The 71537-nt window shown below is 48.4% G+C and overlaps 2 protein-coding genes across 2 annotated transcripts; one reads left to right on the forward strand and one right to left on the reverse strand.

Moving 5' to 3' along the window:
• Positions 1 to 29226: 29226 nt before the first annotated feature.
• On the forward strand, positions 29227 to 53422 carry smox (spermine oxidase; the record flags this gene model as incomplete). The annotated part of the gene is made up of 6 exons (XM_084454610.1): positions 29227 to 29434; positions 34864 to 35090; positions 39855 to 40028; positions 42448 to 43177; positions 48003 to 48163; positions 53276 to 53422. The coding sequence occupies 6 exons, from the start codon at positions 29227 to 29229 to the stop codon at positions 53420 to 53422; spliced, it is 1647 nt and encodes a 548-aa protein (XP_084310736.1).
• An 8756-nt stretch (positions 53423 to 62178) lies between these two features.
• Positions 62179 to 68472, reverse strand: LOC311322277 (ribonuclease H2 subunit A-like). Its single transcript, XM_084454345.1, has 7 exons — positions 67922 to 68472; positions 67754 to 67825; positions 67162 to 67288; positions 66897 to 66984; positions 66181 to 66318; positions 65632 to 65719; positions 62179 to 62481 (listed from the first exon to the last, which is right to left on the reverse strand). Exons 1-6 carry the CDS (start codon positions 68046 to 68048, stop codon positions 65645 to 65647), a joined length of 627 nt encoding a protein of 208 aa, XP_084310471.1. The 5' UTR covers positions 68049 to 68472; the 3' UTR covers positions 62179 to 62481; positions 65632 to 65644.
• Between the last annotated feature and the right edge of the window lie 3065 nt (positions 68473 to 71537).

Raw genomic sequence — 71537 nt, forward strand, 5'->3', positions numbered from 1 at the left:
CAGTGTTATTAGAACCAGAGACACACTCAGCCCGGTTGCAGGCCATTTTGTTGAAGCAGGATGTAGCTTCTCTACGATACGTTGGGATAGAGCATGTGGAGCAGCCGTGTAGGGGAGGAGACCGGGAGGCTCTCCTACGCAAGAGGGAGACCTTCTGGATCCATGAACTAAACACTCTCCAACCTTATGGCATGAATCTGGACTTTGATATTAGACCTTTCCTATGAGATGGCTTATGTCTTCTAGAGATGATTTAAAAAAAAAAAAATTGTTCCATGTTGTATATGGTGTAGATCACACATTTCTTATGATCCACATGTTTTATATACTGTATTGGATGTTATGTCAGCTATGGTGTATGTTTGTTTGATGTAGACACACATGATTCAGGATCCCGACCTTACATCAGGGCACCTGGAATGAAGATCCTGTTATCTGAAGAAGCCCTTGTGGGCGAAACGTTACTTGTGTGCATTAGTTGGGGGTGAATAAAGCAGGGACAGAGACCTTATACTGTGTGCGGACATCATCTTCTTTTACTAGGACCCAGAATGCAGACAGCTGGATCAAAAACAGGGTTTATTCTCAAAAAGGCTACAGGAACAAGGGGGCAACACACACTAACATTACCAATGAACCAACAGAGAACAAAGGAAACAGGAGGGCATATATACTCTGGGGGAACAATCAAGGAACAACGTACAGGTGTGCAACAAGACCTGACGAGACACAGGTGCAGACAATCACCCAGACAAGGACATGGAGGGATTCCAACAAGACACCAACACAAGGACAGAGGAACAAGGACACAAGGGAAGGGAACAGGGAACGAGGCTGCGACAGGGAATGGGACTGGGCAGAAAACTAGAGGGGGGAACTAGAGGGCCAGGAGAGGAGTGACGTGAGACTAGTGAGGGACAGGTGTCTAGAGCTGGGGCTGGGAGGAGACAAACCAACATAGAAGACAAGACAACGAACACAAGACCAAACACACAAGGAGGCCGAACAAAACCAAGTGACAATGTGACCAATGTGTACAAGAGTCTCTGGGGGAAATGCAGGGGCAGTCACTGGGAGGGGAGGTGCTCAGGGTCCAGGAGGGTTAAGGGGGCACAGGAGCTCAGGGTGAGGAATCCAGGCCGGGAACAGGGGGTGAGCAGGGCGAACCAGGGGTCCGGGTGTAGCTCAGTTGGTAGAGCGGGTCGTTCAATGATCCAATGGTCAGTGGTTCGAATCCCAGCTCCAACTGTCCACATGTCGAAGTGTCCTTGAGCAAGACACCTAACCCCAAATTGCTCCCAATGAGCAGGTTAGCACCTTGCATGGCAGCTACCGCCATTGGTTTGTGAGTGTGTGTGTGAATGGGTGAATGAGAGGCCATTGTAAAGCGCTTTGAGTGCTGCTAAGGTGGAAAAGCGCTATATAAGTGCAGTCCATTTACCATAACCTGCTATCCAGTTAACAATATACCTGCGATGGGCACAGTGCAGATGTGCTCTGCCTCATCTGAGTGTGTAGCATGTGAGTGTGTCTCATCTGAGTGTGTAGCGTGTGAGTGTGTAGTGTGTGAGTGTGTCTCATCCGAGTGTGTAGCACGTGAGTGTGTAGCGTGTGAGTGTGTAGCAAGTGAGTGTGTTTCATCTGAGTGTGTAGCGTGTGAGTGTGTAGCATTTAGCGTTTGAGTGTGTAGCATGTGAGTGTGTAGCATGTGAGTGTGTCTCATCCGAGTGTGTAGTGTGTGAGTGTCTCTGAGTGTGTACTGTGTGTGTAGCGTGTGAGTGTGTAGCGTGTAGCGTGTGTAGCGTATAGTGTAAGTGTAAGTGTGTAGCTTCACTCAGTTACACTCAGTTACATATCCACAGGGTATCAGAGTCGGCATGCCCAGGGTAGGATTCGAACCCAGGTCTCCAGTGGGACAAACACCATTTTAAAGGGGTGGTGTGCTTTTTATTTACATTTAGCCCTTTATGTGGTCTGTCTACCATGAACCTGAAACATAGAGACCATCATTTCACTGATCGTTCCAGTATTGAGCTAGCTGTAGTTTTTCTGCAGGCTCTCACTGGGCTACAATGGAAGTCAATGGAGAATATATAAAAACTTTGATAAATGTGCTTCTCCGAGATGGTAAGCACAGGGTGTAATCTTACTTGTCTCAATATGCTCTCCTATGAAATGTATCTTAATCTGAATATTTTTACATGTTTGGCATGGCTTGGACATAAGCATTCCCCTGGCACGTATTTTCACTGCTCCCATGGAGGACTATGTGCAAGTCATGAAAAACACATAACAATATTTGGATTGTGATACGTTTCACAGGAGAGCATACTGAGACTGGTAAGATTACATCTTGTGCTTCCTGTCTCAGAAAAGCACATTTTTATTAAAGTATTTCAATGCATTTACAGAACATATGCCCATTTGACTTCCATTGTAGCCCAGTCGCCATCTTAAGACTGGGGGAGACTGACCAGACAGACTGATCAGAATAACCCTCTCTCTCTCTCCCTCTCTCCTTCTCTCTCCCTCTCTCTCTCCGTCTCTTTCTCCCTCTCTCCTTCTCTCTCTCTCTCCCTCTCTTTCTCCCTCTCTCCTTCTCTCTTTCCTCTCTCTCTCTTTCTCCCTCTCTCCTTCTCTCTCCTCTCTCTCCCTCTCTCTCCTTTCTCTTCCCCTCTTTCTCCCTCTCTCCTCTCTCTCCCCCTCTCTCTCTCTCCTTCTCTCTCTCCTCTCTCTCTCCCTCTCTCCTTCTCTCTGTCCTCTGTCTCTCCCTCTCTCTCCTCTCTCTCTGTCTCTCACTCTATCTCCCTCTCTTACTCCCCCCCCCCCCTCTCTCTCTCTCTCTCTCTCTGTCTCTCTCCAGAGGGTGCTGTGTGCATGTTTTGAATGGGCACTGCAGTAGTCACACTACGAGTTGTACAATTTTGAACAAAACAGCTTGTTTATCAGACTTGATGGAGACCACGCCCCAGAGTAGTGTGTGATGCCGGCTGAATCGGGTAAAGCTGTTACGGCTCGGGGTCCCGCGCCTCCACCCTCACCATCCGTGCGTCGTAACCCTCTCACAATGGTCAGCAGTGGACCAGAAGCTCCATCCCTGCGCTTTCTTCTCCCGCCGGTTCAATCCGGCAGAGGAGAACTACGACATCGGCAACAGGGAGCTGCTGGTCGTTGTGGAGGCGGTCGAGGAGTGGCGGCAATGGCTGGAGGACGCAGAGCACCCTGTGGTGGTGTGGTCGGACCACCGCAACCTCACCTACATCCGGGCGGCGAAGAGGCTGAACTCCCGTCAGGCACGCTGGGCTCTATACCTCGGTCGGTTCAACTTCACCATCACATACCGGCCAGGGTCCAAGAACACCAAGGCTGACGCACTGTCTAGGCTTTACTTGGCTGAGGAGAGGGATCCCGTTGCCCCAGAGACCATCCTCCCTGCCTCTCAGGTGATAGGGGTCGTCACCATGAATGTCGAGGCAGTGGTCAGGAGAGCCCAGCGCAGCCATCCAGACCCGGGAACAGGCCCACGGAACCGCCTCTTCGTCCCGGACTCGGTCCGGTCCCAGGTTCTGCAGTGGGGTCATGCCAGCCAGTTCGCCTGCCACCCAGGGGTCCACCGTACATTGTCCTTCACCCGGCGGTGGTTCTGGTGGCCCGTAATGGCTGCTGACGTATGGGAGTTCGTCGCCGCCTGCCCAGTGTGTGCCCATGGAAAGGCATCCCATCAGCCGCCTGCTGGTCTCCTGCGTCCCCTTCCTGTCCCAAGTCGCCCTTGGTCACACATAGCCTTGGACTTCGTCACCGGTCTGCCTCCCTCCCAGGGCAACAGCATCATCCTCACCATGGTGGACCAGTTCTCTAAGGCTGTGCACCTCGTGGCGCTCCCCAAGCTCCCTACATCCTCTGAGATGGCAGAGCTGTTGATGCAGCACGTTTACCGGCTCCACGGGTTGCCGAAGGACATCGTGAGTGACCGGGGTCCTCAGTTCATCTCCCAGGTCTGGAGGGCCCTCTGCAAGGAGCTCGGATGGGGACAGAATAGTAAAAAACCAACCACTCAGCGGGCAGATCAACACAAGAAGATCTTCAGCGCCTCACCATCATTGTTGCTCACGCAGGGAAAAGGCAGTAAACATACACGATGGACCCAGAACAGCTGGTAAGAGACAAACAACAAGAGGAAGAAAACCTTTTGGAGACAAGGTCAGTAGCCTCTTTCAAATCTAAGAACTCTGATGGCACAGCCGCAAGTAGAGCATCCACACGTGCGCGTATCAAACTAGAAACAGCACATGCACACGTCAACTATGCAAAGAAGGAATCTGAGATTATGATTGCGAAAGCCCGGATAGAGGCCAGATTAAAGACCTTGCTACTTGAAAAAGAGGTAGCAGAGGCTGAAGCAGAAGCAAATGTCCTTGAGGCAGCTGAGGAGAGTGAAATTAGACGTTCTAACGCTGTCACTGGAATCCTGACAATCATGGACCGCACACGCCAGTATGTAGAACAGCTACCACTACCTGGAGACAATAAGCAATCTGTACACATAGCCAATCCAGAGCCAACAGTACACATACTGAGACCTCCCTCACCAATCAGACACCACCTCATTGGTGCATATGAAAGATGTCGTTCCTCCAGCTTGAAACACGAGGACAGTTCTCCACCACCACAATCTAGAAGGCCAGAGATAATGACACCTAACCAACATTTACCAGCGCAGCCCACATGAGGCAGACCTCAGAGCTCAGCATACAAACCTACAGTCACCGGTGACACTGCCAACGTCAGTGATGTAGCCAGATACCTTGCACGTAGAGATCTGATAGCCTCTGGTCTCAACAAGTTCGACGACTTGCCTGAAAATTATTGGGCTTGGAAGTCATCCTTTAGGAACGCCATAGGCGGACTGCTGCTCGGTGCTGATGAGGAGATGGATCTCCTGATTAAGTGGTTAGGGAGCGAATCTGCAAAGCAAGTAAAAAGAATAAGAGCAGTGCACGTAGGCCATCCAGTGCTCAGCATACAAAAAGCGTGGGAACGTATAGAAGAATGCTTCGGGTCTCCTTAGGTCATTGAAATGTCTCTCTTTGACAGACTGGAGAACTTCCCAAAGATCAGTAACAAAGATCCTGCGAAGCTAAGAGAGCTCAGGGATCTTCTCCAGGAAGTGGAATCGGCCAAGTTTGAGGGTTATCTGTCTGGTCTGAACTATCTCGATACAGCACGCGGTATATTACCCATTGTAGAGAAGTTACCTTACAATCTCCAGGAGAAGTGGATCTCGCAGGGTTCCAGGTTCAAAGCAGAGAAGCAAGTATCCTTTCCCCCCTTCACTTTCTTCTGTGATTTCATCTCCAGAGAGGCACACGCTTGCGACGACCCAAGCTTCAGACTATCAACAAGCAACAAAGGTCTGCTGAAATCAGAGCTACCACACACGAAACAAGGCAAGAGCATGGTCTCTGCACATAAGACTGATGTCTCTCAAGAGAAGAGGGTTCAGGCACAACAGCAGGTGATGTCAAAAAGCTGTGCCCTCTACATAAAAAGCCACACCCCTTAACACGCTGCAGAGGATTCAGAAACAAGACCATGGAAGAGCGCACGGCCTTCCTCAGGGAAAATGGTATCTGCTTCAGATGTTGTTCCACAACCCCTCACCTAGCCAAGAACTGCACTGTAGATGTTAAGTGCAAAGAGTGTGAGAGTACCATACACAGCTCAGCTCTTCATCCACATCCTTCGCCATAAAGTCTATCTGAGCATGGCGGGGAGAGAGAAGCAGGGGAAGAGAGCGAATCAGAACAACCTGCAGTCATCTCCAAATGTACTGATGTATGTGGCGGAGGTCAAAGCGGCAGATCCTGCTCGAAGATTTGCCTGGTGAAAATATTCCTGGAAGCACACCCAGAGAGAGCCACAAAGGCTTATGTTGTGCTTGATGACCAAAGCAATCGGTCACTGGCACGCTTTGAGTTCTTTGATATGTTCCACATCAAAGGGCCAGGTACATCATTCCCACTTCGTACGTGTGCAAGTACGCTCAGATGGCGGGAAGAAGAGCCACAGGCTTCAAGGTGCAATCTGTGGATGGAGCTACAACAGTGACACTGACAACACTGATAGAGTGTAACAACATTCCATCCGACAGAGCTGAGATACCGACACAAGAATCAGCGCTACATCACTCCCACCTTAAGCCAATAGCTCACAACATACCACCATTGGATCCTGAAGCACAAATCCTTCCCTTGTTGGGCCGTGACATCCTTAGAGTTCACAAGGTGCGGGAGCAACGGAATGGTCCAAACGACGCCCCCTACGCTCAGCGACTTGACCTGGGGTGGGTCCTGATAGGAGAAGTGTGCTAAGATGCAGCCCACAAGCCTTCAGTCATTCGAACCTACCACACCAATGTGCTCGAGAACCATCGCCCCTCATTTTTCAGGCCATGTCCGAACAAGATTCATGTGAAGGAGCAATACGTTCATGAGCCATCTCATCAAGCAGCCCCAGTGCCGGGCCTCTGCGATATCCGAGAATGCAACCTAGGGAACACCATCTTTGACACGTCTGGGGATGACAATAAGATTGGGCTCTCTATTGAAGACAGACTGTTCTTGGAGCTCATGGACAAGGAAATGTTTATGGATGACTGCAACAGCTGGGTGGCACCGCTGCCATTTAGAACACCACGTCAGCAGCTCCCACACAACCGTGACCAGGCCATGACGCGACTTACCTCTCTTCAACGCACTCTGGAGAAGAGGCCTGATGTGAAGAGTCACTTTGTCGTGTTCATGAAGAAATGTTCCACAGCTTCATAGTGAGAGACAACCATAGGGACTTCCTCCGGTTCCTTTGGTACACGGACAACGACCTCAACAAAGACATACGTGAGTACCGCATGAAGGTTCATGTATTTGGGAACAGTCCCTCTCCTGCGGTGGCAATATATGGGCTTCGACGTGCGTCAGTCCACATCCGGCTTAGGCCTGGACCTGATGCTCTTAGCCTTTCTTGCTCTGAAAATGTAATTTAATGTAATTTATTGTTCTTTAAATGTTATTAGCCATTAGACAAATATATTCCAGGAGCTTGCCCCGGGTTGCCTGTTTCAATATCTGTGTGGTCTGTATGGCTCTATGTGCTACTAACCCTGTTCTGCCTTTCCTCTCCCTAGTGCCTCTCTCTCTCCCTCCTATCTTCTAACCAGGTTCAGTGGATGCCCCACTGTCACCAGCAGACCTCCCGGAGTCCGATAGATACCCCCGTGTCTGCTGTGGATGTCGTAGCATGTCCGTAGAATGTCCTCTCTCCTATGATGCTTTTTTAACCTCTCTTACTCTGAAATATAATTTAATGTAATGTATTGCTTTATAAATGTTCTTAGCCGGTAGACAAACATACTCCTGGAGCTTGCTCGATCGCCTTGTTGAGAGTGGTCAGGGAAGAATTTTTACAGCTCACTTATCTGGCCCCCGGGTGATTACTGTTTTTTTTGCTTCCCTCTGGAATATGTAGAGAGTGGGTCGTATGCCCACCTCCCTTGTTCTCTGTAAAGCGCATTGTGTTGCCTCTGGGTATGAAATGCGCTATACAAATAAAGCTTTGATTGATTGATTGATTGCTGCAGCTCATGGCGAAGATGACTATGGATCTGACGCAAAGCAGTTCATCGAGAGAGAGTTTTATGTGGATGATGGACTTCTGTCAAGACCTACCGCACATGAAGCCATCGATCTCCTGAAGAGGACACAGGAGGTGCTCGCTGTGTCAAACCTGCGACTTCACAAAGTTGCTTCCAACAGCCAGGAAGTCATGAAGGCATTCCCTCCAGAAGACTGAGCAAAGGGACTCAAGGACCTAAACATGGATGTCGATCCCACTCCCATTCAAAGGAGCCTCGGGTTGAGTTGGGATCTTAAGGAAGATGTCTTCACGTTTCAAGTAGCAGAATCCACAAAGCCCTTCACCCGGAGAGGCGTTCTAACTACCATCAACGGCCTCTTCGATCCACTTGGGTTTGTTGCGCCTGTAACCATACAGGGAAAGATCCTGCTATGCGAGCTCACAAATGAAGCCTCAGATTGGGACACTCCTCTTCCTCCAGAAAGGGAAGATGAGTGGGATGCTTGGAGAAGCTCTCTTCAAGACTTCAGACACGTGGAGATCCCAAGACCCTACTCTGCTGCTACGCTCTCAACAGCCATCAGAAAGGAGCTGCATGTGTTTTCAGATGCCTCTGAGAAGGCTATCGCAGCAGTCGCCTATCTCCAAGTCATTGATGCCTACCAAAAATGTCATGTAGGATTCGTGCTTGGGAAAGCAAAGCTAGCTCCCCAGTCAGCTCACACCATCCCACGGTTAGAACTAGGAGCTGCTGTGTTGGCTGTGGAAGTCGCCGAGCTAGTCACAAGCGAGCTAGACGTAGCATTGGATGCTATTGAGCTCTACTCAGATAGCCGAGTGGTACTAGGATACATAAGCAATCAGACAAGAAGGTTCTATGTATATGTGAGCAACAGAGTACAACGGATACGGAGGTCTTCCAATCCAAATCAGTGGCACTACCAGCAGACCTTAGCACACGGTCTGTTCCAGCAGCCTGTTTGAATGAGTCAGTCTGGCTTAAAGGCCCAGTGTTTCTGGTTCAAGCAGAGGAACCACGTGCATCTGAAGCCTTCGACCTCATCAAATCTGACTCGGACAAAGAAGTACGGACACACATCACCAACCTGTCCAGCGATGGAACCCAGCTTGGATCTCACAGATTCGAGCGCTTCTCCTCATGGAAGAGACTATTGAGTGCCACAAGCTCACTCATTCACGTCGTTGAATCTTGTAAGACTACAAGCAAGCACCAGGATCAAACTTGCAGTTCATGGCACCACTGCAAGCAGCCTTGCACAGCTGAAGAGTTGTCAAAAGCTGAACTTGTCATCATCAAATGTGTGTAAGGAGAGGTTTACAAGGATGAACTTGTTTGTATAAAAAGTGGAAGGGACATTCCAAGGAGTAGTCCTCTGAACAAACTCAATCCCTACTGTGACGACGGAGGTCTCTTGAGAATAGGAGGACGGCTCAGGCAGTCACATCTCCCGTACAATGAAAAACACCCTCTTGTCATACCAGGACGGAGCCACATTGCAAGGCTGCTTGTGGAACACCATCACCAGTGGGTGATGCATCAAGGCCGGATCTTTACCGAAGGCGCTGTCCGCACAGCGGGGTCTTGGATCACAGGAGCAAGACGACTCATCAAAGGCATTCTTCACAGCTGCGTCACATGCAACAAGCTCAGAGGCAGAGTGACTGAACAGAGAATGGCCGACCTGCCCCTTGATCGACTGAGTGCTGAGCCCCCATTCACTTATGTGGGCCTAGATGTCTTCGGCCCCTGGAAAGTGGTCGCAAGACGCACAAGAGGAGGACAGGCAAACAGCAAAAGATGGGCTGTTCTCTTCACGTGCTTAAGCACACGAGCTGTCCATATTGAATTGGTTGAGTCAATGGACACATCAAGCTTTATTAATATACTCCGCAGGTTCTTTAGTCTGCGAGGACCTGCAAAGCAGATTCGATCGGATTGTGGCACAAACTTCGTGGGTACATGCGGAGAGCTGGGCATACTGCAGACTGACTCGAACATGCCGAGCATCAGGAAATACCTCGGAGAAGAAGGCTGCACATGGGTCTTCAACGCGCCTCATTCATCCCACATGGGAGGTTCCTGGGAAAGAATGATAGGGATATCAAGACGCATACTCGACATACTCATATGCTGCTCCAGAACTGCCCTTCTCGCCTGACTCACGAAGTGCTGTCAACCCTTATGGCAGAAGTCACAGCCATAATCAATGCAAGACCTCTCACCTCTATCTCTATGGATCCAAATGCTCCTTTTCTTCTGACACCTGCTGCACTTCTTACTCAGGATGTGTGCACTCCATTTCCTTCTCCAGGGAATTTCAGTGATGCGGACCTTCACAGACAGCAGTGGAAGCAGGTCCAGCACCTTGCCAATACCTTTTGGTGTCGATGGAGATGGGAATATCTCGCAACACTATAGAGTCGTAGCAAATGGCAAAAGGAACGTCCAAACCTCAAAGTAGGGGACTTGGTCCTACTCAAGGATGCTTGAGTGTAATTGTGTAAAAGTGTAAAAGTGTAATGACTGGCCCATGGGACTCATCAGCAAGACATTCCCGGATATGGATGGGAAGGTCAGAAGAGTCAAAGTTAAAGTTACCAGACATGGGAAAAACCCTAACCCTATGCCAAAACCTTCTTGAGACCAATATCTGAGACAGTGCTTGTCTCCAAGGGACTGATTATTCTTAGTTTATTAGCATAGTCATAGTGGCATGTTCCCACATACCAGACGGGAAATGTCATGGCATATTTTTTAGTTGTATAGTATTCCTGTGTTTTATATATAAATAAATATATAGAATCCCTGTATTTATTTGCTGTTAATTTTCCTATTGGTGGAGCTTGGTCACATGACACCTGTAACTAAGGAAGTGTTAGGCAGAAGGCACTAGCAACATGTGCCAGCAGCAGCTTTTCTCACACTGAAAATATTATTTCCTGTTCTAGCCCTGGAAAAGGCTTTGGTTGTAAGTTTACATTTCTTTCTTTCATAACAGAAGTGTATAAAGCTATTTTGACATGCTTAGTTTGAATTTAACTTCATAAATATTTCGAACTTGTATCTAGTTATTTCTCTGTCAGGCTAGCAAATAAGCTGTTAGCTATATATGCCGATGTAAACAGCTGATTGTACACACATTACACGTTGTAATTGTGTCTATTTCAGGCAGACTCGTTGCCCTTGGAGATTAATCTGATGAGGGTGGTGTCGTCCGCAAACTTCAGCGGAGCTTGACAGACTGGTGGCTGGAGGTGTAGCTGTTTGTGTACAGGGAGAAGAGTAGAGGGGAAAGAACACAGCCTTGGAGGGAGCCTGTGCTGATGGTCCTGGAGTCAGAGACATGCTTGCCCAGTTTCACAGCTGCTTCCTGTCAGACAGGAGATACGTGTTCCACCTGCAGATGGGGTTGGGCACGCGCAGTTGGGAGAGCAAGCCCTCCTGAGTGAGTGGGATGATGGTGTTGAAATCCTGATGTAGGTGCCTGTGGACTCCAGGTGCTGGAGAATGAAGTGGAGGACCATGTTAACTGCGTCGTCCACTGACCTGCTGGCTCTGTAGGCAAACTGCAGGAGGTCCAGGAGAGGGTCTGTGATGGATTTGAGATACCGCACAAAAAGGCGTTTAAAACCTTTACCTTTGCCGTTGCTACAGGGTCTGTAGTCGTTGAGGCCAGTGGTCCTTGCTTTCTTGGGGACGGGGATGATGGTGGAGGTCTTGAAGCAGGCTGGAACAGGGCACTAGTGAGGTGTTGAAGATGTCAGTGAACACCAGGGACAGCTGATCAGCACAGTACTTCAGCATGGAGGGGGAGACAGAGTCTGGTCTGGACGCTTTCCGGGTGTTCTGTCTCCTGAACAGGTGGTTCATATCCTTCTCTAGAATGGTGAGAGGCTGTGTTAGAGGCAGTGGGGGGAGGGGGGTGGGGGTAGGGGCAGCTGTGGGGAGGTCCGGACCCCTGCTGGGGGAGGGGCTGAGTTGTTGCAGCTGTTGGGGTTGGAGGTGGTTGGGACCCATTGTTTTTTCAAACCTGCAGTCACACTCGTCCAGGTCATTGGCTAGGCATGAGTCGTCAGTGGCTTGGGGGGATCTCAGTTTGTAGTTTGTAATCTGTCTGAGGCCTTTCCAGACAGAGGATGCATTTCCATCTGAGAATTGGTACAGTACAGTATAGTACAGTTGGTACAGCAGTGTGCTGCAGTGATTGTGTGCTTTGTAGGTGAATCTTCCCCCGGGGTTTTTAATGCACTCTCCATGACGACCCTGACCCCGGACTTTATGAGGCTTGCTACTCGCGTCAATCAATCAGTCAATCAAAGCTTTATTTGTATAGCGCATTTCATACCCAGAGGCAACACAATGCGCTTTACAGAGAACAAGGGAGGTGGGCATACGACCCACCTCTACATATTCCAGAGGGAAGCAAAAAAACAGTAATCACTCGGGGGCCAGATAAGTGAGCTGTAAAAATTCTTCCCTGACCCCTCTCAACAAGGCGATCGAGCAAGCTCCAGGAGTATGTTTGTCTACCGGCAGCGTCCTCTGCTGCTAACGGTAGCTGCACTGCTAATGGTAGCTGAACTGCTAACAGTAGCTGAACTGCTAACGGTAGCTGCACTGCTAATGGTAGCTGCACTGCTAATGGTAGCTGAACTGCTAACAGTAGCTGAACTGCTAACAGTAGCTGAACTGCTAACGGTAGCTGCACTTACAAGCTGGATGTGAACTCCGTCAGCACTTGATATTTTGTCAGACGAGGTGCAGGTTCATGCTGTCACCATTTTTGTCTCAGTAAGTGTTCTGGTATTCATGACAAACGATGCCTTCATAATAACTAAGTCTTACTAAATTACTAAGCCTTAGTTATACAATAGCATCCTTCCCATGAGCACAGACAACTGCTTCTGCTGCGTAAGACACTACAGTCTGACTGTGCAACATATACTGCTAGAAGGACAGCAGAGTCTCTACCATGTGATTCAGGAGACTCTACTAGGACAGCAGCGTCTCTACCATGTGATTCAGGAGACTCTCTACTAGGACAGAGTCTCTACCATGTGATTCAGGAGACTCTACTAGGACAGCAGCGTCTCTACCATGTGATTCAGGAGACTCTACTAGGACAGAGTCTCTACCATGTGATTCAGGAGACTCTCTACTAGGACAGCAGCGTCTCTACCATGTGATTCAGGAGACTCTACTAGGACAGCAGCGTCTCTACCATGTGATTAAGGAGACTCTCTACTAGGACAGAGTCTCTACCATGTGATTCAGGAGACTCTACTAGGACAGAGTCTCTACCATGTGATTCAGGAGACTCTCTACTAGGACAGCAGCGTCTCTACCATGTGATTCAGGAGACTCTCTACTAGGACAGCAGCGTCTCTACCATGTGATTCAGGAGACTCTCTACTAGGACAGAGTCTCTACCATGTGATTCAGGAGACTCTACTAGGACAGAGTCTCTACCATGTGATTCAGGAGACTCTCTACTAGGACAGAGTCTCTACCATGTGATTCAGGAGACTCTACTAGGACAGAGTCTCTACCATGTGATTCAGGAGACTCTCTACTAGGACAGCAGAGTCTCTACCATGTGATTCAGGAGACTCTCTACTAGGACAGAGTCTCTACCATGTGATTCAGGAGACTCTCTACTAGGACAGAGTCTCTACCATGTGATTCAGGAGACTCTACTAGGACAGAGTCTCTACCATGTGATTCAGGAGACTCTACTAGGACAGAGTCTCTACCATGTGATTCAGGAGACTCTCTACTAGGACAGCAGAGTCTCTACCATGTGATTCAGGAGACTCTCTACTAGGACAGCAGAGTCTCTACCATGTGATTCAGGAGACTCTCTACTAGGACAGAGTCTCTACCATGTGATTCAGGAGACTCTACTAGGACAGCAGAGTCTCTACCATGTGATTCAGGAGACTCCTCCACTGACCTCGCCACTGGAACTCCTCAGTGGTTTCTTACTATTAACCCAGTCGTACTTCAACATTTGGCACGTGTCTGAGAAAAAATTACATAAAAAGCCCAGTCTAACCCGGGTTTGTATCCATGACCCCCCAGATCCCTTATATTACCCTCACATCTCGTGTGTGTGATCGAGCCCTGTGACTGAATGATGACACTTGTTATAGACAGCTTTACTGACGATCACTGGGATGAACACAGCTGGTTCATGTAGTCAAATGCAGTAATTGTAAGTCGATTTGGATAAGCGTGTCTGCTAAATGACTAAAACGTAGTGTACATGAATAGAACAATGCCATCGTCTGTTGATTCCAATATGAAATATTTAGATTTGAAATAGTGAACTTAAAAAAAAAAAAAAAAATAGAGATGTGTGGTATAGTAGACCTAGCCTATATCTGACGAGCACAGTCCGAGATTGTTCTGAGGTGAAACCTCCAGCTCCCCATGATGGCAGCAGACTGAAGCTCCCGTCAGAGCAGCAGGCACAGCTCCAGGGCAGGAAGGGAGGCACCTGTAAAATGAACCCTAATGATGATTGGCTGATTCTAGGACAAACGCTGATGACAAGTCAGAGGGTGTTGACCCTAGATTGAATCGTCCGCATGACGTCCTGTTCATCTATGCGCTCGGACCCGCAGACCAAACAGGCTCAACCCGCCTCTCTCTCTCTCAGGGACTTCCTCCGAGCTCAATGAGTCTTTAATGCACATGTGGGAGTTTTTATAATGAGGAAAGGCATGGTGATTTTATACAGTATTATAAGTCAGTGGCTTTCTAGTAGGAGGGGTGGAAGTAACAAAAATGTATAATTAAATATGTTGTCGATTAAAATGCAATTGAATTAAATGTGTGATCGATTAAAATGCGATTAATCAAATTAATTAACGATTAATTTAATGAATAATTTAATTATTAATTTAATTAATAATTTAATTTGATTGCATTTTAATCATTCACACATTTAATTCGATTGCATTTTAATCGACCACATATTTATTTTTAATTTTTTGTTACTTCCACCCCTCATATTTCTAGGAGATGGCCACGTCTTTATATGTATCCACGGGCTATGTACTGTGAAAATGAAGGCAGGTAGGCCTACAGTATTGTTCCTGGCTTGGCGGGGAACACCCATAGGTGTTCTGAAAAGTAGGCACTCACCTCAAACACACCCAAAAGTTATTTTGAAAGGACGGTAGGCTATTGGTGCGATGATGCCTGCTGAAACAGAATAGCTATTTCAAATAAGACATTAAATAATTAATATCCCGTATACTCCTATAGACCTACGTCTGCGTACCAGGACCGGAAGCGAGATTACTTTTCGCAACCCAGTTTAGCAAGAACACCATAGAGTTTAGGGTTAAGGTTGGGGTGAGGGTCAGGAGTAGGGTTAGGGTTAAGGTTAAGGTTAGGTTTAGGGTTAAGGTTAAGGTTAGGGTTAAGGTTAGGGGTTAGGGGTTAGGGTCTTCTTTAACCATAAACTCAATGGTGTTATCGCTAAAGTTGCGAAATGCGTAGACGCGGACCTGAATTGAGGAACTGATTAGTGCTGATAAGATATTGTAAGAACAAGCGATTACAAGAATTCTAATGTAGACCTGTTCTGATAGCGAGATCACGTTCTGTTCTATTCTATTGTACACCAGGAAAAGCAGAAGCCTAACCTGTGCTTAACGAACGTGGCACACAAGTGCAGTGATTAAACAAATACTATAAAGGTGCAACAACCCCCTTAAACTATGTCCTTCATGACGCTTGAGTAGTTTTTCTCGGGCATGTTCTCCAGCAGACGGGACCTCTGTTCCTCAGAGCTGACTGAGGGCTGGTATTCACGGACACGTCACGGATCCTCATTACTATTAAATGAGAGGCAGGCGACGGCAGAACTGGCTGCTTCTGGTTTCAAGGCACACAAATACAAAGCGAAGCCGGGTAGAGGGAAAGGCAAGAAAAAAGGATCCTTCTCACGTTCAAAACTGAAGACTAACGGAGTCAGGTAACGATCGCCTGGAATAAAGCTCGATTCGTGTGTTAGGCTATAAAGAAGAGACGTTTGTAATGTAGGCTATCTATTTTATGGGATTCTTTGTATCAACAATGTAAATAAGTGAACAGCTGACTTACAGCTGTCAGCACTGTGGATGTAGGCTAGAACATGTGAGCAGGCTAGAAAACAGTACACAAAAGCCAGGAATAATACAGTGGACGGGTGATATCTAAATAAACAAAGTATTCCATCGCTCTGTGATAATAATTCTCCGGTAACTTGATTTCACATACATTTCAACAAAATCGGTGTGTTATAAATCACTCTCGGTTTTAATTAGATGTTTTCTCTGTAGCGAGACCGTGAATGAGTGTAGACCCACAGTGTCTCTTTGTTTGAAAGTGTTACCACTTTGGCAGTAGGTCTCTATTACGTGGCAGATATCAGCTCGTGCCTGTCTTCTGCGACGCACCATCAACAGATTAACTTGAGTCAGCAATCATTTCCGCGCCATATATCATCTAATATCTTGTGTTTTTAGTGAAGTTTACATGAACATTCTAAAGATGTTAGCCAGATATTTTACTTCTGTGTTTTTCTGCATTCATTTGATCCTGTTTTATTGCTGAGGCAGAATAAAGCTTTGAAAAAAGGAACAGTTTAAACAAAGCTATAGTGTGGACAATATGTGGCATGTGTACAGTGCCCCAAGGGCCATCTTCTGATAATGGAAAGTTCTGCCACATCATCGCCTAAAGTGTATGAAATTGCATCTATCTGTCCTAAATCTGTGTGGGAGATATCCACACACCGCACCATTCATGTTGATTGTCCATTGTTCAAATCTATTCAAGAGGCTCTTGACTGTGATAATATGTCCTTCCTGTCATTTCTCCTGGGAGCCTGTTCTCCTTAAACTGTTGTTTATCTTTGGCATTACCTCTGCACTCTGGGGCCCCACGCTCCTGAAATATGGCCCCAGAGCCTAGGAGAAAGGGGGGGGGCCCCAGAGCTGGGGCTATAGTGTGGACTGTGTGGTGCTTGGCTCAACGCCACACCTCTACAGCTGGGAAGCCTTTTTGATGTCTCAGCAAGTGTTGAGGAGGAGTCTGGGGACCCATCATGGTGGTTTTGAAAGCAGCAGGGAGTGTGGACAGCGTACCAGACGAGGGAGAGAGGGAGGCGGTACAGGGATGAGGGGGCAGAACGGACAGAGGGAGAGAGGGAGGCGGTACAGGGATGAGGGGGCAGAACGGACAGAGGGAGAGAGGGAGGCGGTACAGGGATGAGGGGTACAGGGATGAGGGGCTCTTAGAAGGGAGAGAGGGAGGCGGTACAGGGATGAGGGGCTGCTTAGAACGGACAGAGGGAGAGAGGGAGGCGGTACAGGGATGAGGGGCTCTTAGAACGGACAGAGGGAGAGAGAGGCGGTACAGGGATGAGGGGCTCTTAGAACGGACAGAGGGAGAGAGAGAGGCGGTACAGGGATGAGGGGCTGCTTAGAACGGACAGAGGGAGAGAGGGAGGCGGTACAGGGATGAGGGGTACAGGGATGAGGGGCTCTTTGAACGGACAGAGGCTCTTCAAGTCCCCCCATTGGTCAGACTCACAACGTGAACTAGCACTCGTCTATTTACTCAAATATTACTAAAGTCGCAAAGGGAAACAGTCAATTATTTTCACAGTGTTGTAGCCAAGACCCTTGTGAAGATCTGGATATAACGTTTACGCTGTGGTAGTTTAGTTTTGGTTAGGGGCAAATGGCATGAAGGAAACTCAGCCACTTGACATGGGAACTCAAAATTCCACATACGGAATTAAATTCACATGGGGGTTAGGGCTGAATGCCTGCAAGGATGGGAAGGTTGTCCACAGGAGTGGGACGCAGGCATCCCGTCACGATGCGCAAGGCTTTGTTGATAGGCGGGTGGATGAGGCGGGTGTGAGCGCTGCGACACCAGACCGGTTCACTGGTCGAGTGCTGTGCTGGGTGTCTCAGTAAAAGTCTAGTCTGTTCTACTCAGGATCCTGTCTCCTTTCTAAACCCACAGAGTTCAGAGCCTGAGGTATCTAGTAGGTCTTCTGGTGCTTGTTTTTACAACCTGTAGTACGGTGGCCGACGCGTGCAAATCACAACGGCAAATCCGCACAACGTCAAGTTCAAAAAACACAACCGCAAAGTCAAACACAACAGCAAAGTTAAAAAACACAACAGCAAGTCAGAAAACACAACTGCAAGTTGGAAACACAAATGCAAGACAGAATACACAACAGCAAGAGAGAAAACTTTAACGTTAACAGCCAAGCCACGGGTCGAGTGCGCACGCAGGTTCAGGGCCCAGGATGCAGCCAAGCCACGGGTCGAGTGCGCACGCAGGTTCAGGGCCCAGGATGCAGCCAAGCCACGGGTCGAGTGCGCACGCAGGTTCAGGGCCCAGGATGCAGCCAAGCCACGGGTCGAGTGCGCACGCAGGCCCGAAGGCGGCAGCAGACCTTGGCCCAGTCCCAATGTCCCCCCTAAACCCTCAAGCCCTGAGCCCTCACAGACTTATTGACGTCACCTGGTAAAGTGGTTGAGTGCGAGAGGCTGCAAGGGCTCGAATTGGTATAAAAAGGAATGGGACAGCACTTGCGACATCACATTACGTTGACGTGAAAACATATTTCTTACTATTTTGGGTGTGGGGCTTTTTATCAAATTTTCAATTTTACATGTTTTTCTTGTAGGCCTTCATGTAAATTAATTTTGGGCTGAGTCAAATCCCCTTTACATTATCCGAACTCTGTGTTACCCTCAAAACATGTCTGTTCAACTTGTTGAAATCATTTCATTTTGTGGTGATATGCGAACTACATTACTGCCTGTGATTCTTGTTTGTGATGAATCCAAAAGTATTCATTCTGTTGTCCTAGTGATTTTGACGCTAGCTGGCTGGCTGGAGTAAGATAGCTACGTTAGCTAGCATACTTTATAACCGATCATCACCCACTAAACCAATTATACAATATACAGCAAAACAACTACTCGTCCTCTCTCTGTATATGAATGTTATCCTATCACCACCACAGATATACTCAAAACATATCTTCATTATTTTCGCTATTATTGCCATCTAGGTGTCACAGACTAGCCAAGAGCCTGGCTATGCATCGTACCGTCTGATCAGCTGTTTTGTGCAAACTACTTAGTGGCCACTAGCCTACTAAAGTAGGTCACTAGCTATAGATAAAAATGTCCAATGTTTGATATGACATCAATGACAATTGGCTAGCTAGCTAGCTCATCAGCAATCAATCAACCTTTATTTATCCAGGCAAGTAGTTAAGAAGAACTTCTTATTTATAACAACAGCCTGGCAGGAGGCAAGATAACAGACTGGCAGGAGGCAAGATAGGATCCTGCATGTGGGAGAAAAATAGTTCCATTCTTAAACCCAGTCATAAACGTATCATTTCAAATTAATTTGAGTATTCGCTTCCCGCACGTCCCACTGTTATTGACACTATAGCTGCCCAATCAGATTCAACAAGTAGTAAATCCCTTTCCGGTTGACACATTTCTAATGTGATTTCTGGTTATTGTCGTTGTGTTTTCGGGAGTTGCAATCGTGGTTTCTTATTTGCGATTGTGTTTTCTCTCTTGCTGTTGTGTATTCTGTATTGCATTTGTGTTTCCGACTTGCAGTTGTGTTTTCTAACTTGCTGTTGTGTTTTTTAACATTGTTGTTGTGTTTGAACTTTGCGGTTGTGTTTTTGGAACTTGACGTTGTGCTCCGGATTTGCCGTTGTGATTTGCACGCGTCGGCCACCATACTGTAGAATGCAGAACCAAGCTGCATGCGTATCACTATGGCAGCAGTAGGCTAACACTATGCAGACAGCAGAGGGGGGCAGAGACCAGCTCAAACTAACTGTGTTGTGGACACATTTGAAATGACCAGTGGATTATCATGCCATCTTATTGCGTAGACTTTTTTTTCACATTTTCTTTAACTGCTGTTTTCATTACGTATTTTTTGTCCTACAGAAAGTTAATATTGCTTGAGCTTCTTTTTACATTAAGGACAATGCTCGTTTTTGACAACTTATTTACGACATATTATAAGACGTTTGACTCACCGAGATCACTTTGGTGTAGTTCGGAGGCCTGTAGAAGAAATTTAAAATCCAGCGCAAGCCAGTATATCCATGTAATGGCGGTGGTCGGGGCGCTTAGAATGCAGTTTCTAAAAATCTATTTTCTGCCGCGAAACGGTTGTTTTCATCAATCTGTCTTGATGAATCGCTAGTTGTGCTTACATAGAGAGCATAGACCTGCTCCTCTCCCCTGCTGGCCTGGAGAGACTGGTCTGGTGTAGGCTGGTCTCTAGAGAGACTGGTCTGGTGTAGGCTGGTCTCTAGAGAGACTGGTGGATGTAGGCTGGTCTCTAGAGCGACTGGTCTGATGCAGGCTGGTCTCTAGAGAGACTGGTGGATGTAGGCTGGTCTCTAGAGAGACTGGTGGATGTAGGCTGGTCTCTAGAGAGACTGGTGGATGTAGGCTGGTCTCTAGAGAGACTGGTCTGGTGTAGGCTGGTCTCTAGAGAGACTGGTCTGGTGTAGGCTGGTCTCTAGAGAGACTGGTGGATGTAGGCTGGTCTGTAGAGAGACTGGTGGATGCAGGCTGGTCTCTAGAGAGACTGGTGGATGTAGGCTGGTCTCTAGAGAGACTGGTGGATGTAGGCTGGTCTCTAGAGAGACTGGTCTGGTGAAGGCTGGTCTCTAGAGAGACTGGTGGATGTAGGCTGGTCTCTAGAGAGACTGGTGGATGTAGGCTGGTCTCTAGAGAGACTGGTGGATGTAGGCTGGTCTCTAGAGAGACTGGTGGATGTAGGCTGGTCTCTAGAGAGACCGGTGGATGTAGGCTGGTCTCTAGAGAGACTGGTCTGGTGTAGGCTGGTCTCTAGAGAGACTGGTGGATGTAGGCTGGTCTGTAGAGAGACTGGTGGATGTAGGCTGGTCTCTAGAGAGACTGGTGGATGTAGGCTGGTCTCTAGAGAGACTGGTGGATGTAGGCTGGTCTCTAGAGAGACTGGTGTGGTGTAGGCTGGTCTCTAGAGAGACTGGTGGATGCAGGCTGGTCTCTAGAGAGACTGGTGGATGTAGGCTGGTCTCTAGAGAGACTGGTGGATGTAGGCTGGTCTCTAGAGAGACTGGTGGATGTAGGCTGGTCTCTAGAGAGACCGGTGGATGCAGGCTGGTCTCTAGAGAGACCGGTGGATGTAGGCTGGTCTCTAGAGAGACTGGTCTGGTGTAGGCTGGTCTCTAGAGAGACTGGTGGATGTAGGCTGGTCTCTAGAGAGACTGGTGGATGCAGGCTGGTCTCTAGAGAGACTGGTGGATGTAGGCTGGTCTCTAGAGAGACTGGTGGATGTAGGCTGGTCTCTAGAGAGACTGGTCTGGTGTAGGCTGGTCTCTAGAGAGACTGGTGGATGTAGGCTGGTCTCTAGAGAGACTGGTGGATGTAGGCTGGTCTCTAGGGAGACTGGTGGATGTAGGCTGGTCTCTAGAGAGACTGGTGGATGTAGGCTGGTCTCTAGAGAGACTGGTGGATGTAGGCTGGTCTCTAGAGAGACTGGTGGATGTAGGCTGGTCTCTAGAGAGACTGGTCTGGTGTAGGCTGGTCTCTAGAGAGACTGGTGGATGTAGGCTGGTCTGTAGAGAGACTGGTGGATGTAGGCTGGTCTCTAGAGAGACTGGTGGATGTAGGCTGGTCTCTAGAGAGACTGGTGGATGTAGGCTGGTCTCTAGAGAGACTGGTGTGGTGTAGGCTGGTCTCTAGAGAGACTGGTGGATGCAGGCTGGTCTCTAGAGAGACTGGTGGATGTAGGCTGGTCTCTAGAGAGACCGGTGGACGTAGGCTGGTCTCTAGAGAGACCGGTGGACGTAGGCTGGTCTCTAGAGAGACTGGTGGATGTAGGCTGGTCTCTAGAGAGACTGGTGGATGTAGGCTGGTCTCTAGAGAGACTGGTGGATGTAGGCTGGTCTCTAGAGAGACTGGTGTGGTGTAGGCTGGTCTCTAGAGAGACTGGTGGATGCAGGCTGGTCTCTAGAGAGACTGGTGGATGTAGGCTGGTCTCTAGAGAGACCGGTGGACGTAGGCTGGTCTCTAGAGAGACCGGTGGACGTAGGCTGGTCTCTAGAGAGACTGGTGGATGTAGGCTGGTCTCTAGAGAGACTGGTGGATGTAGGCTGGTCTCTAGAGAGACCGGTGGATGCAGGCTGGTCTCTAGAGAGACTGGTGGATGTAGGCTGGTCTCTAGAGAGACTGGTCTGGTGTAGGCTGGTCTCTAGAGAGACTGGTGGATGTAGACTGGTCTCTAGAGAGACTGGTGGATGTAGGCTGGTCTCTAGAGAGACTGGTGGATGTAGGCTGGTCTCTAGAGAGACTGGTGGATGTAGGCTGGTCTCTAGAGAGACTGGTGGATGTAGGCTGGTCTCTAGAGAGACTGGTCTGGTGTAGGCTGGTCTCTAGAGAGACTGGTGGATGTAGGCTGGTCTCTAGGGAGACTGGTGGATGTAGGCTGGTCTCTAGAGAGACTGGTGGATGTAGGCTGGTCTCTAGAGAGACTGGTGGATGCAGGCTGGTCTCTAGAGAGACTGGTGGATGTAGGCTGGTCTCTAGAGAGACTGGTGGATGTAGGCTGGTCTCTAGAGAGACTGGTCTGGTGTAGGCTGGTCTCTAGAGAGACTGGTGGATGTAGGCTGGTCTCTAGAGAGACTGGTGGATGTAGGCTGGTCTCTAGAGAGACTGGTGGATGTAGGCTGGTCTCTAGAGAGACTGGTGGATGTAGGCAGGCTGTAATCCAGTCGGGTGAGTGAGGAGAGGGGACATGTGGCGGGTGCATTAACCAGGCACGAATAATAGAACCACCCAGAGAGGGACCCACGGGGGTGTGTGTGTGTGTGTGTGTGTGTGTGTGTGTGTGTGTGTGTGTGTGTGTGTGTGTGTGTGTGTGTGTGTGTGTGTGTGAGGGAGAGAAAGAGTACACACTTGCAAGTCAGCTGCTCTTCTTCAATCTTTATACTGTAGTAATACTATAGTATTATCATTCAATTATTCTACTGTAGTAATAATGTAGTATTAACACAATCCTTCTACTGTAGTAATGCTTGAGTAGTATCATTCCATCCTTCTACTGTAGTAATTATAGTATCATGCCATCCTTCTACTGTAGTAATACTATAGTATTATCATCCAATCCTACTGTAGTAATACTATAGTGTTATCACTATAGTGATACAGGGGCGGCTGTAGCTCAGTTGGTAGAGCGGGTCGTTCAATGATCAAAGGGTCAGTGGTTCGAATCCCAGCTCCGACTGTCCACATGTAGAAGTGTCCTTGAGCAAGACACCTAACCCCAAATTGCTCCCAATGAGCAGGTTAGCACCTTGCATGCCAGCTACCGCCATTGGTGTTTGAATGTGTGTGTGAATGGGTGAATGAGAGGCCATTGTAAAGCGCTTTGAGTGCCGCTAAGGTGGAAAAGCGCTATATAAGTGCAGTCCATTTACCATTTATCATTAAGCCCTTCTTCTGTAGTAATACTATAGTATTATCATTCATACTGTAGTAATACTATAGTATTAACATTCATACTGTAGTAATACTATAGTGTTATTGCAGTTGAGTTGTAATGATTGTGGCGGGCCGTGATGTGATTGACAGAGGAAGGTTAGGGGTGAATGGGGAGGGTCTTTGTCGGCTTAGACTATTTTTAGGTGAGTGTCCTTGCCCTGATGAGATGTTGCAGAATGAAGGGAAACGTGTTATTGTGGTTGATATTTCCTCTTCCGTCCTGACAAGGGGCCCAGGGTGGAGCTGCCCACTGGGTGGAGCAGACTGGAATCTCCTTCATGCACCTCAATATGCATGCAAGTGTCTTCCTCCACGTTTCGACTGAGTGAGAGTCTCTGTAGCACAGCTCCACCCTGGGCCCCATCGGCCCTGGCTGCTCCACCCTGGGCCTCATCGGCCCTGGCAGCTCCACCCTGGGCCCCATCGGCCCTGGCAGCTCCACCCTGGGCTCCATCGGCCCTGGCAGCTCCACCCTGGGCCCCATCGGCCCTGGCAGCTCCACCCTGGGCCCCATCGGCCCTGGCAGCTCCACCCTGGGCCCCATCAGCTCCATGCTGGGCCCCATCGGCCCTGGCAGCTCCATGCTGGGCCCCTGGCAGCTCCATGCTCTCCTCCTAGGTCAGCAGTATGTCTCAGTGACCTACCAAAGACACATTGACATCCCCCCCTGCTGCTCCTCTGGAGGGGTCTTCTGTGTGCTCCGTCTGTCACGGGGCTGAACACCTGCACGGCGAGGCCACTCAGCCTTCAGCTCAGCCTCACTAAGACCTTCATATGTGTATATCACTATTCACTAGGATTAAGGTTAAGACAATTCAGCATTTAAATAATTAGTGTTTTCTGAGCCTAACATGCCCAACAAACCAGTCTCCTGTCTGATACACAGGTCTTAGGCAACCCAAGAAAACGATGTTTAAAGGTCTTTATCTGGGCAGCAAATGTTTATTGCACTAGATAACATTAGAGTAAACGCCTAATGAACATGAATACAATAAAAAGTAATTATTTTTTATTTTGTGAGGCATAGACTGAAGCAGTTAGCTTTGGTACACTGCTGCTGTGTGATTTCAGGCAGTCCTCTGGTAAACTCTTCCAAGCTTCCTGCAGGATTTGCTGTAAATCTTCTTTTGACCGGGGCTGCTTCTTGTTCTGTTCCCTGTCCCAGAGATCCCACTCAGGTCGGTAAGTGTTCCATCTACACACTTCCACTCAGAGGGTCGTAACTGTGCTTTCAGGCACTGTGTTTGGGCTAGTTTGCCAATCTGTAGTTTTCCCGAAAGTATAGCTTGATGAATCAAAATATGAAAATACAGCATGATGAATAAAATATGTTTGTATTTCTTAGCATTCATCATTCCTTCGGTCCCAGAGAGAATACCGTTAGGTACTGTTCATCAGATGTATACAGCTTTTTGGGTCTTGCGTTTTTTGTCTTCAACTTGCCCAGTTTCAATAAAATAAAATAAATTCTTGTTACTGTTCGTTTATTTGTATTAAAATGTTGTGTTTGTATGCGCAAATAAACACTTACTGCCCAGATAGATATTCAGTAGTTTGGATTAATATATTTATTTTTTACATTTGACATTTTAGTAATTTAGCATTTAGTGAACCGACTGTAGAGTAATTTGTGGTTGAGCTATTAAGGGCGTTTTCTTGTATCCTCAGGGTTCATTGCTGTATCCTCAGGGTTCATTGCTCTTTCCTCAGGGTTCATTCCTGTACCCTCAGGGTTCATTGCTGTACCTACGGGGTTCATTGCTGTACCCTCGGGGTTCATTCCTGTACCCACGGGGTTCATTGCGGCGAGGTTCTCAGTTCCTCTCAAGCCTCATGTGGCTGTTCTCCTTGTGTTCTCCTTCCCTTTGTCAGGACTAGAAACACTCGGGTTGTTTGAGAATGTGAGTTCAGATCAGAATAGAGCTCCCGACTGGTCTGGGATCCCTTAGACTAGAGAGGCTAGTCTCCAGAGACGGACTGGTCTGGGAACCCTTAGACTAGAGAGGCTAGTCTCCAGAGACGGACTGGTCTGGGATACCTTAGACTAGAGAGGCTAGTCTCCAGAGACGGACTGCTCTGGGAACCCTTAGACTAGAGAGGCTAGTCTCCAGAGACGGACTGGTCTGGGAACCCTTAGACTAGAGAGGCTAGTCTCCAGAGATGGACTGGTCTGGGAACCCTTAGACTAGAGAGGCTAGTCTCCAGAGATGGACTGGTCTGGGAACCCTTAGACTAGAGAGGCTAGTCTCCAGAGACGGACTGGTCTGGGAACCCTTAGACTAGAGAGGCTAGTCTCCAGAGACGGACTGGTCTGGGAACCCTTAGACTAGAGAGGCTAGTCTCCAGAGACGGACTGCTCTGCTGGTCAGATAGAACAGGGGGTCTACTGCTCTGCTGGTCAGATAGAACAGGGGGTCTACTGCTCTGCTGGTCAGATAGAACAGGGGGTCTACTGCTCTGCTGGTCAGATAGAACAGGGGGTCTACTGCTCTGCTGGTCAGATAGGACAGGGGGTCTACTGCTCTGCTGGTCAGATAGAACAGGGGGTCTACTGCTCTGCTGGTCAGATAGAACAGGGGGTCTACTGCTCTGCTGGTCAGATAGAACAGGGGGTCTACTGCTCTGCTGGTCAGATAGAACAGGGGGTCTACTGCTCTGCTGGTCAGATAGAACGGGCTCTTCCAGAAAACCATTCCTTACGTCAGCGCACTGAAAAGCAGATGTGAAAGAACAGTGCTTTCTCAGATCTCATGACTTCTGTGCTGGTATGAAACACCACTGCTACAATTGATTTGGATACGAGGAGCTCTTTAAATTTTCAGACGGGTCATATAGAGGAGTAGGTGATCTGGGTTTCTCCAGGCAAGTCAAGACCTGTCCCTTCCCAGGCCCCCTCTCAGCACACTCCAGTCATGGGTTTAACACAGCTGTTTGAGAGCAAGGGGAAGGACAGCTGTTGCTATTGATGCAGCTTGCATAACATTAGAGAAATCTACTCCAGAGAAGCACATACCAAACTTCAGAGGCGAGGATGACAACTATACCGGTTTGACTTGTTAAATACGAATACAGCTCTGCGTGTTCACTCTGCTGGCGTTATCTGGAACAACCGCTCTCATGACCTTTGGAGGCTGAGGCGAGCAGCGCGCAGACACAGCTGTGGGTCAGATGGATAGATGGACGCACTGAAGCGCACCCCCCCATCCCCTCCCGATTGAGAAGAAAACCGCCCTTTCAACATGTTGTAGTTCGCTGCTCAGCACAGCGTCATGTGTGCAGCCATGTGTCCTACATTGTCATGGTAACGAAGTGGGGAGGTGTTGTGTGTGTGCGTGTGTGTGCGTGTGTGTGTGTGTGTGTGTGTGTGCGTGCGTGCGTGCGTGTGTGTGTTTGAGATGGGGGTGGCTGGGAGAAGGTGGGAGCAGTCTCCAGCCTCAGTGGGCTGACCCCGTTTATGGATGGACAGACCAAGAGAACTGCTCTGATTGGCCGGTTTCCTGACCTCTTTCACACTTGCCCTCTATTACTCGCACTTCTCTCACTCTCTCTCTCTCTCTCTCTCTCTCTCTCTCTCACACACACACACCACAGAAACACACAACACTCAATCTGTCCATTTCCATCGTTCTTGTGTGATTTCTCTCTCTAATCCTCCTCTCTCTCTCTCTCTACTCCCCCTTTCCCTCTCTCCCTCTCCTCCTCCTCTCTCTACTCCTCTCTCTCTACTCCCCTCTCTCTCTCTCTCTCTCTCCTCCTCCTCCTCTCTCTCTCTCCTCCTCTCACTCTCTACTCCCCCTCTCTCTACTCCCCCTCTCTCTACTCCCTCTCTCCCTCTACTCCTCCTCTCTCTACTCCTCTCTCTACTCCCCCCCTCTCTCTCTCTCTACTCCCCCTCTCTCTACTCCCCTACTCTCTCTCTCTCTCTCTACTCCCCCTCTCTCTCTACTCCCCCCCTCTCTCTCTCTACTCCCCTACTCTCTCTCTCTCTCCTCCTCTCTCTCTCTACTCCCCCCCTCTCTCTACTCCCCCTCTCTCTCTCTCTCTGATCTTCCTCTCTCTCCTCCTCCTCTCTCTCTACTCCTCCTCTCTCTCTCTCTCTCTACTCCCCCCCTCTCTCTACTCCCCCCCTCTCTCTCTCCTCCTCCTCTCTCTCTACTCTTCCTCTCTCTCTACTCTTCCTCTCTCTCTGCTCTTCCTCTCTCTCCTCCTCCTCTCTCTCTCTGCTCTTCCTCTCTCTCTCTCCTCCTCCTCTCTCTCTCTGCCCCGCCCCTCTCCCTGTATGTCCTCTCTGTGTTCTATCAGACCGTTGGCTCTCCTCCACTTCATCTTTCTCATCCACTAGAGATGAGTGTGACAGCAAGCCTCTGAGCCCGACCTTTCATTTCACCATGCCTCCATGTGTCAGAGTCCCCCAGGAGGCCGTGTCAGAGTCCCCCAGGGTGTGTGTGAGTCCCCCAGGGTGTGTGTGAGGCCCCCAGGGTGTGTGTGAGTCCCCCAGGGTGTGTGTGAGTCCCCCAGGGTGTGTGTGAGGCCCCCAGGGTGTGTGTGTGAGCCCCCCAGGGTGTGTGTGTGAGCCCCCCAGGGTGTGTGTGTGTGAGGCCCCCAGGGTGTGTGTGTGTGAGACCCCCAGGGTGTGTGTGTGTGAGACCCCCAGGGTGTGTGTGTGTGTGAGGCCCCCAGGGTGCGTGTGAGTCCCCCAGGGTGCGTGTGAGTCCCCCAGGGTGCGTGTGAGTCCCCCAGGGTGCGTGTGAGTCCCCCAGGGTGTGTGTGTGAGGCCCCCAGGGTGTGTGTGAGTCCCCCAGGGTGTGTGTGAGGCCCCCAGGGTGTGTGTGAGGCCCCCAGGGTGTGTGTGTGAGACCTCCAGTGTGTGTGAGGCCCCCAGGGTGTGTGTGGGTTCCCCAGGGTGTGTGAGAGGCCCCCAGGGTGTGTGTGGGTTCCCCAGGGTGTGTGTGAGGCCCCCAGGGTGTGTGTGGGTTCCCCAGGGTGTGTGTGAGGCCCCCAGGGTGTGTGTGAGACCCCATGGCCGAGTGTGAGACCCTCAGGCTGAGTGCGGAGTGGACTGAAGAGCCTCTAGAATAGTGTATAAGGGGATGTGTGTGAAGTGGAGTGGACTGGAGGCCCCCCCCCCGACGGCCTTTCTCTCGGACAGCTGTCTGCATTACCCTATTAAGCCCCCGTCAGGCTAAAGTAGCAGCCTAGAAGCTCTAGTGGTGCTCCCAGTGGTGCTCCCAGTGGTGCTCCCAGGGCCACATCCTGGGTGAAAATGCAGTGTGAGAATGTCCTTGTGAGATGACAACATGCTTTGAATTATGTGCTATAAGTGGCAGGTTTCTAGAATTGGGCATATATGCGCATGAAGTATACACATGAAATAAAATTCCACCATATTTGCTGTTTACACGCGAGTCCCAGGTTTACCACACTAAGTGCAGAACTACTAGAAATGCACAGCAGTGGGTTTGCCTTGTATGCACCCCTGTGCTGCCTTATATGTATAAAGACCTACATGATTGATGTATCGTATCATTTCTAGTTTGGGTGTCTATGAAATATTGTTTTCAGAATGGACTGATGTCATAGAGCGTGATGAAGGGTTTTTGTGTTGCGTTGTGGCTGAGAACTGACCTCGCACTGAAATCATTTTGAGTTAATCAAATCCAATCAAACTTTATTTGTATAGCGCATTTCATACACAGAGGCAACACAATGCGCTTTACAGAGAGCAATGGGAGGGTGGGCATAGGTCCCACCCCTACATATTCCAGAGGGAAGCAAAAGCCCAGTTTAACCCGGGGGTTATTTACTCTACTGACGTCGTGTCTTCTGTGAAAACCGTTTCCTGCTGGCCTGCAGAATCCTTCTGTATCAACTATCAGCTCTCTCCTCTCGCTCTCTCCTCTCTCCTCTCCTCTCTCATCTCCTCTCTCTCTCTCCTCTCCCTCTCTCCAGACCCCCTAGGAGAGGAGTTTGGACGGCATGCAAAGTTGTGAAGTTTCGTCAGAGAGCACTGATGATCCTCTTAGTAGCGGCCTCCACACCCATCGGCAGCCTCGAATAGTGGTGATCGGTGCGGGCTTGTCCGGGCTCGCCGCCACCAAGATCCTCCTGGAGCACGGCTTCACTGATGTCACAGTCCTAGAGGCGTCGGAGCGCATCGGGGGGAGAGTGCAAAGCGTTCAGCACGGTGAGGGGATTTACCCAACCTGCTCTCAGACTTAACACACAGTGAGGACAGGCAGTACCATGCGGAGGGGTACGCTCAAACCAAATGACTGATACCCCCAGGAGACTCACACACACACACACACACACACACACACACACACACACACACACAGCGGAGTGTTGGGGGAGCCTAGTCCGGCCCCCCAGATACTCCCCCTCTAGGAGCATGGGGGCCCGTACGGTCAGACTCCCCCTCTAGGGCCCCGTATGGTCAGACTCCCCCTCTAGGGCCCCGTATGGTCAGACTCCCCCTCTAGGGCCCCGTATGGTCAGACTCCCCCTCTAGGAGCATGGGGGCCCTTATGGTCAGACTCCCCCTCTAGGGCCCCGTATGGTCAGACTCCCCCTCTAGGGCCCCGTATGGTCAGACTCCCCCTCTAGGGCCCCGTACGGTCAGACTCCCCCTCTAGGAGCATGGGGGCCCTTATGGTCAGACTCCCCCTCTAGGAGCATGGGGGCCCTTATGGTCAGACTCCCCCTCTAGGGCCCCGTATGGTCAGACTCCCCCTCTAGGGCCCCGTACGGCCAGACTCCCCCTTTAGGAGCATGGGGGGCCACAGTCAGGCTGCCGCTCCCTCCGCATGCAACGCCATGTATGAATGGATGCTTCCCATTCTTTTATTTAAGTTCTAGACTGATCCTCTACCTTCTTCTGCTTTTCTCTAATGCTGAGACTAAGGTTGTTAATTGTTGTCCTTGTCACGTGTTGTTTCTGTTTTGTCTGTGTTGTACATTGTATTGTCCTATTTGTGTTGTATTGTGTATTTGTGTGTGACCCCCTTGTAAACGAGATGTTACATCTCAAGGGGATTATCCCACATTGAGTTTCATATATATATATATATATATATATATGCTTCTAGCCCTTGGACGACCTCCTGGTGAATATGTTCATGAGTGGTTGGCTGGCTGTGAAGCTGCGCTGTGTCTGCCTGGTGCTGGCGTCTTCCTGGACTGTCTCTGCCTGGTGCTGGCGTCTTCCTGGACTGTCTCTGCCTGGTGCTGGCGTCTTCCTGGACTGTCTCTGCCTGGTGCTGGCGTCTTCCTGGACTGTGTCTGCCTGGTGCTGGCGTCTTCCTGGACTGTCTCTGCCTGGTGCTGGCGTCTTCCTGGACTGTCTCTGCCTGGTGCTGGCGTCTTCCTGGACTGTCTCTGCCTGGTGCTGGCGTCTTCCTGGACTGTCTCTGCCTGGTGCTGGCGTCTTCCTGGACTGTCTCTGCCTGGTGCTGGCGTCTTCCTGGACTGTGTCTGCCTGGTGCTGGCGTCTTCCTGGACTGTCTCTGCCTGGTGCTGGCGTCTTCCTGGACTGTGTCTGCCTGGTGCTGGCGTCTTCCTGGACTGTCTCTGCCTGGTGCTGGCGTCTTCCTGGACTGTGTCTGCCTGGTGCTGGCGTCTTCCTGGACTGTCTCTGCCTGGTGCTGGCGTCTTCCTGGACTGTCTCTGCCTGGTGCTGGCGTCTTCCTGGACTGTAGTTGATGGTCGTCACATTAGGTGGAAGATAATGCCTTTGTCCTTTGTGTGTTAGTTATCTCCCAATGACTGATCAAGATCATATACTTGAATGCTATTTAAATGCACTATATTAAGGACAGTCACTCGTGATTGGATGGGATATGTAGATGAGGATCAAACTGATAGAATTGACAGACCGCTAGACTATGGATAGTAACTTGCCAGTTTGGGAACCTCTATAATGTCTAGCTACAGTGCAGACCTGGGACTGGAATGAGGAAGTGATTTGTGCTGATAAGATTCTGTCAGGACAGGCGATGATGAGAATTCCAATGTACCTTTCACCGCAAGTAGCAAGGAATTATTCGTACACATTTTTCAAACTCTGTGCTGCTAACAATCTGAAGATCGCTCTCTTTTGATTGGAGTACTCACCCAACTCTTAGCTGCCAGGTCAGCTGTAGCTCTGCTGCTCGCTTGCTTGCTAGCAAGTTAACCACCCGGCGCTATCGGTCTTACTGTGGATATCCAAAGTTTTTCAACTCGCCTGATCGGATGCCACGCCATCGGGTCTATCCACAACCCCTCTCCTGGGGTTGCCTTTCACTCCTGGTTATACTGCTAGCTGCAACTGCGATCCGTGGATGGATGCCATTTCCCCGGCTTGTGGCCCCGGTAGCTAGCCGGCACTCCTCTGCTATTGTCATGGTATTTTTGGAATATTCCATACCGCAACTTCGGAACCTCTTCTGTCATTTCACACCAAACTGCATCGATGTCATCAAATCTCTGGGGCTCCTTCATCGCCCTTGCTACGTGCACAGAGCCTCCCGATGCAAGTTTGTCTACAACTCAAACCGTCCAGTTCCCTCCGTGCTGTCTGACAGGCGCTCCAACAATGCGCAGCTGCGACGTCATCACAACAAACCACACGTGCGCACCCTGTCCCATCTGCAGCCTCTGGTTTGTGTTCACATTCCTCCTTCACTGTCTGCTCCAGCACCCATCAACAATGCAAGATTCATGCTCCAGAATGTTCGCTCTCTCAACAACAAATCTCTTCTTATCCATGACATAATAACCAACAGGAAAATGTATTTTTTATGTCTTACTGAGACATGGCAAAATCAACAGGACTTCATCCCACTCAACCAAGCCACACCCCCAGGCTATGTTTATATTCAGAAGCCATAATAGACTAGACTAGTGTATACATCGGGCTGACTTCCTTGTCAAAGAGCTCCCAGTACCCAGTGTCACCTCTTTTGAGTGTGTGGCTCTCTCACTGCCTGGGCCTTCACCACTCCAGGTAGTCCTCATCTACCGCCCCCCTAAAGCCTCCACCACCTTCATGTCCGACCTGTCGGAACTCCTCCCTACTGTCTGCACTACTGTCTGCACTATGTGCTCATCCACCCTCCTGCTTGGGGACTTCAATATCCATGTGGACAATACCAGCTGCTCCACAGCCATTGATTTCCTGTCATTATTGGACTGCTTCAACATCTCACAGCACATCAAATGTCCCACCCACACCAAAGGCCACACACTAGATCTTGTGTGCTCCACTGGTACAACTCCATCCGATCTACAGTATCTCGACCTAGCTGTGTCTGACCACCATGCTGTCCTTTTCACAATCCCTGCTTCCCTGCCCAAGCTGCGAAACGCACGCACCATCACCTACAGGAACATTAAAACAGCAAGTGCACCAGCCCTGACCAACCTGCTAACCACCCACCTGGCTTCAGCTCCCCCCAGCACCCTGGTGGATGGTCTGGCTGCCCACTACAACTCCACCTTATCCCACAGCCTGGACTCTCTTGCCCCCGTCAAAACCCGGACTGTCACTTACAACAGTCCTGCCCCCTGGTTCACCACTGAACTTTGCACCTTGAAGGCTGTTGGCCGCCAACTGGAGAGGCTCCATAAAAGATCTGGCCTCATTGTCCACCTTGAGGTCTACAAGGACCACGTGCAGTCCTACCAGGTAGCTCTCTCCAAGGCCAAAACAAAGTACTATTCCACCCTCATCGGTAACCAGGCCTCGACCCCAACGAGCTCAACAACTACCGCCCGATCTCCAACCTTCCTTTCCTTACTAAAATCTTGGAAAGAGCAGTGGCCGCCCAACTCCATCAACATATGTCCAATCATGAGCTCTATGAGCCTCTTCAATCTGGCTTCAGAACTCACCACAGCACAGAGACCGCCCTCATCAAAATCACCAACGACCTCCTCCTTGCAGCTGACTCCGGCCACATCAGCATCCTCATCCTCCTGGACCTTTCTGCAGCCTTTGACATGGTTTCCCATACTATCCTCCTCAACTGCCTATCCGACCACCTTGGCATCACTGGCTCTGCACTCTCCTGGTTTCAGTCCTACCTCACCAATCTGAAACAGTTCATCACCATTGGTGATTCCAGTTCCACCCCGGCCCCAGTCAACCAAGGTGTTCCCCAAGGTTCTATACTTGGCCCAATCCTATTCACCATTTACATGCTCCCCCTCGGTCAGATCATCCGCCGCCACGGCCTCAGTTTCCACTCCTACGCCGACGACACACAACTTTACCTCTCCACCAAACCATCCACCCAGCTCCCCCCACGGTCCCTTGTCAACTGCCTCTGCGACATAAAAACCTGGATGTCATCTAACCTCCTCAAACTAAACAGCAATAAAACTGAGCTCATGGTTGTGGCACCCAAGGCCCTGCTCCAGAAGGTTGGAGATCTCACTCTGGACATTGACGGCTGCTCCATCTGCCCTTCCCCAAAGGTCCGCAACCTGGGCGTCATCCTGGACTCCACCCTTTCCTACGAAGCCCACGTCAGTTCCGTCACGAAATCCGCCTTCTATCACCTCAGAAATATCTCCAGACTCCGACCATCACTCTCCGACTCCACAGCAGAGACCCTCCTCCATTCGTCACCTCCCGTCTGGATAGGGTCCTGTCCGGGGTTCCAAGCAAAACCCTGGACAGGCTCCAGTACGTGCAAAACTCAGCTGCCAGGGTTCTCACCCGCACCAAACGCTGGCAGCACATCACCCCCACCCTCATCCACCTTCACTGGCTCCCCATCAAATCCCGCATCACCTACAAAACCCTCCTCATCACTTACAAGTCCCTTCATGCTCTCGCACCTCAGTACCTCACCGACCTCCTCCACCCCTACACTCAGTCACGGTCCCTGCGGACCTTTGGGGACAGAGCTTTCAGCGTGGCAGCTCCCACCCTCTGGAACTGTAGAACTCCGCAATGTCCCAACTCTGGACTGCTTCAAGAAACTTCCTAAAACTCACCTCTTTAACATGGCCTTTGACCTCTAGCTTCCGTTTCTTAATGTTGTGTGTCTCTGTCTACCATGTTTGTCTCTTGTCTGTTCTGCCCCTATGTAAAGCAACCTTGGGTTTTATGAAAGGCGCTATATAAATGAGTTATTATTATTATTATTATCTGTACCTGTACTGCCATATATAAGGCGATTAAACGCTCTGTTCTATTCAAGATGAGTTGAAATATGTGCCCAGTCATTGTTCGATGAAATGAATGAAGATGAATCATTGTTAGGTGGAAGTGACCCAACCATGCTGACCGAGGATATGGTATAAAGTCTACCCTGCCTGCTGTGTCACAGTCGGGGGCAGATTAGGGCCTGTTATGTAAACATCTAATAGTTGATTGTCTTCACACTGTAATGATGTCATCACGAGGTAATCTGCCTCTCTGGCGCGAGCCAGGCTTGATGACATCAGCAGGCCCGCTCCAGACCGGAGCACCAGCAGCGAACAGCGCCTGATTCCAACACCCTCCAGACGTTGAGCTGGCTTCAGTCACACGCTCAGCACTTCCCCCGCTACTGAACCCACCCCTGCGCCAACCACAGCGCTGCGCCGGTTACCTCAGCCCCGCCTCTCCCCGTCCTCCTCCAGGTGAAGCCACTTTGGAACTGGGAGCGACGTGGATCCATGGCGCCAGCGGGAACCCGGTGTACCACCTGGCCGAGGCCAGTGGGCTGCTGGAGCACGCCACGGATGGAGAGCGCTCCGAGGGACGCATCAGCCTGTACACCAAGACGGGCCTGGCGCACTACCAGACCTGCAGCGGCCGCCGCATCCCCAAGCACCTGGTGGAGGAGTTCAGCGACCTGTACAATGAGGTGAGAGAGGGAGCGCACGCACACACACACACGCATCAAGGTTATTATAGTTAACGAAAACTAACTAAAAAACGAAAACTAGGTGTGAAAAAACATTTTAGTTAACTGAAATAAATATAAAAACTAGGCTTTACAAAAAAACGATAACTAACTAAAACTGCATTGTGTGTTTACAAAACTAACTAAAATAAACAAAAATTGTAGAGAAAATGTCCTTAGTTTTAGTCTTTTTCATTTCATACATAAGCCTAGTATTTTGGGTGGATATTAAATCTATCCTCCATTATTTCTTTAGCTGTGCCCCTGCGCAGAGGTAATCTGACATTCGCCAGATGGTTTGTTTTGCACAGAGTGAAACAACATGAGCTCACGAGATCAGGATGGTCTCAAGAGGCTAGCGCAGAAAAAAACAAACTAAAACTAATACTGAAAGTAATAAAAAATAAACTAAAACTAAGCATTATCAAAAAATAAAAAATAAACTAAACTAGCAAACCTGCTTAAAACTAATGAGAACTAAACTGAAATTGAACACAAAGTCAAAACGATATACAAATAAAAACTAATGAAAAAAGCAAAACTATTATAACCTTGACACGCATACACACACACGCACACATACACACGCCACACACACCACATGAACGCACACACGCACACACGAGCACACACACACACACACACACACACAGACGTAAATAGGCCTATTAAGATGCACAAGCTGTATACCCTCTGCAAACACACACACACACACACACACACAAATATACTGTATGTTTACCTTGTAACCTTTATCTGCTGAAGCGTGCCCCGTCCTGTCCAACTCCCTCAGAAGGCCCCATTGGCTGCCCAGCTACTAATGCTATTGGCTGTAATCAGACATGGGAAAGCTTTCTCCCTAACACCCCTGCTCATCATCATCCACCCAATCACCGCTCTCCACAGAACACAGACAGGCTCTGCCTATCAGAGAGCTGCACACTGGAATGCTTTCATGATAATTCCATGTGTGTTACGGGATCTGAGAAGCACACGCTGTATCTACTGATGACAGCACTCCGAGGGCTCTACTGCCACAACAAACTCACCCAACTCTCCGATGATGAGCTACTATCGTATTTCGATAGGGATATCATCTCACATGTCCAGTTTGCTCAAATGCATGCCTGTTGTTTTGACAGTGGGATTATATACCCTTGTCCTCCGCTGTCTCTCTTCCATGTGTGACCCAGTTAAAAGATGCCAACGGCTCAGTAGGGCTACGTAGCATTAGCGCTCGCTGCTAGTCCCCCACTGTGCGTCCGCCTGCGAACCAACCTCATTAGCTAGCGCCATTAGCAGAGTCACTAACAATGGGCCCGATTCACCAACTGTTCTTAAGAAGAATTTTCTTCTTTAAAACCCACTTATGCAGTTTTCACAAATATTCTGACAATCAATGTTTTTTCTTATTTGGAAGTTGTTCTTAGGTAAGAGCAGAATCTATGCACACTCAAGAGCAGTAAAGCACACACATTTAAGTGCTGAGACATTTCTGCAAAATTATTGGTTGTTGCGTTTTCTTCAATTCTACAGTTGTATAATTAATATTATATGATTTCAATCACAATAATCTATTTTTTTTGCCTCAGATTTGACATCAAAGGTTTTTTTTTTATTTTTTTTATTTTTTAAACTTCATCAGTTGTGCACCCTTCTCCAGATACAGCGCTCACTGAATGAGCGCTAGCACCCCCACGCCTCGGAACCACTGCTGATGCTACTAAACATGGCCGCTCGTTGGCTGTTCTCTTCCTGCAGCAGCGCCTCCACCTCGGCGCTAGTAGGGACTTTAAGCAGCGACGGTTTTCAGGACTGCTACGGTGGCCGGAAATAGATCTGCTATGACGCTATCGCCGTAGCGGTCAAAATTGTTAAGCACACAGCCGACCGGTCCCTACGGCGAAGCGTCTCCGCGACGTGTCGGACATAAACAGACATAAACAAAGAGAGGTTCAGGTAACTAGGCGACCGGTGCTTCTTACATGCGCTGGACATGTTCAGCAGTGGAAAGAGGAAGGTAGTGGAGCAATCGTGTCATTTTAAGTCAGTGTATTTAATAAAAATCTTACCATTGGACAGTGTCTGTGAACTGTTAATTGGATTTGTTTAGCCTACAGTGTAAGTATCAATTATATAAGCAAGGTTCATGCAAACAACACGTTAAAAATACTAAAATCTCTCACCTAAATGAGACGTTGTAGCCACTATGCGAAACGGGGTTTTGCCGTCGTAGAATCAGCTGCTACGGCAGCAGGTTTATCTATCGAGCACTGATCCATTTCCGGTCACCGTAGCGGCCCGTTGTAGTGGTCGTTGCTTAAAGTCCCTAGTTTCTCTTGCGTTGGGAGTCCAGGACCCCGCCGTGTTTAGAGGAGTGTGTCTGTGTGTGACCACGGCCCCTGCAAGCTCACGCCTTTATGGGGATTGGGGGCGTTTAGCTGTGCTAATTAGGAACAACTGTCTCCCCAGGTCAACGGGGCTCTTCAGAACACGGAACAATTCTGTGGTTTAAGAACACGTCACGAATCTGACATGGAATCTTCTGATCTTTCTCAAGAACTCATTTAAGAACCAACTTGGTGAATGAAAGAGGCCCATTGTGCTGTTTTGTCTGGTGCCAGGGCCTCCATAGCTACAGTATATAGTTACTTCAGACAACATTCTTTCTTTCCTCATCTTCAGACTGACGATGAGTAAACAAAGCAACTCTTGTTAATGCCAGGTGAGGAATTTATTTTGTCAGAATATTATTACAGAAATTCAGTGGGCATTAGAACATGGACAAGACAGTGTAGCTACAGTTGAACACTGTTGTATCTTAAAACATTAGGCCCACACCAACAGTGGGAGTGGAAATCAACTCAAATTCCATTTGAACTTTAGACACCATGTAACTCAATACAATTCAAATGGCTACACTGCATGGGAAAAGAATGTTGGTCTCATACAAAGACGGGACACGCACCTTGAGGCTGGGGTTGTGTCAACGTACATGGACAGGCCCACGTAGTCGCCCACACACATACCTGTACTGAATGGATGGATATCTGAAAAGTTAATAAAAGTTAATCTAATTTTCAGTTAAGTCCGTCATTGTGACCCGGCTGAACAGGGACTCGGATGCAGAGAAAGTAGACCCAAAAAAACATGTTCAAGTCAAGATTTTACTGTGCAAAAAGCAAACAATAATCCAGGCCAGAGACAGGCAAACACACAGAAGATATAAAAAGGTCCAAACTAAGGCGAGGCAAAGGAAAAACGTCCAAACTGAATACAAAAGGCAGACGTACACAAAGAGGGTCACAAAGAGGGAACACGCATCCTAAATAAGCACCACACAATAGGGAACAGGTGAAGCCAATCAGGGCGGGGCAGACAATCACTCAGGCAGGGGAACACAGGGTAAGTAAGTAAGTAAGTTTTATTTATATAGCGCCTTTCACAGCATGAATGCACAAAGCGCTTTACAATACAAATAACACATAAAAAAGGAAGAAAGAGCGACATACAAAATGCAATACATACACAGGGGGCGGAGTCTGAAACGAGGGGGAAGGTGAGAACCACGCATGACCTGAACACATGACCTATGGGGCAGGGCGGGGCATGACAGGCACTCCTTTGTGCACCACACACACACACATGCACACACACACACACACACACACACACACACACATTCTATTTTCCGTCATTCATTTATTACTATTGTATTATGACTGTGATGAACTGTTAACCCACACACATAACACACGTAGAAGCATCCTGTATCAGTGATCCACACGTCTCAAGGTGGGCAAGCTCACACCGGCTCTCTGGGCCCAGCTACCTTGGTAGTGACTTGTTTCCTTTAGAGTTGATGAGTTTGCTTTGCTCCTGTCCAGGAACCCAGGGTAAGAGGTGGCAGATTGTGTCTATATCATTGCTACATTGTTACCTTGGATGGCCGGAGTGTAAACAAACGACTGTGATAAATGTCACTCCATGATAATAGAGAAGGCCAGCCCACACAAAGGCCTGTGTGGAAACCATCCATCTAGCCTTTAGTACCCCCCTCCCCACACTTGTCCTTTCTCTCTCCTCTTCTCTCTCCTCTCCTCTCTCCTCTCCTCTCTTCTCTCTCCTATTCTCTCTCCTCTCCTCTTCTCTCTTCTCTTCTCTTCTCTCTCCTCTTCTCTCTCCTCTTCTCTCCTCTTCTCTCTCCTCTTCTCTCCTCTTCTCTCTCCTCTTCTTTCTCCTCTCCTCTTCTCTCTCCTCTTCTCTCCTCTTCTCTCTCCTCTTCTCTCTCCTCTTCTCTTCTCTCCTCTTCTCTCTCCTCACCTCTTCTCTCTTCTTTCATCCTCTCTTCTCTCACCTCTTCTCTCTTCTTTCATCCTCTCTTCTCTCTTTTCTCTCTTCTTTCATCCTCTTCTCTTCTCCCTCCTCTTCTCTCATTCTCTCTTCTCTTCCCTCTCCTCACACCATCTCCTCTCTCTTTATTCTCCTCTAATCCACCATCAACCCATTGTGCTCGTCCTGCTGCAGGTGTACGAGCTGACTCGGGAGTTCTTCCAGAGCAGGAACTAACCCACTGTGCTCGTCCTGCTGCAGGTGTACGAGCTGACTCGGGAGTTCTTCCAGAGCAGGAACTAACCCACTGTGTTCGTCCTGCTGCAGGTGTACGAGCTGACTCGGGAGTTCTTCCAGAGCAGGAACTAACCCACTGTGCTCGTCCTGCTGCAGGTGTACGAGCTGACTCAGGAGTTCTTCCAGAGCGGGAAGCCTGTGTGTGCGGAGAGCCAGAACAGCGTGGGGGTGTTCACACGTGACGTCGTCCGCAAGAAGATCATGCTGGATCCTGACGACTCGGAGAGCACCAAGAGGCTCAAGCTGTCCATGCTGCAGCAGTACCTCAAGGTGTGTGTGTGTGAGTGTGTGTGTGTGTCTGTGTGCTGGGTGAGGGAGTAGATATTACATTAGCCACATTAGCCATATTAGCCCCATTAGCCATATTAGCCACATTAGCCATATTAACCACATTAGCCACATTAGCCATATCAGCCACATTAGCCCCATCAGCCACATTAGCCATATTAGCGCATGTTGAAGTGTCCTTGGGCAAGACACTGAACCCCAAATTGCTCCCAATGAACAGGTTAGCGCCTTGCATGGCAGCTGCCACCATTGGTGTTGGTGTGTGAATGGGTGAATGAGAGGCTTTCATTGTAAAGCGCTTTGGATAAAATCACTATATAAGTGCAGCACCTTCACTGCCCTGTTGTCACTTTTTAAGTATCTGTTAAATATAATTGCACAATTGCCTCAGTCAGAAAGCCATTTTCACATCTGAATGTCTCCAGTAGCATATTATTATCCCATTTCTTCAAAATATGAGTTCTTATTCAAGTGCTGAGGAAAACATGCTCTGGTTCAAAGCAGTTTGCATGGGGCTGAATGCAACGTTGCAGCTATGTTTAGACGTGAGTCTCACACAGAGACGTGACCTTACTCTATCTTGGCACATGGAAGAGCAGGTAAAACTCACTTTCCAATCCTAACATTTTTGCTCTTCTGTCAAATCAAGGCATCGGCCACATTAGCTATATTAGCCCCATTAGCCACATCAGCCACATTAGCTATATTAGCCCCATTAGCCACATCAGCCACATTAGCTATATTAGCCCCATTAGCCACATCAGCCCCATTAGCCACATCAGCCACATTAGCTATATTAGCCCCATTAGCCACATCAGCCACATTAGCTATATTAGCCCCATTAGCCACATCAGCCACATTAGCTATATTAGCCCCATTAGCCACATCAGCCACATTAGCTACATTAGCCCCATTAGCCACATCAGCCACATCAGCCACATCAGCCACATTAGCTATATTAGCCCCATTAGCCACATCAGCCACATTAGCTATATTAGCCCCATTAGCCACATCAGCCACATTAGCTATATTAGCCCCATTAGCCACATCAGCCACATTAGCTATATTAGCCCCATTAGCCACATCAGCCACATTAGCTATATTAGCCCCATTAGCCACATCAGCCACATTAGCCATATTAGCCACATTAGCCATATTAATGTGGCTAATGGGGCTAATATGGCTAATGGGGCTAATGTGGCTGATGTGGCTAATGGGGCTAATATGGCTAATGTGGCTGATGTGGCTAATGGCGCTAATGTGGCTGATGTGGCTAATGTTGGTAATGTGGCTGATGTGGCTAATGGGGCTGAGGTGGCTAATATGGCTAATGTGCCTAATGTGGCTGATGTGACTAATGTGGCTAATGGCGCTAATATGGCTAATGTGGCTGATGGGGCTAATGTGGCTGATGTGGCTAATGGGGCTAATGTGGCTGATGTGGTTAAAACCACATAAGCCACATTAACCACATAAGCCACATCAGCCACATTAACCAAATAAGCCACATTAGCCACATTAGCAAGCTGAACTGTAAACAACCTCCTGACCAGGTGGAGGGTACTTTGGTCGATCTGGGCACTTGATGATTATATCCAGTGAGTCATTGATTTCCATTAGTGTTGATTATGAAAGGTCAGTTTGCAAATAAGACAGGCCACTGATTCCATGTGAAGGAAGACATCCACCAGTACATATTCACCTCAGGAAGTGTGGCTGTTAATATCAGGCACTCCTCTGTTCATGTGTTCATTCCTGTCCTACCTACCCCTGTTCATGTGTTTATTCCTGTCCTACCTACCTCTGTTCATGTGTTCATTCCTGTCCTACCTACCCCTGTTCATGTGTTTATTCCTGTCCTACCTACCTCTGTTCATGTGTTCATTCCTGTCCTACCTACCTCTGTTCATGTGTTCATTCCTCATTCCTGTCCTACCTACCTCTGTTCATGTGTTCATTCCTGTCCTACCTACCCCTGTTCATGTGTTTATTCCTGTCCTACCTACCTCTGTTCATGTGTTCATTCCTCATTCCTGTCCTACCTACCTCTGTTCATGTGTTCATTCCTGTCCTACCTACCTCTGTTCATGTGTTCATTCCTCATTCCTGTCCTACCTACCTGTGTCTCAGGTGTGTATCAGCCCAGTATTTGCTTCTCTTCCCTGCAGGGTCTTGGCTGGTCTCAGGTCTGTACCTGCGTGAGAACCAGTAAAGATCCACAGTTCCAAAACTGCACCCTCACCTGATAAAACACCCACAAATGTTCAAAGTGCAGAAAACGTTGCTGCTAACATGTTGACCACAGGAAAAAAAACATTTGTGTGTGTGTGTGTGCGTGCGTGTGTGCCTGCGTGTGTGCCTACATGTGTGTGTGTGTGCGTGTGTGTGCGTGCTCCTCCAGGTGGAGAGCTGTGAGAGCAGTTCCCCCAGCATGGACGAGGTGTCCCTGAGTGAGTTTGGCGAGTGGACAGAGATCCCCGGCGCCCACCACGTCATCCCGGGGGGCTTCGTGCAGATCGTGGAGCTGCTGGCCCAGGACATCCCCTCCCGCACCATCCGCCTGGACAAGCCCGTCCGCCGCGTCCACTGGAACTACTCCGCCCAGCGGCGGGAGGAGATCGCCCACGGCGACAGCGGCGGCGACCACAACGACGACCGGCGGTGCGGCTGCTGCTGCGACCAGGGCCAGGGCCGGCCCGTCCGGGTGGAGTGCGAGGACCAGGAGTGGCTCTCCGCCGACCACGTCATCGTCACCGCCTCGCTCGGCGTGCTGAAGAAGGGCCATGAGGCGCTGTTCTCCCCGCCGCTGCCGGCGGACAAGGCGCTGGCCATCGAGAAGCTGGGCATCGGCACCACCGACAAGATCTTCCTGGAGTTCGCCGAGCCCTTCTGGAGCCCCGAGTGCAACAGCATCCAGTTCGTGTGGGAGGACGAGGCCCAGCTGGAGCGCCCGGTGTACCCGGCCGAGCTGTGGTACCGTAAGATCTGCAGCTTCGACGTGCTGTACCCCGCCCAGCGCTACGGACACATGCTGAGCGGATGGATCTGCGGTCAGGAGGCGCTGCTCATGGAGCGCTGTGACGACGAGACGGTGGCCGAGACCTGCACCGAGCTGCTCCGACGATTCACAGGTCAGCACACACACACACACACACACACACACACACACACACACACACTGAGACCTGCACCGAGCTGCTCCGACGATTCACAGGTCAGCACACACACACACACACACACACACACACACACACACACAGAGACCTGCACCGAGCTGCTCCGACGATTCACAGGTCAGCACACACACACACACACACACACACACACACACTGAGACCTGCACCGAGCTGCTCCGACGATTCACAGGTCAGCGCACACACACACACACACACACACACACACACACACACACACACTGAGACCTGCACTGAGCTGCTCAGACGATTCACAGGTCAGCACACACACACACACACACACACACACACACACACACACACACACTGAGACCTGCACCGAACTGCTCCGACGATTCACAGGTCCTATATGAGAATATTGTTGAGTTGGAATAAATCAATAAACAAACAAGGTGAACAGTTATGCTTTAATATTGTTATAACAGCAGTGCTGATTTAGATTGAACAATTGATATTCTTGTGCAATAGCAGCAATCATATTTGATCAGGAAAGGAGGGTTGAGTGGGGCTCGCACCGGCACTTTGGGAGCAGATTAAGAGGCTTTGGGTGGGGCGACCCAGACAGCCTGCATCATCTACCTGACTGCTGCACAACGTGTGTGTGTGTGTGTGTGTGTGTGCGTGTGTGTGTGTGTGTGCCGTTAACTGTATCTGCAGGTGAGCTATTGTGGTGTAAATGTCTAACTGTAAAAGAACAGTTATCATTAGTGTGTTTTAAGAATGATCCTGTTAGTCGACATTCAAAGTTTAATTCAAGTTCATGAGCGAACTCTGTTTAGAGCGTGCAGGTGCATCAGTAGATCCAGACAGCCTGCATGCGTGTGTGTGTCGTTTTCTGTATCTGCAGAATGACAAATTCATATAAAGATTATTATTTTAACCATGTGCACGCCTGGAATGGCATGTTCACCTGTGCAACACGCACCAGACATGGAACACAAACGGGGATGGAAATGTATTTGTTGGTGACTGTTGGCGTTGGTTGGATGGCTCGACAGCTGCATTTTAAACAATATTATAGACTAAGCTACTAGCCAAGAAAAATACACCCTTGATTGCTGTAGCTCAAACTCGTAAATCACCTGTTTGATGTGCTCTAATGGTGGTGTGATATGCGCTTGCAATTTTGCGTGTAATCGCGGATCGTTTTCCTCGTTCAGAAGCGTAGCCATGGACCTCCGCGCTAGTGTGATCAAGGCTCACTGCTCCTGTCCCTGTAGCCTCGAGGCCTGAGTGCCCCCTGTCCTCCCACTAGTCAGGCTAGTGACCCTCAGGGATCCCCTCTAGGGATGCAGGAAAAGGAAATGACCTCATCACTCCTGGCTTCGACGTAAAGGCAGAGTTCCCGAAAGAGGCTGTTGGATAATGCCTCCCTGGGGCATTTTAACAACTGGTCCAGGTTCAGTGTGGTGATGTGTGTGTGTGTGTGTGTGTATTTGTGTGTATGTATGTTTGCACGTGTATACTGTCTGTGTATATATGTGTGTGTGTGTGTGTGTGTGTGTGTGTGTGTGTGTGTGTGTTAGGAGCAATGAGGAGAAAGCTGAAGGCCCCCGGAGCGGTCTCTTCTCTCTCCTACACCCCTGCTGGCAGAACACCAAAACAGAAAAAAGGAACAGTTCATATTTTCTGTTTGATCTTAGAAGAAGCTCTTGAACTGGCGGAGCCCGGCTGATGCAAGCTACCTTGTTTTCAACAGCAGAAATAAAGACCACGACGTCTGAAATCATGTCTGGTTTCTAACTGGGTCAGCATCTTCTGCTCGTACACTGTAGCAGTGTCATGACTGTTGGCAGTGTCCAGTGGCGGATTTAAGCCTCGGCAAGCAGAAGCAGATAAATAGGTCAAGAAGTCACATCCAAGCTTAGCATAATTAATGCTAACAAAGGCAATCGGTTAGTTTCGTAGAGATACCCAATGTGCAGATATGCATACATACACGAACACGTGCGTGCGTGTGCACACACACACACACACACACACACAACCAACACACCATAATGATGCAGGTCGGCTTGGTTTAATCGCCCCGGCAGATTGATCTGACCTTGGTGAGAGACTGGGGTTATAAGTATCATTGTGAGGAGAGTTGTGGATGATCCACTGTTAAGGGCTATTCTGTAGCTACTAGCCGGTATCTACTAGCCTGTAGCTAATAGCCGGTATCTACTAGCCTGTATGTACTAGCCTGTAGCTACTACCCTGTAGCTATTAGCCGGTCGCTACTAGCATGTAGCTACTAGTCTGTAGATATTAGCCAGTCGCTACTAGCCTGTAGCTACTTGGATGTATCTTCTAACTGTTATGTCTGGTTATGTTATGCTAGTGTCTAGTTCTATCTGGTCTAGTAAAGCACTATTAGTTATAGGTTACTGCGCCTTTAAGGGAGCTGCGGGTGGGGCTAGCATTACATTACAGTCATTTAGCAGACGCTTTTATCCAGAGTGACTAACAATAATTGCATTTAATGTGGGAAAAGCCAATGTACTACTACTTGCCAGAACTCACAAGTGCATCTCCTTTCTAAAACAGCCCATCACCCCCACCCTCATCCACCTTCACTGGCTCCCCATCAAATCACGCATCACCTACAAAACCCTCCTCATCACTTACAAGTCCCTTCATGCTCTCGCACCTCAGTACCTCACCGACCTCCTCCACCCCTACACTCAGTCACGGTCCCTGCGATCCTCAGACACCGGTCAGCTCTCCGTCCCCCGAACCAGACTGCGGACCTTTGGGGACAGAGCTTTCAGCGTGGCAGCTCCCACCCTCTGGAACTCCCTCCCTGTAGAACTCCGCAATGCCCCAACTCTGGACTGCTTCAAGAAACTTCTTAAAACTCACCTCTTTAACATGGCCTTTGACCTCTAGCTTCCGTTTCTTAATGTTGTGTGTCTCTGTCCACCATGTTTGTCTCTTGTCTGTTCTGCCCCTATGTAAAGCGACCTTGGGTTTTCTGAAAGGCGCTATATAAATGAAAGTTATTATGATTATTAAGCGACTAAGAGCATAATCTGGTGCTGAAGGCAAAGTGCAAGAATAGCAATCTAAAATACAATAGGTGCTTTAGAGGGAGGATCATTGTAGTACTAGAGGTACGAGAGGAGAGAATGAGTACTACTAGCTTGTATCTAGAGGCTGTAGCTACTAGCCTGCTGTAGCCACTGTATCTACTAGCCTGTGGCTAGCCTACTAGCCAGTAGCTACTAGGCTATAGCTACTAGCTTGTATCTACTAGCCTGTAGGAGAGGACAGTAGTAGAGAGAGGAGAACCGTAGAAGAGAGAGGAGAGAAGGACAGTAGGAAAGGAGGAGAGAATGACAGTAGGAAAGGAGGAGAGGACAGTAGGGGAGGTGGGAGTTAGCCTAATGACTGTTTATGGTTGGCAGTATGATAAGTGATAGGAAAGGAAGGTCACACAACCCATGTCCAAGTGTGTTCTGTGCCCATGTATTGTAGTTCGTTTTACTTTGTCTTAATGTTGTTATTGTGATCATTTATTTGTGTTACATTATGGAGAATTTGACTACTGTTTCTGTGTCGGGGACTACGGATAGAATATAGCCTTGTGATAAATCAGGCTTCTTTACACATTGTCGTGTGTAGATGTTTTTAATGCATCCATTTCATGCATTGTCCCATCAAAATAAACAAATAAAGTAGTCTTACCCTTCCTCCTTCCATCCCTCCCTTTCTCTGTCTCTTACCCTCCCTCCCTTCCTCCCTCTCTCGTACCCTCCCTCTCTTTCTCTCTGTCTCTTACCCTCCCTCCCTTCCTTCCTCCCTCTCTCTCTTACCCTCCCTCCCTTCCTCCCTCTCTCTTACCCTCCCTCCCTTCCTCCCTCTCTCTCTTACCCTCCCTCTCTCTCTTACCCTCCCTCCCTTCCTCCCTCTCTCTTACCCTCCCTCCCTCTCTCGTACCCTCCCTCTCTTTCTCTCTGTCTCTTACCCTCCCTCCCTTCCTTCCTCCCTCTCTCTCTTACCCTCCCTCCCTTCCTCCCTCTCTCTTACCCTCCCTCCCTTCCTCCCTCTCTCTCTTACCCTCCCTCTCTCTCTTACCCTCCCTCCCTTCCTCCCTCTCTCTTACCCTCCCTCCCTCTCTCGTACCCTCCCTCTCTTTCTCTCTGTCTCTTACCCTCCCTCCCTTCCTTCCTCCCTCTCTCTCTTACCCTCCCTCCCTTCCTCCCTCTCTCTCTTACCCTCCCTCTCTCTCTTACCCTCCCTCCCTTCCTCCCTCTCTCTTACCCTCCCTCCCTCTCTCGTACCCTCCCTCTCTTTCTCTCTGTCTCTTACCCTCCCTCCCTTCCTTCCTCCCTCTCTCTTACCCTCCCTCCCTTCCTCCCTCTCTCTCTTACCCTCCCTCTCTCTCTTACCCTCCCTCCCTTCCTCCCTCTCTCTCTTACCCTCCCTCCCTTTCTCTCTGTCTCTTACCCTCCCTCCCTTCCTCCCTCTCTCTTACCCTCCCTCTCTTTCTCTGTCTCTTACCCTCCCTCCCTTCCTCCCTCTCTTACCCTCCCCCCTCTCTTACCCTCCCTCTCTCTCTTACCCTCTCTCCCTTCCTCCCTCCCCCTCTCTCGTACCCTCCCTCTCTTTCTCTCTCTCTTACCCTCCCTCCCTCTCTCTCTTACCCTCCCTTTCTCTTACCCTCCCTCCCTCTCTCTTTCTCTCTCTTACCCTCCCTCTCTCTCTCTTACCCTCCCTCCTCTCCCTCCCTCTCTCTCTCTCTCTCTCTCTCTCTCACCCTGCCTCCATCCTGCAGGGAACCCCAACATTCCGAAGCCGCGTCGTATCCTTCGCTCTTCGTGGGGCAGCAACCCGTACATCCGGGGGTCCTACTCCTTCACCAGGGTGGGCTCCAGCGGGGGCGACGTGGAGCGGCTGGCCATGCCGCTGCCCGACACCAAGAGCACCAAGGCCCCGGTAAGAGCACCCTACTCCTCCCTACTCCTCCCTCCTCCTCCCGCTGTCCTCCCTACTCCTCCCGCTGTCCTCCCTACTCCTCCCGCTTTCCTCCCTACTCCTCCCGCTTTCCTCCCTACTCCTCCCGCTGTCCTCCGTCCCCGGTAAGAGCACCCTACTCCTCCCGCTGTCCTCCCTACTCCTCCCGCTTTCCTCCCTACTCCTCCCGCTTTCCTCCCTACTCCTCCCGCTTTCCTCCCTACTCCTCCCGCTGTCCTCCGTCCCCGGTAAGAGCACCCTACTCCTCCCGCTGTCCTCCCTACTCCTCCCGCTTTCCTCCCTACTCCTCCCTCCTCCCTACTCCTCCCTACTCCTCCCGCTTTCCTCCCTACTCCTCCCTCCTCCCTACTCCTCCCGCTGTCCTCCCTACTCCTCCCGCTGTCCTCCCTACTCCTCCCTACTCCTCCCTACTCCTCCCTCCTCCCTACTCCTCCCGCTGTCCTCCGTAGCCATGGACAGTGTTCAATGCTCTTTACAGTATGTGAGAAAGGCCCCATTATATGATACTAATAAAACTTTATTTGTATAACATCTTTCATACAAGAACATGCAACTCAAAATGCTTTACAACAGGGACAGAGGGCTTCATTAAAAAAAACAAAAAAAAAACAAAAAAAAGATTAAGATAAGAAATCCTTTAAAATACAATATTTCATAGGATGGAAACAAACAAACAGTAAACCCATAGGTCCCTCTTCCTCTCCATTCTGTTGAGATCCTGGTCTCAAAATGGACCTCATCTGAATACAGGCTAAATAAATAATAAGAACTGAACTCAATGGAGTGGTTCCATCTCGGGTCCTCTGACCTATGCATGCCCACCTCTCATAAACACTGCTAGCTACGCCACCAAAAAGCTAGCGATTCGAAGGCGTGGGTGGGTGGTATCTATACTGAGGAGTGAGTTTAACCAAGTCAACCTGGCTAAAGAGGCCTGTGTTGCAGTGTTATGTTCAGAGCAGTGTGTTGAGGTAGTGTGTGTTCAGAGCAGTGTGTTGAGGTAGTGTGTGTTCAGAGCAGTGTGTTGAGGTAGTGTGTTCAGAGCAGTGTGTTGAGGTAGTGTGTTCAGAGCAGTGTGTTGAGGTAGTGTGTGTTCAGAGCAGTGTGTTGAGGTGGTGTGTTCAGAGCAGTGTGTTGCAGTGTTATGTTCAGAGCAGTGTGTTGAGGTAGTGTGTGTTCAGAGCAGTGTGTTGAGGTAGTGTGTAGAGCAGTGTGTTGAGGTAGTGTGTTCAGAGCAGTGTGTTGAGGTAGTGTGTTCAGAGCAGTGTGTTGAGGTAGTGTGTTCAGAGCAGTGTGTTGAGGTCGTGTGTTCAGAGCAGTGTGTTGAGGTAGTGTGTTTAGAGCAGTGTGTTGAGGTCGTGTGTTCAGAGCAGTGTGTTGAGGTAGTGTTTGTTCAGAGCAGTGTGTTGAGGTAGTGTTCAGAGCAGTGTGTTGAGGTAGTGTGTTCAGAGCAGTGTTGAGGTAGTGTTCAGAGCAGTGTGTTGAGGTAGTGTGTTCAGAGCAGTGTGTTGAGGTAGTGTGTTCAGAGCAGTGTGTTTGTGAGGTAGTGTGTTCAGAGCAGTGTGTTGAGGTAGTGTTCAGAGCAGTGTGTTGAGGTAGTGTTCAGAGCAGTGTGTTGAGGTAGTGTTCAGAGCAGTGTGTTGAGGTAGTGTGTTCAGAGCAGTGTGTTGAGGTAGTGTGTGTTCAGAGCAGTGTGTTGAGGTAGTGTGTTCAGAGCAGTGTGTTGCAGTGTTATGTTCAGAGCAGTGTGTTGAGGTAGTGTGTAGAGCAGTGTGTTGAGGTAGTGTGTTCAGAGCAGTGTGTTGAGGTAGTGTGTTCAGAGCAGTGTGTTGAGGTAGTGTGTTCAGAGCAGTGTGTTGAGGTAGTGTGTTCAGAGCAGTGTGTTGAGGTAGTGTGTTCAGAGCAGTGTGTTGCAGTGTTATGTTCAGAGCAGTGTGTTGAGGTAGTGTGTAGAGCAGTGTGTTGAGGTAGTGTGTTCAGAGCAGTGTGTTGAGGTAGTGTGTTCAGAGCAGTGTGTTGAGGTAGTGTGTTCAGAGCAGTGTGTTGAGGTAGTGTGTTCAGAGCAGTGTGTTGAGGTAGTGTGTTCAGAGCAGTGTGTTGCAGTGTTATGTTCAGAGCAGTGTGTTGAGGTAGTGTGTAGAGCAGTGTGTTGAGGTAGTGTGTGTTCAGAGCAGTGTGTTGAGGTCGTGTGTTCAGAGCAGTGTGTTGAGGTAGTGTGTTCAGAGCAGTGTGTTGAGGTAGTGTTCAGAGCAGTGTGTTGAGGTAGTGTGTTCAGAGCAGTGTGTTGAGGTAGTGTGTGTTCAGAGCAGTGTGTTGAGGTAGTGTTCAGAGCAGTGTGTTGAGGTAGTGTTCAGAGCAGTGTGTTGAGGTAGTGTGTTCAGAGCAGTGTGTTGACGTAGTGTGTGTTCAGAGCAGTGTGTTGAGGTAGTGTGTGTTCAGAGCAGTGTGTTGAGGTAGTGTGTTCAGAGCAGTGTGTTTGTGAGGTAGTGTGTTCAGAGCAGTGTGTTGAGGTAGTGTTCAGAGCAGTGTGTTGAGGTAGTGTGTGTTCAGAGCAGTGTGTTTGTGAGGTAGTGTGTTCAGAGCAGTGTGTTGAGGTAGTGTTCAGAGCAGTGTGTTGAGGTAGTGTGTTCAGAGCAGTGTGTTGAGGTAGTGTGTGTTCAGAGCAGTGTGTTGAGGTAGTGTGTGTTCAGAGCAGTGTGTTGAGGTAGTGTGTGTTCAGAGCAGTGTGTTGAGGTAGTGTGTTCAGAGCAGTGTGTTTGTGAGGTAGTGTGTTCAGAGCAGTGTGTTGAGGTAGTGTTCAGAGCAGTGTGTTGAGGTAGTGTGTTCAGAGCAGTGTGTTGAGGTAGTGTTCAGAGCAGTGTGTTGAGGTAGTGTGTTCAGAGCAGTGTGTTGAGGTAGTGTGTTCAGAGCAGTGTGTTGAGGTGGTGTGTTCAGAGCAGTGTGTTGTGGTGGTGTGTTCAGAGCAGTGTGTTGTGGTGGTGTGTTCAGAGCAGTGTGTTGAGGTGGTGTGTTCAGAGCAGTGTGTTGAGGTAGTGTGTTCAGAGCAGTGTTGAGGTAGTGTGTTCAGAGCAGTGTGTTGAGGTAGTGTGTGTTCAGAGCAGTGTGTTGAGGTAGTGTTCAGAGCAGTGTGTTGAGGTAGTGTGTTCAGAGCAGTGTGTTGAGGTAGTGTGTTCAGAGCAGTGTGTTGAGGTAGTGTGTGTTCAGAGCAGTGTGTTGAGGTAGTGTGTGTTCAGAGCAGTGTGTTGAGGTAGTGTGTTCAGAGCAGTGTTGAGGTAGTGTGTTCAGAGCAGTGTGTTGAGGTAGTGTGTTCAGAGCAGTGTGTTGAGGTAGTGTGTGTTCAGAGCAGTGTGTTGAGGTAGTGTGTTCAGAGCAGTGTGTTGAGGTAGTGTGTGTTCAGAGCAGTGTGTTGAGGTAGTGTTCAGAGCAGTGTGTTGAGGTAGTGTGTTCAGAGCAGTGTGTTGAGGTAGTGTGTGTTCAGAGCAGTGTGTTGAGGTAGTGTGTGTTCAGAGCAGTGTGTTGAGGTAGTGTTCAGAGCAGTGTGTTGAGGTAGTGTGTGTTCAGAGCAGTGTGTTGAGGTAGTGTGTTCAGAGCAGTGTGTTGAGGTAGTGTGTGTTCAGAGCAGTGTGTTGAGGTAGTGTTCAGAGCAGTGTGTTGAGGTAGTGTGTGTTCAGAGCAGTGTGTTGAGGTAGTGTGTGTTCAGAGCAGTGTGTTGAGGTAGTGTGTTCAGAGCAGTGTTTGTTCAGAGCAGTGTTTGTTCAGAGCAGTGTGTGTGTGGAGCTACAGTGTGAGTGTGTGTGTGTGTGTGGAGCTACAGCATGTGTGTGTGTGTGTGTGTGTGTGTGTGTGTGGAGCTACAGCCTGTGTGTGTGTGTGTGTGGAGCTACAGCGTGTGTGTGTGTGTGTGTGTGTGGAGCTACAGCCTGTGTGTGTGTGTGTGTGTGGAGCTACAGCCTGTGTTAGCAGCCTGTGTGTGTGTGGAGCTACAGCCTGTGTGTGTGTGTGTGTGTGGAGCTACAGCCTGTGTTAGCAGCCTGTGTGTGTGTGGAGCTACAGCCTGTGTGTGTGTGTGTGTGTGTGTGTGTGTGTGGAGCTACAGCCTGTGTGTGTGTGTGTGTGTGACTGTGTGTGACTGTGTGAGTGACTGTGTGTGTGACTGTGTGACTGTGTGTGTGACTGTGTGTGACTGTGTGTGTGAGTGACTGTGTGTGACTGTGTGTGTGAGTGACTGTGTGTGACTGTGTGAGTGACTGTGTGTGACTGTGTGAGTGACTGTGTGTGTGACTGTGTGAGTGACTGTGTGTGTGACTGTGTGTGTGACTGTGTGAGTGACTGTGTGTGTGACTGTGTGAGTGACTGTGTGTGTGACTGTGTGAGTGACTGTGTGTGTGACTGTGTGAGTGACTGTGTGAGTGACTGTGTGTGTGACTGTGTGAGTGACTGTGTGTGTGACTGTGTGAGTGACTGTGTGAGTGACTGTGTGTGTGACTGTGTGTGTGACTGTGTGAGTGACTGTGTGTGTGACTGTGTGAGTGACTGTGTGTGTGACTGTGTGAGTGACTGTGTGAGTGACTGTGTGTGTGACTGTGTGTGTGACTGTGTGTGACTGTGTGTGACTGTGAGTGACTGTGTGAGTGACTGTGTGTGTGACTGTGTGAGTGACTGTGTGTGTGACTGTGTGTGACTGTGTGTGACTGTGTGTGTGACTGTGTGTGACTGTGTGTGTGACATACGAGTGTGCAGAGAACCCCCCCCCCCCCGTACGAGTGTGCAGAGGAGAACCCCCCCCCCCCCCATACGAGTGTGCAGAGGAGAACCCCCCCCCCCATACGAGTGTGCAGAGGAGAACCCCCCCCCCCCCCCCCCCCCATACGAGTGTGCAGAAGGAACCAGCCTCCTGACATCATAGAGATACTGTGCCAGCGCAGAGACAGGTCCGTGTAGCTGGGAGGGAGCTGGTTTGGTTACTATCTAATCTGGTCTCTCTCTCTTCCTTTGTCCCTCCTCTCTCCTCCTCTCTCCACCATCACTCCTCTCTCTACCCTCTCCTCTCTCTCTCCTCCCTCCCTCCCTCAGCCCCTCCAGGTGCTGTTCGCCGGAGAGGCCACGCACAGGAAGTACTATTCCACTACCCATGGTGCTTTGCTGTCGGGACAGAGGGAGGCCAGTCGTTTGATAGAGATGTATCAGGACTTGCACAACGGACACACCACACAAGCCTAACGCATCAAAACCACAACCACTCAATAGTGACGACAAAACAAACCATTTGTGTTTTATGCTTTGTTTTTTATTTTAACAAAATGAAGTTGTACACTTAAGAAGCATAGTAGGGGCATTATAAAGAGATGGAGAAATGAATAATGTTTGTACTGTTTTGTAGATGTAGCACACAGTAGATCTGACTCTCAGATGTACAGTGCATAATAGCGCTGAAGGTGCCAGCGTCATCTCTGGCTCTTATCATTCTGTTGTCCTTTTTTAATCAATACATTCATGTTTATATAACAATGTCTATAATATAACATTTTAAGTGCCTTCTGTATTTAATGTCATTGTATTGAAAAACAAAAAAATAATGGCAGGATTAAATAAAGATTGCTGGTTTATGTCTGTGTAATTGTCAGTGAATTAGATTTTCAGACTGCAGATTTAAAGAATACTCCCTCAATCGCTTCTCTCCATCTACATCTCTACTCTCATTCAGACAGACTTGTTAAGACGTAGAACTTGCGCCAATCGTACATTTCGCCATTGGTCTAAATTGAACAGACACGGATTGGTGGAACAGATTCTCCCCCCTTTCGTTCCGTCTTTTGAGGTAGTGATATTCCCGCAACGGCCCGACTCCCCTTTTCGTCTGAATGGTACGTTCCGCCAGCACGGAACACTACTGAAGAACTGCTGATTGTTCACGCCTCTTTTAAATGCGGAGGGGGGGAATGCTCTCTAAACAAAGAGCTGCCACGGAAATATTACACCTCTATCTAAATGGGCAGAGCGCTGATATTGTGGGTCCAATATCTATTTGCAGCAAATTTGCGGAAGCTCTGTCTAAAAATGCCTACTCTCTCTCTGTCTCTCCCTTTGTCTGTCTCTCTACTCCCCTACTCTCTCTCTCTGTCTCTATCTCTCTCTCTCTACTCCCCTACTCTCTCTCTCTCTCTCTACTCCCCTACTCTCTCTCTCTACTCCCCTACTCTCTCTCTCTCTCTCTCTCTACTCCCCTACTCTCTCTCTCTACTCCCCTACTCTCTCTCTCTGTCTCTCTCTCTCTCTCTCTCTCTACTCCCCTACTCTCTCGCTCTGTCTCTCTCTCCCTTTGTCTCTCTACTCCCCTACTCTCTCTCTCTCTACTCCCCTACTCTCTCTCTCTCTCTCTCTCTCTCTACTCCCCTACTCTCTCTCTCTCTCTCTCTCTCTCTCTCTACTCCCCTACTCTCTCGCTCTGTCTCTCTCCCTTTGTCTCTCTACTCCCCTACTCTCTCTCTCTCTCTACTCCCCTACTCTCTCTCTCTCTCTACTCCCCTACTCTCTCTCTCTCTACTCCCTCTACTCCCCTACTCTCTCTCTCTCTCTCTCTCTCTCTACTCCCCTACTCTCTCTCTCTCTCTACTCCCCTACTCTCTCTCTCTACTCCCTCTACTCCCCTACTCTCTCTCTCTACTCCTCTACTCTCTCTCTCTCTCTCTCTACTCCCCTAGTCTCTCTCTCTCTCTCTCCTCCCCTTCTCTCTCTCTACTCCCCTACTCTCTCTCTCTCTCTACTCCCCTACTCTCTCTCTCTGTCTCTCTCTCTCTCTCTCTCTCTCTACTCCCCTACTCTCTCGCTCTGTCTCTCTCTCCCTTTGTCTCTCTACTCCCCTACTCTCTCTCTCTCTACTCCCCTACTCTCTCGCTCTGTCTCTCTCTCCCTTTGTCTCTCTACTCCCCTACTCTCTCTCTCTCTCTACTCCCCTACTCTCTCTCTCTCTCTCTCTCTCTCTCCTCCCCTACTCTCTCTCTCTCTCTACTCCCCTACTCTCTCTCTCTACTCCCTCTACTCCCCTACTCTCTCTCTCTACTCCTCTACTCTCTCTCTCTCTCTCTCTACTCCCCTAGTCTCTCTCTCTCTCTCTCCTCCCCTTCTCTCTCTCTCTCTACTCCCCTACTCTCTCTCTCTCTCTACTCCCCTACTCTCTCTCTCTCTCTCTCTCTACTCCCCTACTCTCTCTCTCTCTCTCTCTACTCCCCTACTCTCTCTCTCTCTCTACTACCCTACTCTCTCTCTCTCTACTCCCCTTCTCTCTCTCTCTCTCTACTCCCCTACTCTCTCTCTCTCTCTTTATGGCATGAAAGAACAATGTTCATATTGCCAAAGCAACAGTGGTTGACTATATACAGAAATATACATATAATATACATATAAATATACATATAAATTAAAGTCTTACTCTTATACATAAAAAGCAAAATAAATATATAAGTAGCTCAAGAAAAAAGGAAAGAAAAAGTAGTTAGATAAAAGTTGAATAGGAAGGTGTTTTCTCCGACAGTGAAGGGTCTGGGTTACTGCGTGTTCAGTGAAGGGTCTGGGTTACTGCATGTTCAGTGAAGGGTCTGGGTTACTGCATGTTCAGTGAAGGGTCTGGGTTGCTACGTGTTCAGTGAAGGGTCTGGGTTGCTACGTGTTCAGTGAAGGGTCTGGGTTACTGCGTGTTCAGTGAAGGGTCTGGGCTGCTACGTGTTCAGTGAAGGGTCTGGGTTGCTACGTGTTCAGTGAAGGGTCTGGGTTGCTACGTGTTCAGTGAAGGGTCTGGGTTGCTACGTGTTCAGTGAAGGGTCTGGGTTGCTACGTGTTCAGTGAAGGGTCTGGGTTGCTACGTGTTCAGTGAAGGGTCTGGGTTACTGCGTGTTCAGTGAAGGGTCTGGGTTGCTACGTGTTCAGTGAAGGGTCTGGGTTACTGCATGTTCAGTGAAGGGTCTGGGTTGCTACGTGTTCAGTGAAGGGTCTGGGTTACTGCGTGTTCAGTGAAGGGTCTGGGTTACTGCATGTTCAGTGAAGGGTCTGGGTTGCTACGTGTTCAGTGAAGGGTCTGGGTTACTATGTGTTCAGTGAAGGGTCTGGGTTACTATGTGTTCAGTGAAGGGTCTGGGTTACTATGTGTTCAGTGAAGGGTCTGGGTTGCTACGTGTTCAGTGAAGGGTCTGGGTTACTGCATGTTCAGTGAAGGGTCTGGGTTACTGCATGTTCAGTGAAGGGTCTGGGTTACTGCGTGTTCAGTGAAGGGTCTGGGTTACTGCGTGTTCAGTGAAGGGTCTGGGTTACTGTGTGTTCAGCTCCCAGACTCAGACCCACAGCGTGAGTATCAGTAGTTATGTGTTCAGCTCCCATACCCAGACCCACAGAGTGAGTATCAGTAGTTATGTGTTCAGCTCCCATACCCAGACCCACAGAGTGAGTATCAGTAGTTGTGTTCAGCTCCAGACCCACAGAGTGAGTATCAGTAGTTATGTGTTCAGACCCAGACCCACAGAGTGAGTATCAGTAGTTATGTGTTCAGACCCAGACCCACAGAGTGAGTATCAGTAGTTATGTGTTCAGACCCAGACCCACAGAGTGAGTATCAGTAGTTATGTGTTCAGACCCAGACCCACAGAGTGAGTATCAGTAGTTATGTGTTCAGACCCAGACCCACAGAGTGAGTATCAGTAGTTATGTGTACGTCATTAAGTGTTTGTGTCCCTAGTCTAAGAATGTATGTGAGTGTGTGTGCAATGGAATTACAGAAACATTTCTTATCCATATACAGTAAATCACAGTCTTATACATACCATTTCTATTTAAACATACACACAGACTTCTTATGCTTACTATTCAGGAATTCTACATTTTAAAAGAACATGTTACATTATATAAAAATAATAATATCTATACACATTAAAGCAATTCATATCTATATTAAAGGAGTAACAACAACTAATATTATAATTTAGTGATTCATTCATTTGGTATATTATTAGTTCTCAAGTTGTGACATTTTTGGACAAATTTAGCTGCAATTAATGTACATTTTTGCTTTTCACCTAATAAGTACGGCATTTTTCCAACATCAGTTTTCATCTCAAATTCTTCATATATTTTTGTGATTAGGGGGAAATAGCTTTGTCTAAAATGTTGGTATTGTTCACATACTGTGAGGAAGTGAAGTTCAGTTTCGACTTCCTGTGATACACAACTTGAGCACAACCTTCTCTGGGAAGCCAAGTTTGTCTGTGGTGGCCCTTTTCAATACCCAGATTATGTTCACTTAGTCTGTACATAGTCAGTGTTTTCCGTAGTTTGCCAATGTATAATTTCGATTTAAAGCCAAATAGCATTCTAATTTGTTTTGGGTTCGTGTCATAGTGTTCCAATGGATGATATATTTTTATTTTTGTTGTTTAGCAATTTCTTTTTAGTTTATTAGGTGGGCTAGCTTGCAGAAGCTAGCCCAACTTGTGATATTCCCACTCCTTTCTTTCTTTCTTTCTTTAAACTTTATTTATATAGCGCCTTTCACAGCACGAATGCACAAAGCGCTTCACAATACAAATAACACATAAAGAGGAAGAAAGTGACATACAAAAAAAAACATACATACATAAACATACATAAAATACAAGGCAATTACAATAGTGTGTAGTCGTGTTTGAGTCATTTTAACCTGCTTCCCTTTTAGTCCTGAAAGTTCAGTGCCAACATTCCGAATATTAATTGGATTTCCCTATATTACTAGAAAGCACAGTTTCTCAGCTTTCAGGAAGTGTTGGAATGTTGGACATTTTTAGATATATTTATTTGATTTTTTTTACATTTTTGCCAGTGATGCGGTAGGCTTCAAAGGCTGTCATGGTGGCTTGCCAAAACTAACGTGTATGTATTCGTTATGGTGCAAAAGCGCCACCATGTGGAGAAGCCCTGTTACTGCACGCAGACAGACGCCATCTGCCGGGGCGGGGATGAGAACGTCAGGGCCACAGGGGGCGGGGCTTGTTGATCACACATCCGAGTATGACCCAACTCCGAGGTGAGGATCAACAGGGAAGGAAGGATGTTACCGGGTCGACCCACACTTCAGTCCAACAGCTTGGGCACAGACTGCCACTTAGTGCTCTGTGGCCTAATCAACCTGAGATTGGTCTATATGCTACATGCATTGTTGTCCAATATATCCCCCCATGAACAATAGTAATAGGTTTGTAATGTAATTATATTCCAAAGACAGAAAAAAACAACTACTGCAACAAAAGAACCATTATGCATGTCAGACACTTAAAAGCCTAATGGCATTCATGCTTGTAGTCAGCTGCATTAAAGTTCATTTAGACAATCCAATTCTCCAGATGATACCCAAGGAATGTCTTCATTTTAAATATGATCTGCCAATAGGATGTGAACCCAGACCTCCAGAGGGAGGCGGTCGAGGGGAGCTCCCCCGGCCTCAGACGGAGCAGCCCAAGAGGGCTGAGTGGATCGGGCCACGCCCCCGGCCTCCGGCCCAGACCCATGGGGTCCGTCCCCCAGACTGCCGCCGGCCGAGAGCCGTTCTCCCGGAGGACGGCGGCCCCCAGGGGCGCCTCGTCCAGGTTCGTCAGGAGCTCCATCGTCATCCTGTCGTCGTTCGCCGTGTCCACCCTGGCAAGAAGATCCGCAAATCCAGGAAGAGACACGACTCCAGGGAGAGACACGACTCCAGGGAGAGACACGACTCCAGGAAGAGACACGACTCCAGGGAGAGACACGACTCCAGGAAGAGACACGACTCCAGGAAGAGACACGACTCCAGGGAGAGACACGACTCCAGGGAGAGACACGACTCCAGGCTGAAGCCCAACGAGAGATGGCGAAGCGCCACGCATGGAGACGCCCCGGGTTTCAATAGGGGTAGAGGCCTGCTGTGTCTCTCGTTATAACATTTGTGTCTCATAACATTTGTGTCTCGTTATAACATTTGTGTCTCGTTATAACATTTGTCTCATAACATTTGTGTCTCATTATAACATTTGTGTCTCATAACATTTGTGTCTCATAACATTTGTGTCTCATAACATAACATTTGTGTCTCATAACATTTGTGTCTCGTTATAACATTTGTGTCTCATTATAACATTTGTGTCTCATAACATTTGTCTCATAACATTTGTCTCATAACATTTGTGTCTCATTATAACATTTGTGTCTCATAACATTTGTCTCGTTATAACATTTGTGTCTCGTTATAACATTTGTCTCATAACATTTGTGTCTCATTATAACATTTGTGTCTCATAACATTTGTGTCTCATAACATTTGTGTCTCGTTATAACATTTGTGTCTCATTATAACATTTGTGTCTCATAACATTTGTGTCTCATTATAACATTTGTGTCTCGTTATAACATTTGTGTCTCATTATAACATTTGTGTCTCATTATAACATTTGTGTCTCATAACATTTGTGTCTCATAACATTTGTGTCTCATTATAACATTTGTGTCTCATAACATTTGTGTCTCGTTATAACATTTGTGTCTCGTTATAACATTTGTGTCTCGTTATAACATTTGTGTTATAGCATGTGTGTATCAGTCTGTGTTGACTGGGGAGAAAAGCCAGCTGGGACTGTTTGGACGTACGCAGGATGTCTCAGGGAAGCCAAGTCTCTCTCAACACCCCTGGGGGGGAATGACGCAATATAATATTGGTATCTGATGTGGGCCTGGTTGCTATGTCAACAGCGGAAAATACAGAGAATGCCATGAGCTGGAGGAAGAACTCTACCAGCTGATGACTGATGATGCAATGCCAAATTTAATTTAGTATATTGTGCTAGTGGGCAATGTACACAAGGGGATATTTAGCTTGATTTGTATACACTGTAGTCATATATTTATCTATAGTTCTCAATGCAAATATTACTGATGTTATGTTATTTTTATTTATAATGCGCCCCCCAACCAACTGTTACATCAGCGAGGGGCGCAGCCCAGGTACAAAGAGAGACAAACAAAAACAAAGGACATATATATATGATATATCAGGGAGTTGAAGGAAACCGTCTTGTGCTGTTCCTCATAAAAGAAATACTATACATATCTGTCGTTTGGAACTGATCCCCAAATAACCAGATATTGGTTATTATAGACTCCACTGCATGTTTTCTGCCTCCTAAGTAAAAGTCCAACACAAGTACTAGTGCTATTTCAGTGCCTGAGTAACACCTGAGGCTTAAATGTGGTATAAAGCAACACTACATAATACAGTGTGTATCAACGTTGTGGGCAGCAGTGAGATTGTCCTGGGGCCTCATTTATCATTGAGGTACGCCATATTTTACACGGTCTTTTTCGCGATTTCAGGTGTACGCCATTTCCCCCCCCCACATTGCGATTTATCAAGCCGAAAGGGCGAAAATGTAGTTGCCTTTCTAGTCGCTTTTGTAGGACACCTCTCAACTTGTCCTACCGATTTACACGGTTTTCTACACCCTTTTTGAACACAGGGGGAACTGGCGACGCAGGTGGTGCGTCGGTGAATTACAATGTTTGATGGAGAGAATAAGAGCGACAGTTCATGAACGCACAATCATGTAGGCTAATAGCCCAATTCAGCACCAACATATATCGCAATGCAAGATTAGTCCTCTAACCGGCTCATTCATGGTCCGATATGGATTTGTTCCCCAAACTGAACCTATGCGCTGTCCCAAACCTTTCCGCGCTATATGTCACACACCTAATGCCATCAAACGGCAATAATTGACCAATTAGATTGTCAGTAATATGTGATCATGTGGACCTGTTTGCTGTTTGGTAAGCATATAAATGACAGTCCTCCTGTGCGTAATGCGAGCCTAAATGAATCCGGCGCTACTCGGCCTACTGGCCGAGATAGAACTCCAAAGAGGTGACGGCGATGGCGACTGCACCCACATAAGGGCACCATCAGTGAATGAATACGTCTATGTGAATCGCTAAAATGTGCACACTATAAATACCCAAATCATATGTGACGCCGACATGCTCATCACAAGTGTAGTGGCACGGTGGCCTGGCTCCACGCATGACTCATTCATCCTGGCGCACAGCAGGTTAGGGGCTAGACTGGAGGCAGGCGCTGCGCGTGACGGCTGGCTTGTTGGTGTGTGCATAGCCAAGATACATATTCTTTGTCTTATTTACTTTAATCTTTATTAGCATTTTCCATCCATACAACGACAATACAATAAAACATAAAAACTTACAATAACAGCTTATGGGTACTTCCATCCATGCAGCTTTTTTTTCTTACTCAAATATGAAAATTTTTATATTAGTGGTATCATCACACTTCCTTCTATAATCCATCCATTTTCCCATCTCCCTTCAAACTTTCCTTCCTGCATCCTCAATGCATAAATAAATCTCATAAATCTCCTCCACAACACCCACCACTGCTCCTTGGTTGGGGGTTCCACCTTATACCAAGCCCTCATTATTGTCTTTTTACTAGCAACCAATAGTACTTTCACTAGGTATCTGTCCCCTCCTTGTACATCATTCTGTTATGTTTGCCAAGATGTATATTCAAAGCTGATAAGAATGAGAACCAGTCAAGACCCCACCACAAAATGAGGACCCAAGCCCTCAGCCCCCTCCCCGTCATGAGGGTTACCAGCGGGGCCAAAGGGCCCACACTGAGGTCATGCGCCAGCTATGAAGACACAAACAAGTAAGGTTCACATTTCTACCATTTTATTGTCTGTTGGTGGGTGACTGTGTGAGGTGTGTGAGTGCGTTTGTGAGTGAATGTGTGAGGTCCGTGAGTGTGGTAGTGAGTGACTGTGTGAGGTCCGTGAGTGTGGTAGTGAGTGACAGTGTGAGGTCCGTGACAGCATGTGTGAGGGAATGAAGTGCAGTGAGGATGTCCTGTTGGCTCTGGTGGTGTAGTGTGGTGACCTCCACCAACTGCTGCACAATCGCCCCACAACTGCCCCAATCCCTTCTGCCATTTCCCTCTGGGCCTCTAGGGTCATGAGCCTCCAGCACAGCGTCTGAGAGGAAGCCCAGCCCTCAGGGACCCTTGAGGCAGGGACGCTGGCAGCCGGAGGTGGAGGCGTGGGCGGTGGAGACGGAGACGGAGGCGCTGGAGATGGCACTGGAGGTGGAGGCCGGTGCGCTAGAGGTGGAGGCACTGGAGGTCGTGGCGCTGGATGTAGAGGCTGCAACCGGCGGGGGCACGACCGTCAGGTCAAGGACCACTGCAGACTCCCCCTCCTCTGAGTCCCACCCCACGTCAGAGTCTGGAGAAACAATTTCAGTCATTTTCTTTGAGTTTGTCTGTTAACTTGATTATGCATTAAACATTTTATTGTGTAGTGTAGGACGGAGCGCTTGGTGAGAATGAGAGGATTTGTCGCAACGGACCGCCGGTGCGATATTCCTGTCACGGTGACCTTGGTCTTGAATAACTATCACCTTTTTAGTTATTCTAAGTAACCTTAAAAAGCTACTTATAGCTAGATTAATTTAGAGTTTTATCCTATAGCCGGTTCAAGGTTGAATTAGTTCTGGTTTTGGTTTGATACGGAATCCTACAATATCCAAATTCAATAAGGTCACCACTCTCACTACCAAGACTTATAAACAGTGATTCCTATTCCTTTTTTGATGCTAAAACATCTCACCACTTGTGATACCTATTTTAGTCACTAGGATCTAGATACCCCTTTTTATAGGTGCTTATCTGACTCTTCAAATATTATTTTAACAAGCATCGATCCTCACTGTTGACAGACATACCTTTTGGTTTCTTGTCCTAACAGACATATTGAACCATCTACTCCTTGAGAAAATTATCTGAGAGAATAGTCTATTTCACTGTTCCTACCCGATTCTATCCTCTGACTAATGCTTGGAAAGACCGCAGACCCGGCTTGATGGACTTTAATGCGCTAATTCCAACTATGGTCTTTCGCTCCGTCGGTGAGGATTGTAAAGGGCCTACTTTTAAAATACCACCACTCTAAGTTGTCGTTTGGTAATGTCGTTCGCTCATGGAGCTCTCTCCGGTGCCCGCTTTATCTCACCCGAAGGTTAAGGTAGTGGGAGTACACCAGCTAGTGTTAACGGCCTCGATTGAGTTATTCTGCTAACATCGAGACCAGACAGTTTCTCAGGTGCCAATAAAAGGCGTATATGCTTCCTCTTTTGGTGTCTGTGGTTTAGTTTGTGATACTCGTCAGCATCACTTTTGACCACAAGTCCCAGAAGGCTTAATGGTGCTAGTAGGGCTTACCAGTGAAAACCTAAATCAATAGGTCACTCACCCTTTTGTTGAACGTGCTGTTACAGCTGAGAGGAGGCAGTGCTGGATGGAGAAGGATGTCCCAAAAAACTTCTTGTCTTTAAAAAGTTTTATTTAAAATTATAGAAGTTTACAATATATGCCAACAGAGGGCACTTTAAATCTAACAAGTAAAAATAAGGATTGACACACAGTTCAATCAAAGTATAAAAAAAAAAAAAACAGTTCTGAACAAAGTTTTCAGATGGGTTCTTTCACAATCAAATCATTACACGCATGCAATAACAGATCAAGAGAGAGACAGAGACCCTAAGCTAATCATACAGTATTTATACTATTCTAAACAGTCTGAGGCCACGCAGGTTGTGGTCAGATAAAACCATACCTACGTCAATTATTACATCAGATAAAATTCCAATATACATCTATTACTAAATTTGGGCATGAAAAGTTTAACATCTACGTTTGTGAAACCATGTCCGTGCGTCACTCACGCCACTCATACGTCATTCAACCTCCCTGCCCCCTGTCTATCTACGTTTGTGAAACCAGGCCTGCGTATGTAAGTACGTCACCCACGCTTTTCATGCGTCTGTGACCTTGCTGTCACCTATATACCTACGTCAATCAGACCAGATGGATAGACAGTCAATAGTTCATCAAAACCACAAATGCATCAATCATGATGGCAGTCAGACAGTCAAAAGTTCAGCAGACGCTTTTAATACGTCAATCTAAGATGGATAGACAGTCAATAGTTCATTACTTGCGTCAATCAGTTATCACACGTGCATCACGTGTAAGAAAAAAAATTCCCCTATAGCATAAGGCATACAAGACCTTAAGGCTTCATGCGTATATGAAACTAACACCTTTCTTCGCTTGCAAAAGAAAAATCCCCCCCCCCCCTGCAAAATTCTACAGGAAGCACCATACACAGAAGCTTACAGTATGCAGGCAGGCAGAGACAGAGACATGAGATGAAATCCAAGGTCTAAGGTCAAAATGGACTGTGAATGGCCACTCGTTCAACAGTAGCCATATTCAATTGATATGTTTTTCTGTTGGCAGCCAAATAAATGCTTAAGTGTGATTTACCGGGTGATTTAGATGAGAGTCTTAATTTCCCAGAGGGGAAAATGTTTCATGTGGTCTAACATTATGAAGTGGTCATCTGTGTTATCGTTCCCTGTTTTTGGTCCTAAATCAATCATAGCCTACCACAGAATGTGTGGAATGTTTGCTTTCCTCACACATAATACAGCATGTCCGTGTAGCCTACGCCACATACAGGATGCACCAAACATACAGTAGGCTACCTAAACTAGGAGCAATCAGACAAATGTAGGCTCGTACAAATAGCTTACCTTCCGAAGATGATTTTCTTTCCTCGCGTGGACCTCACCAACAAGCACATGCACCTCCGTCTCCGAAAAGTTTCTCTTCTTTCCGCGTTTTTCCATAAACGTATTTGTCTGTCCTATGCTCCACGCTATATTATGTCGGTTCCTTCCGGGGTATCCACGTTGTGCGCTGTCATAGTTTTGACCATATATGGTTGAATTTGGGCGTGGAGAGGGCGGAACACGGGGCGCGTACGCTCTCTTCTCCACCACCGTCGGATTTTCTGTGGTGAATTTGGCGTACGCCATTTTTGATAGATCCGAAAAGCGTGTAAATATTCTCGTCGTACGCTACTTTTCGCATTTTCCTCGTTTTCGTCGTACGCCCTCTTTTACACCTGAATTTACACGCTCTTTGATAAATGAGGCCCCTGGAGTAGACATATATACGTATGCCCACAGAGGGCAGTGTTGCAATAATATCACACTCTCTCTTTGCCAACCTATCACGTGTAAATTCTGTACTGTAATAATACTGTATCTATCTCTATGGTCAAATGTTTGGTTTTGAATATTGGAACAAATAAAATGATAAAAGAAATACTAATATGTTTAATGTTTATTTTACATTTTAAAAAATTGTACAAGTACAAAGAAGATATGATTTTATAGTCCGATTCAAGATTAGGTCAACATTGCCCAAAGCACAACAAGTCCATCTTGTGTGTTTTACATGTGGCAGTGTTTGTGTGTGTGAGTGTGAGTGTGTGTGTGTGTGTGTGAGTGTGTGTGTGTGTACTGACCATTGGGATAGCCCTAGCCGTACTCTGTGCCCACCTGTCCCAGGTCCTCTGAGAAGGTCCAGCCCTTGACGGCGTGGTCCCTGGCCACCTGGAGGGGGAGGACGACACCTCAGACGCCTCTAAACGCTCTCCACACGCCTTTTATTCCACACACACAAACACTGAATCGTCCGCACTGAGTTTACATTGAAACATCCGTTGGCTGAGTCGATATCTACGTTAAGAACGGACTCAACTGGTTGTGAGAGTTCAAAATGGGCAGGGGAAGTGATGGAGGCTATTGAGGAAGGAGAGAGAGAGAGAGTAAAAGAGAGAAGAGAGAGAGGGGAAGCTACTGAGACTATTAAGGAAGGAGGGAAAAAGAGAGAGAGAGAGAGAGAGGGGAAGCTACTGAGACTATTAAGGAAGGAGGGAAAAAGAGAGAGAGAGAGAGAGAGAGAGAGAGAGAGGGGAAGCTACTGAGACTATTAAGGAAGGAGGGAAAAAGAGAGAGAGAGAGAGAGAGAGACACGCGCAGCAGACATCACCCCTACAGCCACGCCCCCTGACCTTGGCGCAGATGCTGGCGGCGCTGACGACGGGGAAGAGGGAGTCGGCCTTGGGGCGCACCGTCACCTCCACGCCGGGGAAACGCAGGGACAGCTTCTCCTGGTACTTCTCCGCCGGGCCCACCGTGTCCACAAACACCTGGGGGGGGGTTAGCGGAGGGATGGGGGGGGGGGGGGGGGCGGGGGCAAGTCAAGTCACAGTACGTGATATTTTGACGTTGGCGTTCATGGTTTTCCGCGCCAAGTCCTACTGTTGAAGTGGTATTTTTTAATTGTTTTATTTACCCTTTATTAAACCAGGTAAAGAAGCTTGAGATCAAAGAACTCTTTTTCGAGCAACACCTGACCAAAATGGCAGCATAAAAAAACAACAAGAAACTAAAGCAAAGACAGACCAATATAGAACACAGTTGGCCAGAAGACAGAGAACACAGACAGCAGAAGGGAGAGAGATCAGATACAGCATGCAGGTATAGCAGGTATAGCAGAGGCTTCGTACCTCTTCTTTTTTTAGATAAGATATTTTTGGGCTTTTCAGCTTTTAATGGACAGGACAGTTGAGAGAGACAGGAAATGTGGGGGAGAGAGAGAGAGGGGAGTACATGCGGCACAGGACCCGAGCCGGGAATCGAACCCGGGTCCGCCGCACGAAGGCCTAGCCTCCATATGGGGCGCGCCTTAACCGGTGAGCTACCGGGGCGCCCCCTAGCTTCCTACCTCTTTGAGCTGAACCCCACTATCCAGCGCGTACTGCACCAGCCCGATGGCCGCGTCATGAGAGAGAGCGTTCAGGTTGGATTTGGCCCTGTGGAGAAGGAAGACGTGTGTGTGTGTGTGTGTGTGTGTGTGTGAGAGAGAGAGAGCGTTCAGGTTGTATTTGGCCCTGTGGAGAAGGAAGACGTGTGTGTGTGTGTGTGTGAGAGAGAGAGAGAGAGCGAAAGAGAGAGAGAGTGTGTGTGTGCGTGTGTGTGAGTGAGTGTACCTCTGGAGCATGCTGTTGGATATAGTGTTGGGTGAGAGGATCTGTAGAGCCCAACCAACAAAGCTTTTAGCCTCGTCCAGCTTCCTAAACAAGTTCTCTCTCTCCGCCTCTGACAAGGTCTTTGAATCTGGAGAACAACAAACACACACACACACACACACACAAACACGCACACACACACACACGTCTAATATCAAAGTCCTCATCGTAAATGTAGACATAAGTAGGGCTGGGTATCGATTCGAATTTCAAGAATCGATTCGATTCCGATTCACAAGGTTCAGAATCGATTATCACAATTAAATTAGATTTGATTCAATATCGATTCGGTTAGTGTTACTAAAACCAGTTTTTTTGAGCTGTAACCTTAATTACATGACTGCCAAGTTATGCAACACATCAATACTACAGCTGGGTATCGATACTGATTTCCAAAAATGAATGAATGAATCATTGAATTAATTCATGAATTATTCATTCCTTCATTTATTCATTCATTCATTAAATAAAAGATCGATTTTGGGATTCATTAATCGATGTAATCGATTTTTTTTAACCCAGCCTTAAGACATAAGACACATCCTTCACTCACCTGCCACTTTCAAGCCCTTCAAATCCTCCTTCTTGGAGACGGGACAGAAGCAGATACCGTAGACCATGGGTCCTAAGATCACAGAAGAGCACAACAACGCCAGGCTATCATCACTGGGAGGGGGTGCAGGGTGATTAATAACTGGCTCTCTGGGTGAGGTGTTCTTACCCAACACTGGGCCCCTGCCGGCCTCGTCTATGCCCAGGCAACAGTCCTCTGTCTTGCACACTTCAGGTATGGCCGACGCCAGCCGACAGCTGACTGAGTTGTCTGCTTCATACTCGCCGAGGTCCATGGCTGTCAAGTTCAAGTCTGAGACACTAGTGTAAACACAAACAAGAACAACACAAACAAGAACAACACATCTTCTGAGTCAGTGACAACTGTCATAGCTACCGCAGCAACATGTTACACGGTCAGTCTTGTTCATGACAGATTAACGTAACGCACACAATGACTACAATCACTCTGTCCCGTGTCTGTCTGCCTCATACTCACAATTACACACCACTGTCTCTCTCTCTCTCTCTCTCTCTCTCTCTCACACACACACACACACACACACACACACACACACACACACACACACACACACACACACACACACACACACACACACACACACACACACACGAGCTCCAAGATAGCCACCCATCGCTACCATAACACATAAAGTTAGGTATAGGACATCTGCGACCAATGTTAGCCAGCTAGCTGGATCTTTCACGCTAGCTAGCTCAGCTCGACATGCACTAGTCTACTTTGCGTCATGTAGGCTACGGGTCACACTTAGCTGTGGCCATTTACTTAGCTAGCTATTGATCTGCTGCATAACACAATTCCTAGCGGACATAAAAAGCTGAAGAGTCCGTTTTACCCCGCGGGTTCTGGATGGTTGTTGACACTTGCTCAGATTTGGCGCCCTATCTCTGACGTAAACGAATTTCCTACGGTCTTTCATGGGAAATGTAGTTCTAATATGGAAAATGTAGTTCTAATAGTAATACAAGAAGCGCACCAATAACATTTTGTGAATGCAACTCGGAAGATGACTTTTCAAAGATCTAATCAATAATGCTATGCTGCAATAGTTAACAAGCCCACACGCCCACTATGTTTGAAATGTTTGTTCATTCGTGTCCCCACATAAGCTGCACGTAAACGTAGGCTGCAGCATCACATTTGATAGGCTAAAATGGTAATATTACGAGTCCGTTATTTAGGAGATATGTTTCTGCACCGTCTTTATGTACCCTACGTTGAAATGTGTATTTATACAAGGGCCATGGCTTATTATGAATTAACTGAAGTTCATAATAAATAGCCACTGGGCTTTGTTTATAAAATGCACGATGTTATGACAACAGCAAGCACACGCACCATCAGATTTCCGTGCGCATAATAATGAATGACATCACAATAGCCACATTCTGTCATAATTCTTATAAGTTGAGTATAAGAGTTGAAAATTGTTTCAGAGTTCATTTCACATCAACGGACAACCTTTCATCAGTATACTGTACGATTATTCAGCAACCTGTATATTCAATTCTTCACGTTGAAGTAAGTAGATTAATTTTTGAATAATGTGAATTTCTTTTGATTTAAAGTTTGACATTTATATTAGAAGACGTTCAAGTAATTCTAGTGTTTCTTGCAGTTCTGTCTCAACAGAGTTTTAAAAAGAGCCCCTATGGATAGCCAATCCATGGGTGAGGCCTCTCCTTCAAGCGGTTCTAACTTGCAGGAGGTAACTTGAAACACTATCTAATATCATCTCACAAAATATAAAGATATATAAAATATCATCCCCTCTCACTGTTTTGTCATCATTTAACCTGTCTTGCAGAAAAAGCCCCAGGAGGAACTCGCGAATGGCCAGGAACAGAGTGAACCGGCCTCAGCTTTCACATGTAAAGCCCCCAGGAAGAGCAAGCCTGTGGTGGTGCAATACGCCACCATTAAGAGGATCCTGATACAAACTCTAATCCTTATAAACTACAAGGTCTTCGGCAACAGGGACCTCAATGCCGAGGCCGGTCTTCTGTTAGAGAAAGTCGTGAAACTCCTGGGGGCCTTCACCTGGGTCAACCTCACCGAGGACGAGGACGTTGCCAACGTCTTTTTGAGATTCCGCGACGCCTCCGTGGTCGCCAAGAGCCTCGCGAGCAAGCTGGAGCTGGTGGCCGGATCGAAGCAGGTGCTCTGGAAGGCAGCGGCCAAGAGGTCGCTCTGCCTCGACAGCTACGTCGTCCACCTCGCCGCTCTCAGCGTCGCAAAGCAGGTCCCGGACGGCTTCTCGCCAGCGGAGGCCGCCGCCCAGGAGAGGATGCTGGGAAAAGTTCGGATCCCGCTTCAGTACCTCATCAGCAGTCCGTTCATCGACGACATCATCATCAAACTAGTCCTCCGGGTGAACCCTCTGAAGGAGTGTGACGTCGACCGGACGAAGGTTGATCTGGCCGTACTGTGCATCAGGATGAGCCTGATCATCCACGAGTCTCTTAGCAAGATCCCCGGGATCGTTATCAGTGACAACCTGCCCACGCCCGGCTACTACGTGAAACTCACTCTGCTGAGCCTGCACAGCGTCCTGGAAGAGGTGTGCGGCAAATCCGCCACGGTGAAGGACCCGGCGGTGGTGGCCGTCATGGCGGGTCTCATCATCGACCAGATCCTCAGTATGAGAGACCCCGTCCAGATGATGGTGTCCTTGCCCAGGAGGAGGAGCCCCGGCCAGCCCAGCGTGGCGGACGCAGAGATGGAGAGGGCGCTGTTCGCCAGGCCGCTGCCAGAGTCCCTGGCCGAGTTCATGTGCCGGCAGTACGGCCGCAGGATCAGCCGCATGGGGATCTTCCACAGGGCGTTCCACCTGGACGTCGAGATCGGGAAGCAAGACGTCTGGATGTCGCCGGACCGCTTCGCGGACCTCGATGAGCATTTGACTCCAGGCAGCAAGAGCCTGGAGAACACCGTGGCCATGGATTGCAGTGTTGACGTTTTTCTTGGCCGTAAATACGGCCTCAAATTCCCGATGCCTGAGCTGAACCAGGAGAACGAGTGTGAAGCTGGAGGGCCCACCAAGGCCACCGAGGAGCTCACCACGCTCACGGTCATTGAGGAGCAGACCGCTAAGACCCCAGAGGAACCTATCAAGGAGTCCATCAAGGGCACTGAGAACACCAAGGCCATTGAGGAGGTCCTCGAGGAGGCCACTGTGGCCCCCAAGGCCATTGAGGAGGCCACTGCTGCCCCCAAGGCCATCGAAGAGGCCACTGAAGCCCCTAAGGCCATTGAGGAGGCCATTGAGGAGCTCACTGCAGCCACCAAGGCCATTGAAGACGCCACCAAGGCCATTGACAAGGTTCTTGAGGAGGCTACGATGATGAAGAAAAAAAAGAAGGGGATTCGTAAATTCTTCGGCCGCCTCTGGAAGATCATGACCTGCTCCTCAAGCATCCCAAAGGATGACTGAGGAGGGCCGACAGCAGCACCAGCACCCCCCCCCCCCCCCAAACAATATCCATCCAACCCCTCCAACCCTCCAACCAGACCCTTGCCACCCTTCCAATCCATTCAACCCCTCCAACCAGACCCCCCCCACCCTTCCAATCCATTCAACCCTTGGCAAACCCTTATACTGCCCCTCCAAACCCTCATCCACATATATCAATAAATCAATAAATACGTAAATCAATAATAAATCATTGTTCTTTATTCCAGATTAGATTACTTTTTTTTAAGGATACTGTATACTGCTGCCCCCAAGGCCAGTGAGGAGGCC

This window comes from Borostomias antarcticus (assembly GCF_949987555.1).
Source record: "Borostomias antarcticus genome assembly, chromosome: 20".
Taxonomy (NCBI): Eukaryota; Metazoa; Chordata; class Actinopteri; order Stomiiformes; family Stomiidae; genus Borostomias; species Borostomias antarcticus.

Coding starts and splice junctions, on each gene's coding strand:
- LOC311322277 (XM_084454345.1), bottom strand. CDS start 68,048: ATGGACCTCGGCGAGTATGAAGCAGACAACTCAGTCAGCTGTCGGCTG. Junction 66,985..67,161: donor TCCAACAGCATGCTCCAGAG/GTACACTCACTC, acceptor CCTTCTCCACAG/GGCCAAATCCAACCTGAACG. Junction 65,720..66,180: donor CCGCCAGCATCTGCGCCAAG/GTCAGGGGGCGT, acceptor CTCCCCCTCCAG/GTGGCCAGGGACCACGCCGT.